At 45.1% G+C, this 72,089-nt stretch overlaps 1 long non-coding RNA gene across 1 annotated transcript; it reads left to right on the plus strand.

Moving 5' to 3' along the window:
- Positions 1-4,405: 4,405 nt before the first annotated feature.
- LOC120995809 lies at positions 4,406-21,465 on the plus strand. The gene is made up of 3 exons (XR_005777677.1): positions 4,406-4,540; positions 19,526-19,531; positions 21,453-21,465. It is a non-coding gene; the product is annotated as an uncharacterized LOC120995809 (long non-coding RNA).
- Positions 21,466-72,089: the final 50,624 nt, after the last annotated feature.

Raw genomic sequence — 72,089 nt, forward strand, 5'->3', positions numbered from 1 at the left:
CCCCTGGATATAAGCAGTGTATAATGTGATGGAAAAATAAATAAACCCATCAATATGGACAATCACAAAAAATTAGTAAGTACCTTGTAAGTACCTTTTTCTAAGATAACCCCTATAACAAGAACCTTATTGCATGGCTATGGTTCTGCTGAGAGACTGCAAAGTATCTTTAGAGAGATGGAGTACTATAATCATCATTATTATTGCTATCCATAGGCTGTTATTGAGAGAATATCGCATTGTCACATACTGTGGAACTATGACTTTTGCTGCTTTTTGTACTACAATCCCGATCACCAACTTAAAGAGAGACTTTATTCACTGCTAACAATGGGCTTTATTATTGTCTACATCATTCACCGCTCCAGCCTTGTACCCAGTAAATCATCCAAAACCAGGGGCACCCCAATCAACACCAGACAGGAGCTTCAATACACAGTGTGGCCTATCAGTCAGTGCAAGGCCATAGCAAACACAAGAGTGGAGATCACCACCAAGATCTGTGAGCCATACCACCACCCTCAAAACCACAACCACCACTCTCATTTTCCACACACTCCACAGTGGTTCGAAGGAAGAGCACTTCCAATTTGGTTTAATTTATTTGTATTCAAATCTGTTGACTAATTTGTTTGAATCAGATCTGAAAGAAATTTGCTTATCTCTAGTAATAGACATTATTAAACAATCGGCGCCTATGTTCAATGGTTTGATAAGCCTAATTTATGTTTACTTGCAGGTCTGCTCACCAGCTTCCCAGCGCTGTCCCCCAAAAAATGGCTGCTGATTGAGGGTCCTGTCCATTAGCGGCCTCCATTCTCCTACACTGGGAACTAAACTAGCACATGTGCAGTTTGACCCAATTATGAGAGTCATTGTCATTGATGGTTTATTAATGCCTATTCTCCGATACTCACAAGACCTCCTTCTCTCCTCTCATCACCTCTTCCCACAATCGCCTCGAGGATTTCTCCCGTGCATCCCCCACACTCTGGAACTTGCTACCCCAACATATCAGACTCTCACCAACAGTGGAATGCTTCAAAAGAAACCTGAAAACCCACCTCTTCAGACTAGCCTACAACCAGTGACCCTGCTGCCTCTATACCAGCATGACCAGCTTCACCCGCACCTACAGTGTCCTTCTCCCATACCATGTAGACTGTAAGCCCTCACGGGCAGGGCCCTCTCTCCTTCTGTACCAGTTTGTAACTCGTCTTGTTTATGATTAGTGCAATTGTCTGTCATATGTACAGCGCTTTGAAATGAATGGCACTTTAATAATAAATAATAAGAATAAATAATAATAAGAATATTACTAGCTGTATGTATGGGCTGTTCCCAGCACATGTGCCGCTAGTAACAGATAGTAGCCAACCCCTTTAATTGTCATTAGAATAGTTTCCATGTAATAAAACAGCTGTATAGTGCAATAGGCATTACACAGCATAGAAATAACAAATCAAGGAAGAAACGTACAGTATATATATATCAATGTAGATTATACATTTACAGTCTTGTGAGATTTTGGAGTTGTTGTCAATGTCATATTTCTCTTTCATGCTCAGAGCTCATGTCCTCCAAGATGTTTGTTTTATCTGTTATGTTTACTTATTTAAATAAATTAACATGTTTTTATTCAAACTAAATACAGCGTAATAATAGTAGTTGCTATGATTATGGCATTACTGAAAAATGTCACGGCTGATGTTGCGGCAATTGTGTTTTTTGGTTCTTCCCTGCTAGTAAATTACAGCTGTTGCTTGAAGCTACAAGTTGTTGCTTCTTAGCTACCTTCTTAATTTATATCAATGGCATTTGAAGGCCCTGCCTAAATTTAGCCGTGATTCTGTTTGTCTGTTTAGTGGTTGAAGTGATATTGTATATTGAATCTTAGCCACTTTAAAAGCAGACTAAAACAGAATATCTCGATTTTCCCCAAATATAAATTTATGAGTCATGTGGATGTTGGCTATACAGAGTCCCTGCAGCTGGGTACTAGCAAGTTATAAAACCTCTTCTTAATGGGACATAACAATTAACCATAGCAAAACTTTTAATGGGGTTTTAGTCCACCATGACCTCCTTCACCAGCAAGTGCAGAAAATAAAAACCCTATGATTATATTGATATTTCCAATACTACAGGAATAATGGGTAAATGCACACAGTGTTGTCATGTGCAGGGATAATGTTCACTGTGCTGTTACAGTGCAAGGAGAATGCACACAGTGGTGTCACAGTAGTTGAATAAAGTACATATTGAAATCACAGCACAAAGACAATGTGCACATTGATGTTACAGTACAGAGTTAATGTATCCCATAATATTAATGTGAGGACAACTTGGCCAAATTCTCTATTCTCATTCCCTATTTTGTATACATACTAAACTCCACATTGTATCTTTCTGATAGTTGAAGTAGCTTATGAAACTTAAAGTGTTGGCTGAGGCTAGCAGTTCTTATGGTCAAGTCTTATCACAAGAAGTAGAAGATTGTGCATTCCAAGAAACTGAAGTCATAATGTGTTATGTGCAGTGGGTGTAGTTCCCTGGTTAGATATAAGCATTTGCTAGGACCTGTGATGACATAATCACAGGTCCTGTATATCTAGCAAAAGAACTGCACAGCAGATCATCATCACAGGTTCTTCAACCCCCAACAGCATGGAAGATGAGCTCCCCACTGAGATCCTCCTCCTTTCTCTTCATTTGACCCTATTCCCCATCTTTACTCATATTTCACTCATATATATATATATATATAGTACTGCAGACACTATTATCTTATGTATCTCACACAATAACCATGATATATAACTGACTATTATCCACTATTATACCTTGTACTTGTCAGATCAGTACAAAAAAAAAATATATATATATATATATATATATATATATATATATATATACATACATATATAAAATTGTAAGAAGGTACCTGGAATCATCGTGGATCGAAGGTATGTGTCACCGAGGTTCCTGGCCTCGGTGAAGTAAGAGCCGGTATTTTATGTGTCAGCATCAGGTTTTGCTAATTGACACCTTGAGAGTTAGCATGGCTGTCATAGCTGATCCGGGACGACTCTTACTGGGAGTAGTCAAAGTGCTGGGTGGGTGACTACTCCCCATGTTCCAGGCCGGGCTTTGCCAGGCATAAAAACCAGCCAGCACTGCCAGGTGTGTGGATTTACCTCCCTCTGACAGTGGAGCTCAGGAGTCTGTGTGCTGTGAACTAAGGGCTGTGCTGGGATTTGAGGTTTGAGCTGGGCTGGAGGACTCAGGCTCCTCTAAAGGCGAACAGGTCGCCTATGGACTTGATGAGGCTGAACTGCTTACAGAGTGTGAATTAACACCCAGGAGAAAAGGTGACTTTTATTGTTTATGGACTTTCCTTGTGTGAACAAACACAGAGCCACCTGCGTTTTGTGATACACCTTATCTGCATTTTGTTATAAACCAATGTGTGAATAAACACCGCTGTTTGATTCAAGAACTGTGTACTTTGCCTCTATACTGCATCCGCTAGTCCTAACTACCAGAGCAAATCCCCACAATTGGTGGAGGATGCGCGCAGGCGCAGTGAGGCTGGCGTGAAAGCCAATATATTTTTGGGTTTGCATTTTTGGGCACAGTTGTATGTCGTACATCAAACCAGCTGTATTTCAACCCGTGCCCCACGACAAAATGGAGGCTGTTGTGAAGGCCCTCATGGAACCCTGGGAACCTGAGGCCGAAGGGCCAGCAGTAGGGGTGACCGCTTGTGATGGACGAACATCGGCAGGGAAGATGCGCGAACGCGATCAAATGTTCGCGAACCGCAAGTTTGCGGCGGGCCCCGTTCAATTTAATGGCAGGCGAACCTGAAAAACCTTCAGCTCATATTTGCAGCCACCAAATACTTACAAGAAGTGCAGAAATCGTCCCACAATATGGACAGAGACATACCAGAGGGGGATCAATGGCAAAAATTCCCACAAAAAATATGTATTTTAATCAGGGGCCATTTTTATGCGTCTTAAATTGAAACTCTCAAAAATGTGCCATGCTGGAAACTAGAAAATGTTTATTTTAGGCCACGGGAATACAGGCCCCAAAAATCATTCATTCAATGTACAGAAAAGAACAAGCTTTTGGGAGCCGCGGTTCATTTCTGAGATGTCTGTGTGGGAATCCGAAGAGCATCTCCATCTCCGTGCACCACAGGATGTCCTCCTCCTCCTGTGTTAGGAAAAATGTGATTTTTATTATAAAATGTATTAAATATTTTATTATTGAATGTATTAAATATGATAAGGATGCCCTCCTTTCCATTCCATGATGACTGGGAACCCCTGACGAAGAAACTGGGCCCTGGTTGGTTTGACTCGCAACTCTTCCGGGCTCCAAGCAATCTTGAAGCTTTGTCTTCTTCTCATTGTCTGTCGCTAGTAGAGGCCTAAGCATGCCAGGCAGGTTCCCCCAGAAGTATCTTGCTGGATGAGCAGCCAATACCGCACTTGCATCAATTTTGACAGGATTCAGCTCCAGGTGGATAGTATATATATATTTTTTTATGCTTTCCCCATCGCAACACAACGTCGTTGAATAAACAGAATACTGGCCGATTCTCTCCTGTCTTACGCAACATTTAATTTTCATTATTACATTTATTAAATATTTTAACATTAATTTTTTTAAACCAAAACTTGATTAAAATTATAAGAAAGTATACTTAAATTTGCCAAAACTGACCTAATAACTCAAGTATGAACTCTACCTTATAGGTCGATGTTAGTGTCAAGAAGAAGTGCACTCCTTTTACACCCTTGTCAGCTGACTCCACATAGATGTCTACAGAACCTGTTCTATTACACGCTTATACAAGTAGAGCCCCCCTGACAGAGTGGAGGGGATGTCAGCAGTAAGTTTGTGTTGACGTCACTGATTAATTTGCCCTTCCTCTGATCCATCAGAACAATAACCCACAAAAAACTAATCCTGTCTTTGGAGCATACGCCTTCACTCTATCAGAATTTGTTCAGTATTGCTAATGCCAATAAAAACAGGAGTGGCTCTAAAACAGAGATGACACGTGAATGGAATATTTGCATGTCTTCTGTGTTTTTTACCCACTCCTGCTTTTGGCTACCAAATCATAAGCCAATTCTGATGGGACCTTACAGCTGCTACACAGACAGGATCTGTTGTGCGTCTCATTTTTCCTTCCTCCTGACAGATCAGAAGAAAGGTCAAATAAATGATGATGTCAGCCAGGCCGAAATCCGTAGTGGGGAGGGTGTGAACAGCATGAGAAGTCCACAGAGTGTCCCTATGACAGAGTGGTGAGGTGGAATCAGCATGAGGAGACCACACAGTGGCCCAATGACAAAGTCTGGAGGTGACGGCAGCATCAGGAGGCCACAGAGTGGCACAATGACAGTGTGGAGGTGGCAGCAGTATTAGGAGGCCACTGAGTGGCACAATCACAGAGTATGTAGTTGGCAGCAGTATTTGGAGGCCAGCGAGTGGCCAGGTTACATAGTGTGGAGATGGCAGCATTAAGAGGCCAGAGTGGCAATGTGACATAGTGTGGACATGGCAGCAGCAGCAGCATGATACAACAGAGTGGCACAGTGACAAAGTGAGGAAATGGCAGATGCAGCAGCATGATACAACAGAGTGGCAAGGTGACATAGTGTGGACATGGCAGCATCAGTAGGCCACAGAGTAGCAAGGTGACATAGTGTGGAGGTGGGTGGCAATACTAGTACTTGCTGAAGATGGTGGGTAAAAAAAGGAGCACTTGGCACCAGATGTTTGGCATCAGGCGGGTAACAGCATCAGAATAGTAGCTGAGGCAGGTAGTCAGAAGAAAACGGTCTCTTTTGTCAAAATGTTGGTGTGGCACCATGGATGATCTAGTCTGATGCATCAGGCATTGGTGTGTTGAAATCCTGGCTGATCCACACCTGATTAATCTTGATGCAGTGCCCCACTATGTGCTATATGTGGGCACTTTAAGCTCTTGCTAAATGTCAAATCAAATGTATTGTGGTATCATGCTGTAGTTCCCTTTAACAGGCTGGCAGTATCATTTACCTTTATTCCCTCCTAGGTGGTGCAGGAACCACTTAGATATATAGCTGGGGGGGGGGGGGGGGGGGGGGGGTGTAAAGTTAGTGTGTCCGATGTCAAAGAATGGAGGAGGTGGAAATTCTTATTTCCACTGAAATATTTCACAAAAGATTTTACCGCATATAAGTGCAGCGCTTAACGTCGAATACAATATTTTTTTCCACCCAAATATTTCAAAAGAGATTTTAGCGTATATCAGTGCAGCGCTTAACGGCGAATACAAGATTTTTTTTCCACCCAAATATTTCAAAAGAGATTTTAGGGCATATCAGTGCAGCGCTTAACGCCGAATACAGTACAGTGCGTATCTATTTTTCTTTGTTTACTGAAATACGTCCCTATATGCTGTCAACAGAAATAACTGCAAAAGTGAACTGAAAATATATATTTCTTCTTGTACTGAAATAGGCCACTATACGCTTTCACTAGCAGTGCATATGTATTTTTATTTTTTTTATGAAATAAGCCCCTATATGTGTTTAAATGTTTTGTGTATTACTGAAATACTGCCCTATGCTCTTTCACAAGAAATGACTGCTAATTATTTTAGCGTAAATAACAACAAAAGTGACCTGCGTATATATTTTTTGTATTGTATTGAAATAGGCCACTAAATGATATCAGCGCAGTTAACAGCAAAAGTGACCTGCGTATATATTTTCCACAGATAAAAGCCACTAAAGGCTCTTCAACATAGCACTTGCACCCCAATAATTAATTGCTGGAATGACAGAGAGGTATTATGAGACTATCTGGATCCCCATGTAATGTTTCCCTGCACTTGTAAATCGATTGTTTTCACAATGAAGAATTTACTATAAGGGCTGTTTCACACGAGCGGATGCCGTGCGTGACATCCGCTGCGTGAATGACAGCCAAGACCCGATGCGGACAGCAGAAGCACGGAGCATTAACATGACTGATAATGCTCCGTGCCTCTCTGTGATCTCTTTACTACGAAATCACAATGACAACTTTATCTCACTGTGATTTCGTAGTAAAGAGGTCACAGAGAGGCACGGAGCATTATCAGTCATGTTAATGCTCCGTGCTTCTGCTGTCCGCATCGGGTCTTGGCTGACATTCACGCAGCGGATGTCACGCACGGCATCCGCTCATGTGAAACAGCCCTAACTCTCCCTAGCATCTGCACATGTCTCTCCTTGACTGTGAAATTATTCATCTCACTTATCCTTTCCGTGCACTAGTAAATCGCGTCTTTCCTTTTTTTTTTTTTAACAGTTTTTCTTTCACTCTCCCTAGCGCCCACATACACGTCTGTTCCTGAACAATGTACGATGGCGAATGGCAGCATCTAAGATGGCCACCGTATTTATAGGGCTGTGACATCACCGGGCTGGCTGCTGATTAGCTGCATGCATGGCATTATGGGTCATCCCGCCATCCCAGAGTTCCATGCCCCATGTCCTCACATGTGTAGCCGCCATTTTAGACGCCATTTTAGGAAATAAAGCAATTCGCTACCATAAAGCGTGACAAAATTCGCATTCGTTCAGAATCAAATTTTTCCTGACATTCGGAGCTAATTCAACCTCGTCAGCTTCGATTTGCTCATCTCTAATCACACCAGTTGCAATTAGTTGTTCCAATAGCATTTGTCCCTCTGTGTAGCTGCGGTATCTCAGCAGAACTGCACACAACTGCTGAACAATACAAATGCACTATATATAAATTATATAATAGGTATATCACACCCCTGACAGTTTTTTTGGGGGGGAACTGGTATATCACACCAGTGGAAATTATTTGTTCCAATGGCGTTTTTCACTCTGTGAGCTGAGGTAACGTAGCAAAACCGCAAACAAATGCTGCACTACCCAAATGCACTATATAGAAAGTATATAATTGGTATATAACACCCCTGCTTCAATCAGTTTTTTTGGGGGGGCAACTGGTACATCACACCAGTAGAAATTATTTGTTCAAATGGAGTTTGTCACTTTGTGTAGCGGTGGTAACGCAGCAAAACCGCAAACAAATGCTGCACTACCTAAATGCACTATATAGAAAGTATATTATTGGTATATAACACCCTGCTTCTATCAGTTTTTTTGGGGGGCAACTGGTATATCACACCAGTAGAAATTATTTATTCCAATAGCACTCTGGCACTTTTGGCACTCTGTGTAGCTGAAGTATCGCAGCAGAACCGCACACATCTGCAGCCCAATACAAATTCACTATAATATACTGTGTTAGAAAGTATATTATAGATAGGAAATAGTGATTTTTCTGACCCTTTTTAACGGCGCTGAAAACAGGAGGCAATGTTCTGCGTAATTTTGTATAAAAGAAGGTCGATTTTTATTCTTTAGTCAACGTGTTTCAAGGGCGCACAGCCTTCTTCATCAGGACAATAATGGCCATTATTGTCCTGATGAAGAGGGCTGTGCGCCCTTGAAACGCGTTGACTAAAGAAAAAAAATCTACCTTCTTTTATACAAAATTACGTGGAACATTGCCTCCTATTTTCAGCGCTGTTAAAAAGGTTCAGAAAAATCACTATTTCCTATCTCAATACTTTATCTCTCTTGCTGCATCTGGGGCAGAGAAAAAGGAACCTTGGCAGCAGTACAGGACCCCGCACCCTGGAGTGGAGAATACCAGCAAAAGCATCATACAGTTGTTGTGGCTTCACACAACAATAAATGGTAAGCGCTTCTTGTATATAGTGCCGTAAAAACTGTCATACAGCCACACACACGAGGAGCGGCCTCCTGTCTCCTTTCTCTTCTCTCTTTTATAGAAAGTATATTATAAGTATATTACACCCCTCAGTAAGTCACACCTATCAATAGCACACCTATACCAGTCCTTAATAGGACTTTTTTAACCCTATTAGCTAGCGTTTGGTTTCCCTAACAGTCTGTCCCTGCTCCACACAGCAACCTCTCCCTACACTGGCAAAAGACTGAATGTAAAATGGCGGCCAGATGGGGTTTATTTATAAGGTAGGGGGTATGTCCATTTGCTGAAATGTCTCCATTGGCTGTCCTGTACCACCTGATGGATGTGTCATAGGTCAAAGTTCTTCACAGTGTAGTAAAATATGGACATCGCCATATGTTCGCCCGTTCGGGTGAACTGCGAACAAGCAAAGTTCGCTGTGAAATGACCGCCGGGCGAACCGCAAGGCTATCTCTAGTGACCGCCACTTCGGTGGAAGAGGGGGAGACAGCCCCACTTTGGGTAATGGTGGGAAACGTGGAGGAATTGCCACCGGGTCCTGGGTTGGCAGACTTCAACGTCTCCAGGGAGAATTTTGGCACAGCCCAACGCCGAGACTCAACCCTATCCCGGGCCTGGGAGAATGTGGTAATACTTTATGGAGTACCCCAACAACCTGGGGCCGAGTCAATGTTTCCCCGTTTTGTGGTCCACCAGAATATGCTATATCGGGTAAGCCAGCTGTGGGGTGAACCAATTGAACAGTTGGTGGTGCCCGGGGTCTATCAAAAACTCGTGTTAGAGTTAGCCCATCGGGGCGGAGCTTGGCTGCAGAGCGAGACGCACATGTCGGTGTGAGCTCCGCTTCTGGCTAAGTTCACACAAGCTTATTAAGCTACAACCGGAGATTAGAAATGGGCAAAGTCGGTAGAGAGAGAACTAAAGATACACCAGGCACTCGTGGGAACCACTCTGCCCACGGAGAGATGGAAAAATACTTCAAAAGAGGCGCCGGACCGACAAGAGCCGAATCTAAGATGGCGCCGGATAGAGAAGCCTCTGAACAGGGAGACCAAACAGATGCATCGGTCGACTCAGATGGAGGTAGGGAAAGCGAAACATGCACCGGACGTCCCAGAGATAACCTCCCAGTATCCAGGGACTTTATTACCCAGGCATTAGGGGCTGCATTAGCACCGCTGAGACAGGACCTGCAAGACATCAAATCAGACCTGAAACAGGTTGGTGACAGGGTAGAATCCCTGGAAGCAGGCTGGGAAGGAGTTACTGCTTTTAACTCAGCGGTAACAAACAGCTTCGATCATGCTCAAGCCCATATTAACCAATTATACAACCTGATAGAAGATCAGGACAACCGCGGGCGCAGAAACAACCTGCGCATAAAAGGAGTGCCGGAGACTCTACCCTCAGACGCCATCATGGCTTCAATGGTGGAACTTTTTCACAAAATTTTAGGCCCGGACGCCATAGATGATTTCTCTATGGACAGGGCCCACAGAGCACTTCGACCTCCCCCTAAACCTCAAGAGGCACCAAGGGACATAATATGCCGTTTAGTTAGCTTCAGCACAAAGGAAAAACTGCTTAAAGCGGCACGGGATAAACATCCAATAGCATGTTTTGGATCCACAGTTGCTTTGTTTCAAGATCTGTCGCCTATGACCCTGCAAAAACGACGAGCTTTGAAGCCGCTCCTGGAAATCCTACAAAATAGGAAAATTATTTACCGATGGCTTCATCCGTTTGGTCTATTGGTGAATACACCAGGACATAAAGTTGCTATTAGGTCACCAGCAGACCTGATCCAGATCTACAACATCCTAGAGATAGAGCCATTAGACATCCAGGACTGGACTACTGTGAGAAATCTTACAGATCTCCCTGCGGTTCCGTCGCTGACTGCCTGGACCCCGGCCTCAGTATCCAGGCCCCAAAGGCAAAGGAAGAATATACCTAAGATGACACCTAAGCGGCTGACACTACATCCAGATTGAGATCTTATGCTTAATTGTATTGCTGAGTTACATAGTTGTGGTGAGGTGTAGAGAGGAGATTTAGAAAGATCTTGTGCTTATCTAGAGGAAAATTTATTTAAAATTTTATTTTTATTTTATTTGATGTCACTATTATGTTATTACATAGGTTAAACTGAAATTGATCCTCTGGTTGTTCTAAGGTTCTATAGGGATCATAGAAATGACACTTCCTCTCTCCTCTTCTGACTTTCTTGCATTTCTCTCTGTCCTTCGCCTCCCCTCTCCCACTTTTAGAGGGTTTGGTAGACTGAAGTCACTTTGATAGGGTTGTAGGGGATGGAAGAGGGGTATAACTTGAGGAGGAAGGATATTGCTCCTTTTTGTTGAATGGTTAGGAGCGGTTTTCTCCTTGCATAAATAGGTCAATATTGCTAGGTATGCCAAATATGTGAAGACCTGTATGCCTGTGTTTATGATGTTATATAAGGTTGTGACATTAGGAAAATCTATATGCTTGTGTGCACGGATTAGCCGTGTTTTCGGTCCAATTCTCCCCCCCCTAGATTGCCTCCTTATATGAGGAGACTTTGACATTAGGATGGATATCTTAATACTTTATATCATATACGTCATATGGATAGAGTTATCTACGATTTCATGTACTAATGATGTTTTCTTTATTCTTTTTGGAATATGTTTTTCTATCCTCTCCCCTCCCCCCCTTTCCCTCCTTTTTTCCTGCAGCGGGCTACCATAAAGATCTGCTCTTTCAATGTCAGAGGGTTAAACTCACCTGCCAAAAGAAGTCAGATAATTCAGCTTATGCGCAAGCAGAAGGTGAGCGCCTTGATGTTACAAGAGACACACTTCAAGAAGGACCATGTGCCGAGATTGAGCCATCTTACTTACAATAGATGGTATCACAGTACATGGTCCTCCTCAGCTTCAAAAGGAGTTTCAATAGCTCTACATAAAAACTTCCCTCTAAATGTGAGCTCTTGCTTAGAAGATCCAGAAGGTAGATTCCTTTTTATTAAAGGCACAATAGGTAACAGTACTTATACACTGGGCAACATATATGCACCAAACACTCTGCAATCCAAGTGGATAGGTTCTACCCTAAACCTCCTAAGAGATTTTACAGAAGGTACTTTAGTTCTGGGTGGAGACCTAAATATCACATTACACCCGCTTATAGATTCATCTACGGGTATCTCGTCTACCTCACATACAGCTTTGAAGAGAGTTCACTCGGATATAAGCTCTATGGGGCTGGTAGATGTGTGGAGGACACTAAATCCAACGGTTAAGGATTACTCTCATTACTCGGTAGCCCACAGATCATATCAAAGACTTGACTATCTGTTTGTCCCTACTTGTAAACTGACCTCTTGTGTTAACGCCTCAAATTGGTACTTTGTGGTTGTCTGATCATGCACCGGTGTTTCTAGAGATGGGTTTTGAGTCATTGCCTAAACCTATGTCAAATTGGAGGCTAAATGAGACATTATTGGATTCATTGGAGCATGTTCAGAAGACTATAGGGAAACTAGAGGAATATTTCCAGCTTAATGTAACTCCAGATGTTTCACAAGGAACTATATGGGAGGCCCATAAGGCTATAATAAGAGGTCATTTTATAAGTCTTGGTTCATTCCTTAAAAAGAAAAGAGAGGAACAGGTGGTAACCCTAACACAGAGGATACAGACTTTGGAATGCTCTCATAAAGAAACCCGATCTGAAGATGATCTGATACAGTTGAATTTAGCACGCTCAGCCCTCAAAAATTTTTTGAACCAAAAGACGGCAAAGCTTTTTCTCTCTGCGCGATTTAAATACTACGCGCATGGGGACAAAGCCTCAAAATTTTTACTCGCACAGATTAAAAAGAGGAAAGCTAAATCATACATACAAAAGATTCGCACAACAACATCCTCATTAGCCAGAAATACAGAAGAAATAGCGATACGGTTCAAAGAATTTTACGAGACACTTTACAACCTCCGGTTAGGAGATACACCACAAGATAGAGATCGGAGATCAAAAAGGATTGATGATTGGTTGGCTTCTCTGGAACTTCCTACTTTGGGGAACCACCAGATTACCTCTCTACTCAAACCTGTTACATTACAGGAGTTAATGGAAGTAGTTAAGTAATCCCCTATGCATAAAAGTCTGGGCCCTGATGGCCTTCCAATGATCTATTACCACAAATTCCAAAAAGTTCTGCTGCCTCAATTTTTGATATTATGTAATGACACACTTAGAGGAAGTCCTTTGCCAGAACAGATGTTGTTGGCTCACATCACTATTATTCCTAAAGAAGGAAAGGATGAAACAAATTGCGCAAGTTATAGGCCTATATCCCTACTAAATAATGATTTAAAAATATTTGCAAAAATTTTGGCTCTCAGGTTAAAGCCATTACTACCTAATCTCATAAATAGTGAACAAGTGGGGTTTGTAGCGGGGAGAGAAGGTAGAATGAACACCACTCGCCTTATCAACATTACTCAGTACGCACGTAGCCGATCTGTACCTTTACTATTGTTGGGAACAGACGCCGAAAAAGCGTTTGACCGAATTGATTGGTTATTTATGCAAAAGGCCTTGATGAAGTTTAAAATCCCCGTAGACTTTGTCAATGCTATCATGGCCATGTACTCCAAGCCATCTGCTAGGGTGATGGTTAATGATACACTCTCTCCCCCTCTGCAGATTTCCAATGGAACAAGACAGGGTTGTCCGTTATCGCCCTTATTATTTGTTTTGACAGTGGAGTGCTTATTTCAGGCTATTAGGCAGGATGATAGAATACGGGGTATTGAGCTACAAGGGGTGCATCACCAACTAGCAGCATTTGCTGATGACCTTTTGGTAATAATTACAAATCCAAATGAAGCATTTACGGCTATACAGTCATTATTTGAACTTTTTGGGGAGCTATCTAACTTTTTGATTAATCCCACAAAGTCTCAGGTTTTAAATGTGACTATGGATACCCGAAGCCAAAAGGGCCTGGAGCTCAATACCCCGTATCAATGGTCAGCCACTAGCATGAAATTTTTGGGCATTAAACTTACATCGGATCCTACTCGGATATATGATGAGAATTATAAAGGTTTATCTGATGAAGTTAGAGATACGCTAGATTCATGGGAAATACCATTTACAACCTGGTTTGGCAGACGCTCATTAATTAAAACCATTATACTACCCAAGATTTTATATCTTCTCCAAACCCTCCCTATTCCCCTCCCTCGCTCCTTTTTCACCAAATTGGAATCAACACTGTCCAAGTTCCTGTGGAATAAAAAAAGACCTAATCAATAGAAATATAGGCTGGCTCACAGTATTTTTGCATTAAATTTTTTTCATTAATACACTAAATTAAATGACTTGTACCATCATACAACATACATACATGCATACATGTGTAAATATAGGTGTATAAGTGCGGAGCTCACGCACAATCCTATATATCTGGAGTACTCCTAATAGGACCAAATGGCTAGAGTGAGGCTGCAAGAGATATTCAAATGAACCGCTTGTATGTCCAGGACATGGATGGCAATTTGCCAGGTGATTGAAACAAAAGTTCAAACAACGATTACAAAATGTCCTTGCTGTATTCTCATCAAGAGAGGTTCTGCATTCACATAACCTGTAACAGATCTTAGCCGCAACTGTTAGACAGTGCTCCACTTACTTTTTCGCTTGCGGAGCAAGATTTCAGACAAGCTCACTCAGCGTCTCACGTGTCCAGCCAGGTAATGAATCGCTGGGTTAGTGACGCAGGCGTCTGAAGCCGTCAGACCAACGGAAGCTGGTTGAGCTGAGCTGAGCTGGTAATTGCCTTAGCCTGTCAGGCCGGCAGCAGTAGATGTTACAAGGTTTTACCTTGATTTGCGGCAATAGTGACACAGGTGTAGTCCACTTTTTGAGTAGTTAGTGAATGCAAACCTTTAAAGCGGTATGGGACGTCTTCGGATACTTTAAAAATCCTCAAAGAACTGGAAATTGAAGCAAAGTCCTCCTCTTGCAAAAAACCGCACCGACAGCCTTGGTCTCTATACACACTAGACGCGTTTCGGAAACAAGTTCCTTCCTCAGTAGATAATCATAGAATGCTGAATGTAGATACAAGTCATGACTTTAAATACCCTTTTTCAGGTTAATACAAAATGTGGGTCGGATTGTGGACTGGGCTAATTACACAGCCTCAATCCACACCTATACAATGTAAGCAGTGATTGCTCACAGTTTCATAGCAACCTATAACTTCCTATCACACTATGTATATATATGCACACAGTATATACTAAAAACATATAGACAAACCCAAGAATAAATTATAACATATGCTGAATAGACTAATATCTCAATCCAGACATCTTTAGCATGGGTTACCTATTTAAAAAAAAAAAAAAAAAAAAATTAAAAAAAGAAAAAAAAAATTTGAAACATTATTTGGAGAAAATTTTTTGAAATTTTTTTTTTTAGGATTTTTATTTTTAAACTTATTTTATTTATTTTATTGTTATAAACAGTACTTTTTATGTTATTGTTCATACTTTGAATATTTATAAACATATGCTGTAAAGTATTGATTACAGATCATTTATATATGGTGGAAATAGGGACTGTGATATGAATTGAGTTTGCAGTTCGATCCGTATCTGCTATTAAACCTTTTCAATACTACAACTTAGTCTATTCAGCATATGTTATAATTTATTCTTGGGTTTGTCTATATGTTTTTAGTATATACTGTGTGCATATATATACATAGTGTGATAGGAAGTTATAGGTTGCAATGAAACTGTGAGCAATCACTGCTTACATTGTATAGGTGTGGATTGAGGCTGTGTAATTAGCCCAGTCCACAATCCGACCCACATTTTGTATTAACCTGAAAAAGGGTATTTAAAGTCATGACTTGTATCTACATTCAGCATTCTATGATTATCTACTGAGGAAGGAACTTGTTTCCGAAACGCGTCTAGTGTGTATAGAGACCAGGGCTGTCGGTGCGGTTTTTTGCAAGAGGAGGACTTTGCTTCAATTTCCAGTTCTTTGAGGATTTTTAAAGTATCCGAAGGCGTCCCATACCGCTTTAAAGGTTTGCATTCACTAACTACTCAAAAAGTGGACTACACCTGTGTCACTATTGCCGCAAATCAAGGTAAAACCTTGTAACATCTACTGCTGCCGGCCTGACAGGCTAAGGCAATTACCAGCTCAGCTCAGCTCAACCAGCTTCCGTTGGTCTGACGGCTTCAGACGCCTGCGTCACTAACCCAGCGATTCATTACCTGGCTGGACACGTGAGACGCTGAGTGAGCTTGTCTGAAATCTTGCTCCGCAAGCGAAAAAGTAAGTGGAGCACTGTCTAACAGTTGCGGCTAAGATCTGTTACAGGTTATGTGAATGCAGAACCTCTCTTGATGAGAATACAGCAAGGACATTTTGTAATCGTTGTTTGAACTTTTGTTTCAATCACCTGGCAAATTGCCATCCATGTCCTGGACATACAAGCGGTTCATTTGAATATCTCTTGCAGCCTCACTCTAGCCATTTGGTCCTATTAGGAGTACTCCAGATATATAGGATTGTGCGTGAGCTCCGCACTTATACACCTATATTTACACATGTATGCATGTATGTATGTTGTATGATGGTACAAGTCATTTAATTTAGTGTATTAATAAAAAAAAATTAATGCAAAAATACTGTGAGCCAGCCTATATTTCTATTGATTTGATCTCTTTTTTCAGCTGGTAACTGAAAGGCTGAGCTCCAGTAGTTTGCTGGTGGAGCCTTTTCTTATTTGATAATAAAAAAAGACCTAGACTTACAAAAAAATACACTTCCCTACCTATTAAACAAGGAGGAATGGGGGTTCCGGATTTTTATGGTTATTATTTGGCGGTTCACGGTATGAGATGCCTGGAATGGCTACGCTACAAAGGTGACAGACTGGATATTCAATCGGAATTTGCCATTAGCCAAACTGCATTGCGGCCTCTTCTGCTGCATGGAAAGTATACATCTGAGTCATGTATTGGAAACCCCATTACTAAGAATACAATATGGCTATGGAGACAAAAATTGAGTATTCATTTTCTCACTGCTACAATTTCCCCTTTGACACAGCTGAGAGATATCCTGCAAGATGCTCCCCTACAATTTATACAAACTTTACCTGAAAAGGCTAAAGCTATAACTACACCAGTGGTAGACTTATTAGATACCTGGGGTACACTAGAGAAGGAATGGGACAGAAGGGAAAGTATTACTTCTTTGTCTTTTTTACAAAGATCATATATTAGAGATTATTTAAAGCCATTGACTCCACTACATAAGACAGACCCAACTAGGTTTGAGAAAATAGCCCTTCAGAAACAGGAACCAGTTAAAAAAATCTCTATATTATACTCCATGATTCTTACCTTTACAAGCCCAGAGATTAACCCATATCTAGCGAAATGGGAAACGGATTTGAGCTTGGATAGAGAAAATAAATCACTAATTAGGTGTCTTGCAATGACTCCAAAGATCTCGACTTGCGTGAGATTGCAAGAAAACTATTTTAAAATACTTACCAGATGGTATTATACACCAGATATTTTACATAAAATGTACCCTGAAGTTAGTGAAACATGTTGGAGATGCAAAAGAGAAATAGGCACCTTTTTTCATATCTGGTGGGAATGCGAGGTAATTGGAGTCTATTGGAAACAGATCTGCTCAACAATCACAGGGATATGTAAGATTCATGTACATCCATCTCCACAGATTTGTCTATTGAATTTAATGGACAAAATAAAGAGTTCGAGTTTGATTAAACGTCTTATTTCACACTTACTGGCAGCTGCAAGGATATTAGTGGCAGCCAAATGGCGAGATACATCCCCTCCCTCATTGGGTACTTGGGAACTTAGATGCGATGACATATATAGGATGGAACAAATAGCAGGTTGGGAAAACAGATCCACCCAAAAATTCCAAAAAATATGGAACCCTTGGATAATTTACAGAGGCTTCCAAATTAATTAAAGTACCACCTCCTTTATCCTTTACTCTAGGGTTTGAGAGGCCTGCAGGGCTGCTTTTTGAGCGTTGCTGAAACGTACGCTGCAACATCCCCTCCCTCCCCACTCTCCCCTTATATCCCCTCCCCCCCCCGTCCCCGCTATACCGTTATATATAGTTTATTTTTTCTGTTTCATTTTTCTTATGCTTGGATTATCTTTTTGCACTTGGAATTATAAGTGTATTAAGCTGTCTTGTATTGTATAAGATGTCATGTTTATCTTCACTGATATTCATATATTGATCTTTTAAAAATTTTGTACTTATGAGACAAATATGTACAATAAAAATTGTTTGAACATAGAGTTAGCCCATCAACATGTGGCGGTTGCCACAGTGAAGATTGCTGACAGCCTCTCCTCTAAACAGACTCAGGAGGCCAGGGAGTTCATCAGCAGGAACATGGATGTGTTCTCAGACCTGGATGCACTTCCATAATCTAGCATGACATTGTCACTGAGCCACAGGCCAAAATCCAGTTGAAACCATACCCGAGGCTGGACGACAGGCCATCTCTGAGTAAGTACAACTAGACACCATCGAGGAGTCCAGAAGTGAGTGGGCCAGCCCTAAAGTACTGATACCCAAACCGGACGGGACGTTGCGGTTTTGTAACAATTTTCGAATCTTAAATGAGGTATCTAAGTTCAGCGCGTATACCATGCTCCGGGTAGATGAGCTGATTGAGAGGTTAGGACAAGCCCGGTATTTTTCTGTTTTGGACCTCACCAAAGGGTACTGGCAAGTACCCTTAACGGAGGCTGCCAAAGAGAAAATGGCCTTCATCCTACCGGAGGGGTTGTACCAGTATAAGGTGTTACTCTTTGGTCTGTATGGCACCTCCGCAACTTTCCAAATGCTAATAGACATTGAGCTGCGTCCACATCTTCGGTAGGCTTCAGCTTACCAGGATGATATTGTCATCCACAGTACGGACTGGGAAAGTCACCTGCCCAAAATGCAGGCTTTAGTAGACTCCCTTCGAAAAGCTGGACTAACTGCTAACCCAAACAAATGCACGATAGGGTTAGAGGAGACAAAATACATGGGGTATGTCATTGGGCGCGGAGTGATCAGACCCCAAGTAAACAAAATAAAGGCGATAAGAAATTGGCCCTGACCTGTCACCACTAAACAAATAAAGTCATTCCTGGGAATGATAGGCTATTACATGAGATTTGTTCCCCACTTTGCCACTATAGCCGCTCCCTTGACAGAGCTCTTAAAGAGACGAAAATCAGTGATGGTTCGCTGGGATGAGTGGGCGGAAGAGGCTTTTTGCACTCAATAGGGAGTTCATGGTACAGACAGATGCCTCCGAAGTAGGCCTCGGTGCCGTACTCTCTCAGGAAGTCAAAGGGAGGAGCATCCCATTGTCTTTTTAAGCCATAAGCTCACCCCAGCCGAAACCAGGTATAGTATAGTGGAGAGAGAGTACCTGGCAATCAAGTGAGTACTCGAGTCTCTCCGCTATTTGTTGGGGAGAAAGTTCCATCTGGTGACTGACCACTCCCCTCTCAAGTGGATGAGCCAGGCTAAAGAGATAAATGCTTGAATCACCAGGTGATTCCTGTCCTTACAGAACTTTAAGTTCTTCGTGGAACACAGGGCAGGCCGGTTGCAGGGAAATGTGGATGCCTTGTCTTGGGTATACTGTATGGCAGGTGTTCACCCCCTCAGGGTTGAGCAAAGGGGGGTTATGTAAGAAGGTACCTAGAATCATTGTAGATGGAAGGTATGTGTCACCGAGGTTCCTGGCCTCGGTGAAGTAAGAGCCGGTATTTTATGTGTCAGCAGAAGCTATTGCTAATTGACACCTTGAGAGTTAGCATGGCTGTCATAGCTGATCCGGGACGGCTCTTACTGGGAGTAGTCAAAGTGCTGGGTGGGTGACTACTCCCCATGTTCCAGGCAGGGCTTTTCCAGGAATAAAAACCAGCCAGCACTGCCAGGTGTGTGGATTTACCTCCCTCTGACAGTGGAGCTCAGGAGTCTGTGTGCTGTAAACTGAGGGCTGTGCTGGGATTTGAGGTTTGAGCTGGGCTGGACGACTCAGGCCCATCTAAAGGCGAACAGGCCGCCTATGGACATGATGATGCTGAACTGCTAACAGGGTGTGAATTAACACCCAGGAGAAAAGGTGACTTTTATTGTTTATGGACTTTCCTTGTGTGTGAAGAAACACCAAGCCACCTGTGTTTTGTGACACACCTTATCTGCATTTTGTTATACACCAATGTGTGAATAAACACCGCTGTTTGAATCAAGAACTGTGTACTTTGCCTCTATACTGCATCCGCTAGTCCTAACTACCAGAGCGAATCCCCACAATATATATATATATATATATGTAAAACACTAGTGATACACCGGCGCTTGCACTGAGTTGAACTGACGCAGCGGTACCGCAACGGTATCGCCACCGTTGGAAATCAAATAAATGATGTGTACAATATATATGTTAGGTACTGCGCGACCTATACCCCCTATTCCTTTCTAAATCAGAACGGCACCATGAAGGTACGCAGTGATTATAACAGAGACTTACAGTTTGATTGGGATGTCTTTATCCTAGGTGTTCCTCTGTAGGCGCTGTTCTTCTGCGTCTTTCTAGTTTTCTTCTTTTTTCTTTTCTTTTTGGTGCCGTTCGGGATGAGGAAAGGTGTAGGGGGCTGAGCCCTAATGGTAATGACTGTTTTTTATAAAATTATATATATGGAGCTTGGCCCGGCTGGTGGCACAGCTCGTGGTTAAAAGGAGCCGCTTGTTCGCGCTCGCTCGGAGCGCTGCGTGACGTCACGGCAGTGGCTACAGTGGACCAGGAGGACCAAAGTTTAACCCAACGCGTTTCGATTAGTTCGCTAATCTTCGTCAGTGATGATTCCTCTGGCTCCTAGTGCTGTTTTTAAAGGTCTGTAACTCCTCCCTTCCCTAACTCCTGCATCCCTGGCATTCTTGATTGATGTTTTAGTTGAAGGCAAATAGTTCTATCTCTGAGTTTAGTCCCGAGGGTACCAGAGTATTTAAGTTGAATATCCAGCGACTTTCCGATCTGGACATTTTCTTAATAAAATCTCCTCCTCTTTTGTCTTTTTTAACTATTTCGATACCACAGAAAGTGGTGCCGCTGTAGTTTCCTCCGTGTTTGTCCTTATAATGTCTAGAGAGTGGGTGGCCCTCATATTTCCTTCCTATGTTGTAAATATGTTCCCCTATTATTTTGCTTATAGTTCTCTTTGTACTTCCTATATATGTTTTTTTGCACGGACATGTTATGGCGTATATTGCACCCTGACTTCTGCAGGTTATATGATCCTTTATTTTATATGTTTCTGTGTCCCCTGTCCATTCATTTTTTATTTCCATGTTAGTGTGCTGTTTTTTATTTGTTTTTAGTTTTTTACAGACACCACAATAGCCACATGGAAAAAAACCTCCCTGGGGTTTTTGTCCAAGAATAGTGTTCTGATTGTCATTTTGTTTACTCAGGCATTTGTTGGTGGGGACTATTATACTGCCCACGTTTTTGGCTTTTCTGTAGATAAATTTAGGATTTTTTGGGATCTGGTCTCCTATTATCTTATCTTCCTTCAAGGTTTCCCAGTGTTTTTTGATAATCCTTCTCAATATTCCTGCTTGGCTGTTATACTGTGTGATAATGGGTGGCATTTCAAAGGTTTCCACTTTTGTACTGTCTCCTGGTTTTTTCTTCTTTTTAATTAACTCCTGTCTATCTAGTTTTCCTACTAGTTCTTTCTGTATTAGTAACTTGTTCATATTGTAGCCTTTCTCTTCAAATTTTTTCAGCATTTTGTCTGCCTCTGTTTGATATTCGCTTTCCTTTGTACAGTTACGTTTTAGTCTCATAAGTTGTCCCTTGGGAATATTTTCCAACCACTGTGGGAGATGGCAGCTTTCACGGGAGATTGTAACGGTCATGTCCACACACACACAGGGGGAAGGGTAGTGACCACTGCGCTCCACCCTCACCCCTGGCCCTGCCTACTTGCCTCACGAGTCCTGATGACAGGGGACAACTGGACGGCAGTCCCTAACTTAGGATATGTGCAGGGAAGACAGACAAGACAAAATACGGAACATGAACGGACCGGGCAGAACCAAGAGAGCTACGCAGTACAACGGATTAAGCAAAGAATGGTCAGGAGAAGCCGGGGTCACATACCAGGAGAGTAGCGAACTACAAGAGGAGTCCTAAGAGAGTAGTCAGGTGGGAGCCGAGGTCACAATACCAGGATGTATGCGCAGTACAGGAGGAGCAGGCAGAGGATCGTCAGGGAACAGGATCAGGTAAATATTCAGTAGTCCAACAAATAGCCAGGAACCTAGAAATTAACAGGCAACCTGTAGCCAGCAGGCTGCCTGTATTTATAGTGGGGAGTGAGGGTCATGTGACGTGGCCAGCGTCACATGACCGACAGACCAACCAGTCGAGCACCGAGTGATCAGCTCGGCGCTCAAGGCAGACCAGGAGCAGGGAGCCACCCAGCTAGTAAAGCCGCCCTGGGAATGAGGTCAAACACAGAACCTCATTCCAAAAGCTAAGCAACAGTTCTGCGGGCAATGGGGGACCGAGTGCACCTTCGGAACCCCGTGACAGAGATAAAGCCATTGACGTCTGTGGGTTTATTGTATGTCCTGGTTTGTATTTTGCCATCCTCTATGTAGATGGTTAAGTCCAAGAAGTTTATTTCGCTCTGACTGAATGTTGGTGTAAATTCCAGATGGTAGTCATTGTTGTTAATTTCTTTGAAAAACGGTGGCGATACCGTTGCGGTACCGCTGCGTCAGTTCAACTTAGTGCAAGCGCCGGTGTATCACTAGTGTTTTACCTTTACAATATATCGCCAACACACCTAGGCCAGCTGCACATAAATAAACTAATTAATAATAACAAATAAAACCAAAACTAATAAAACTGATAAAATTTTATACAAACAAAAATAAAAATAAAAACAAAAATAAAATAAAGATAAAAATAAAAATAAAAATAAAAACAAAAACAAAATAGGAAATAGAAAACTGTGGAACATATACCACCACACAAATTTAAACAGCTCAATAGGACCAAAACCTACAAAGAAGAATATTAAACTTGGAGATAAAAAATACCCAAACAAAAGAGTAAAATCAATTAGACAAATCCAATTGATACACCTACCACACAAAGAAATAATGTCAAAATTATGGTGGGACAGAAAAGACAGAATACAGAGGGTACAAACCTTCTTTGGTTCATACAAAAGACAATCCGAAGTGTTCAATCAAGACAATGGCATACAGTTCACATATGTGAAGGATACACTCACAGAATTAGAACAACTCCTAATTCTCGAGATGAAGGACCTCTGGGAAATTACCTCACTGGAGAAATACCTTGAATGGGATATCATACCCAAGGGATTAAAAGTAGAGAAGACACTGTCAGGGGACATGGGAGAACATGGCACAATAAATGAATGGGAACGCATGTTCCATGAATTCTCCCGCAATGCAATTAAATTCATCATCAATAAAAGGGGAGAAAGATTGCGAAAAACTAACAAAATAATTATGGCAATATTTGAAACACTGAGACCTTGGAAAGACCATGCGAGTATCCATCAACTGGTAGAAAATATAAAAAGAAGAATTCACCAGAAAGAAGAGGAAATTAAAGAAAAGAAGAGCAGAAAATTTAACCGTGATGCATTACCAAAAAATCACACGGAATATAACAGCCAGGACTCCTTCCAAACACTGGACGAAGGTAGATATAGCCAAGTGGAGGAACACACATCCATCTTCACGGTACATGAAGAGGACAATTATCAAGACGAGGGGGACATTCAAATAGAACAACCGATACCAATAACCCCAGAAGTCATGATCAGAAGACAAAACGAAGTCACAAATAGAAATGAAATACAGACGGACAACCGCTATGAGGTACTGATGAATTATGAGACAGATGAGGAAGAAATAGCTCCCTCCCGTCAACAGAAGAAAACACAAGAAAGAGACAGACAAGACAAACGAAACCCGTTAGAAGACAATCATCAAAAAGATGAGAAAGAACACAATATCGAAGGAAATGATGCGAAGGTTATTACAAATAACCACGACACCAGGAAAAAAGAATCAAGAACCACAAACCAAACAATGACAACAAGAAATACACACAGAAATAAATCTCAAGAGCAGGAAAGAGGACGTAATGAACAGAGAGAAAAAAGAACAACAATAAAAAAAACTGTGAAACAGGATTTTTTTCTGAGAAGAAAAAGTGCAAGAGGGGTAATAGAGGAGGGAAACTCGCCCAAAAGAAGAAACTAAAACAAAAGGAGATCAGAATGGGGTCAGGACAGAAGATTTTTAACCTTAGCACACACATACTAACAAAGGGAGAACAAAATATCCTGGAAAAAGGGTTAAAATTTGCACCCAGTACGCTGTTCAATAAATTTGAAGCGTTCATAGGGATCCGCAAATTTATGAGAAGACTAGCCCTAAAGAAATATTTCATAAAAAAAACAACAAAAAAACAACAATAATAGGGAAGATACCAATAAAATCTACCAATCCGACAAAACAGAAGCAACAGAAGACAACCATTCAGAAAAGGGATACAAACACACTGATTTAAAAGCAAAATCCAAATACCATCCAGTGCAAGAATATTCACAGGCACTTAACAGTTTCATGAACATGGTCACTAAGGACATACGAAAAATCAGAAGTCCAAAAAAGCAAAAACATAATAAAAAACATCTAGGAAATATATCCCATGCAGAACGGGAAGCACTAACAAAAATACAAGAAAATGACAAAATCATCCTAAGACCTGCTGACAAAGGCGGGGGAATTGTAATACTGGACAAAGAGAAATACCAACAGGAAGCATACAAACTACTAGGAGACAAGAAAACATACAAAATACTAAAAAATGACCCAACAGAAGGGTTCAAAAAGGAATTAGGTGAACTAGTTAAGAAAGGAAAAACAGAAGCCATCCTCAACCCTAAAGAGGCTGAATACATAGAAACGAAACAACCCAGAATTGCCACATTTTACTATAATCCAAAAATCCACAAAAGCACAACAGACCCCCCAGGAAGACCAATAATATCACGAGTAGAATGCCTGACAAGCAATCTATCCGAATACATAGACCGCTTCCTGCAACCGTGTGTAGACCTGCTACCAACACACTTGAAAGACACCCAGCACATCCTGAACATCCTAAATCAGGTTAAATGGGAACCAAACTACATTCTAGGCACCCTGGATGTCAAATCCCTATATACCATCATTGAAAATTAAAAAGGGTGCAACGCAGCAAAAACATGCCTACAGAATCAGGGAAACCTCGCAGAGAAACAAATATACTTTATTGGTGCATGCATAATGTTCATTTTAAAAAGAAATTACTTCATATTCGAGGACAAGTTCTATATACAGCAGTGGGGGACCGCGATGGGGACGAGATTCACACCGGGGTTCGCAAACATATATGTCGGACAGTGGGAGCATCAAGTCATCTATCCCCACGGCAAGCTCCGGTCGAATCTCGTCCTATGGAAACGCTTCATAGACGACATTATATTCATTTGGGCAGGAGAAGAAGAAGCACTCAACACATTTTTCAAAGAAATTAACAACAATGACTACCATCTGGAATTTACACCAACATTCAGTCAGAGCGAAATAAACTTCTTGGACTTAACCATCTACATAGAGGATGGCAAAATACAAACCAGGACATACAATAAACCCACAGACGTCAATGGCTTTATCTCCCGTGAAAGCTGCCATCTTCCACAGTGGTTGGAAAATATTCCCAAGGGACAACTTATGAGACTAAAACGTAACTGTACAAAGGAAAGCGAATATCAAACAGAGGCAGACAAAATGCTGAAAAAATTTGAAGAGAAAGGCTACAATATGAACAAGTTACTAATACAGAAAGAACTAGTAGGAAAACTAGATAGACAGGAGTTAATTAAAAAGAAGAAAAAACCAGGAGACAGTACAAAAGTGGAAACCTTTGAAATGCCACCCATTTTCACACAGTATAACAGCCAAGCAGGAATATTGAGAAGGATTATCAAAAAACACTGGGAAACCTTAAAGGAAGATAAGATAATAGGAGATCAGATCCCAAAAAATCCTAAATTTATCTACAGAAAAGCCAAAAACGTGGGCAGTATAATAGCCCCCACCAACAAATGCCTGAGTAAACAAAATGACAATTAGAACACTATTCTTGGACAAAAACCCCAGGGAGGTTTTTTTCCATGTGGCTATTGTGGTGTCTGTAAAAAACTAAAAACAAATAAAAAACAGCACACTAACATGGAAATAAAAAATGAATGGACAGGGGACACAGAAACATATAAAATAAAGGATCATATAACCTGCAGAAGTCAGGGTGCAATATACGCCATAACATGTCCGTGCAAAAAAACATATATAGGACGTACAAAGAGAACTACAGGGAGTGCAGAATTATTAGGCAAATGAGTATTTTGACCACATCATCCTCTTTATGCATGTTGTCTTACTCCAAGCTGTATAGGCTCGAAAGCCTACTACCAATTAAGCATATTAGGTGATGTGCATCTCTGTAATGAGAAGGGGTGTGGTCTAATGACATCAACACCCTATATTAGGTGTGCATAATTATTAGGCAACGTCCTTTCCTTTGGCAAAATGGGTCAAAAGAAGGACTTGACAGGCTCAGAAAAGTCAAAAATAGTGAGATATCTTGCAGAGGGATGCAGCACTCTTAAAATTGCAAAGCTTCTGAAGCGTGATCATCGAACAATCAAGCGTTTCATTCAAAATAGTCAACAGGGTCGCAAGAAGCGTGTGGAAAAACCAAGGCGCAAAATAACTGCCCATGAACTGAGAAAAGTCAAGCGTGCAGCTGCCAAGATGCCACTTGCCATCAGTTTGGCCATATTTCTGAGCTGCAACATCACTGGAGTGCCCAAAAGCACAAGGTGTGCAATACTCAGAGACATGGCCAAGGTAAGAAAGGCTGAAAGACGACCACCACTGAACAAGACACACAAGCTGAAACGTCAAGACTGGGCCAAGAAATATCTCAAGACTGATTTTTCTAAGGTTTTATGGACTGATGAAATGAGAGTGAGTCTTAATGGGTCAGATGGATGGGCCCGTGGCTGGATTGGTAAAGGGCAGAGAGCTCCAGTCCGACTCAGACGCCAGCAAGGTGGAGGTGGAGTACTGGTTTGGGCTGGTATCATCAAAGATGAGCTTGTGGGGCCTTTTCGGGTTGAGGATGGAGTCAAGCTCAACTCCCAGTCCTACTGCCAGTTTCTGGAAGACACCTTCTTCAAGCAGTGGTACAGGAAGAAGTCTGCATCCTTCAAGAAAAACATGATTTTCATGCAGGACAATGCTCCATCACACGCGTCCAAGTACTCCACAGCGTGGCTGGCAAGAAAGGGTATAAAAGAAGAAAATCTAATGACATGGCCTCCTTGTTCACCTGATCTGAACCCCATTGAGAACCTGTGGTCCATCATCAAATGTGAGATTTACAAGGAGGGAAAACAGTACACCTCTCTGAACAGTGTCTGGGAGGCTGTGGTTGCTGCTGCACGCAATGTTGATGGTGAACAGATCAAAACACTGACAGAATCCATGGATGGCAGGCTTTTGAGTGTCCTTGCAAAGAAAGGTGGCTATATTGGTCACTGATTTGTTTTTGTTTTGTTTTTGAATGTCAGAAATGTATATTTGTGAATGTTGAGATGTTATATTGGTTTCACTGGTAAAAATAAATAATTGAAATGGGTATATATTTGTTTTTTGTTAAGTTGCCTAATAATTATGCACAGTAATAGTCACCTGCACACACAGATATCCCCCTAAAATAGCTAAAACTAAAAACAAACTAAAAACTACTTCCAAAAATATTCAGCTTTGATATTAATGAGTTTTTTGGGTTCATTGAGAACATGGTTGTTGTTCAATAATAAAATTAATCCTCAAAAATACAACTTGCCTAATAATTCTGCACTCCCTGTATAAGCAAAATAATAGGGGAACATATTTACAACATAGGAAGGAAATATGAGGGCCACCCACTCTCTAGACATTATAAGGACAAACACGGAGGAAACTACAGCGGCACCACTTTCTGTGGTATCGAAATAGTTAAAAAAGACAAAAGAGGAGGAGATTTTATTAAGAAAATGTCCAGATCGGAAAGCCGCTGGATATTCAACTTAAATACTCTGGTACCCTCGGGACTAAACTCAGAGATAGAACTATTTGCCTTCAACTAAAACATCAATCAAGAATGCCAGGGATGCAGGAGTTAAGGAAGGGAGGAGTTACAGACCTTTAAAAACAGCACCAGGAGCCAGAGGAATCATCCCTGACGAAGATTAGCGAACTAATCGAAACGCGTTGGGGTAAACTTTGGTCCTCCTGGTCCACCGTAGCCACTGCCGTGACGTCACGCCTACACCTTTCCTCATCCCGAACGGCACCAAAAAGAAAAGAAAAAAGAAGAAAACTAGAAAGACGCAGAAGAACAGCGCCTACAGAGGAACACCTAGGATAAAGACATCCCAATCAAACTGTAAGTCTCTGTTATAATCACTGCGTACCTTCATGGTGCCGTTCTGATTTAGAAAGGAATAGGGGGTATAGGTAGTACCTAACATATATATATATATATATATACAGTACAGACCAAAAAGTTTGGACACACCTTCTCATTCAAAGAGTTTTCTTTATTTTCATGACTATGAAAATTGTAGATTCACACTGAAGGCATCAAAACTATGAATTAACACATGTGGAATTATATACATAACAAACTAATGTGAAACAACTGAAAATATGTCATATTCTAGGTTCTTCAAAGTAGCCACCTTTTGCTTTGATTACTGCTTTGCACACTCTTGGCATTCTCTTGATGAGCTTCAAGAGGTAGTCCACTGAAATGGTTTTCACTTCACAGGTGTGCCCTGTCAGGTTTAATAAGTGGGATTTCTTGCCTTATAAATGGGGTTATAAATGGGGTTGGGACCATCAGTGGCGTTGAGGAGAAGTCAGGTGGATACACAGCTGATAGTCCTACTGAATAGACTGTTAGAATTTGTATTATGGCAAGAAAAAAGCAGCTAAGTAAAGAAAAACGAGTGGCCATCATTACTTTAAGAAATGAAGGTCAGTCAGTCAGCCAAAAAATTGGGAAAACTTTGAAAGTAAGGGCTATTTGACCATGAAGGAGAGTGATGGGGTGCTGCGCCAGATGACCTGGCCTCCACAGTCACCGGACCTGAACCCAATCGAGATGGTTTGGGGTGAGCTGGACCGCAGAGTGAAGGCAAAAGGGCCAACAAGTGCTAAGCATCTCTGGGAACTCCTTCACGACTGTTGGAAGACCATTTTAGGGGACTACCTCTTCATTGGTGTATTTATTTTTGCTAAAAGCGTTTACTGGCCTATTTCAGTACAAAAAGAAAAATATATTCTCAGTTCACTTCTGCAGTTATATGTGTTGAAAGCATTTATTGGCCTATTTCAATACAGAAAGTAAAATATATATATGCACTTCACTGGTGCATTTATTTCTAATAAAAGCATTTACTGGCCGATTTCAGTACAGAAAGAAAAAAGATATGCACTTCACTGGTGCACTTATTTGTGGCAAAACCATTTAGTGGCCTATTTCAGTACAGAAAGAAAATATATATATGCACTTCACTGGTGCATTTATTTCTGGAAAAAGAGTTTAGTGGCCTATTTCAGTACAAAAAGGAAAAATATAGGAAAAATATATACGCATTTCACTTCTGCAGTTATATGTGGTGAAAGCATTCAGTGTCCTATTTCAGTTCAAAAAGGAAAAAAATATACACACTTCACTGTTGCATTTATTTGTGGTGAAAGAGTTTAGTGGCCTATTTCAGTACAAAATGAAAAATATATACGCATTTTACTTCTGCAGTCATTATTATTTCAGTACAAAAACAAAATATATTTAGCATTCACTTTTGCAGTTATATGTGGCAAAACCTTTAGTGACGTATTTCAGTTGAAAAACAAAATATATTCAGCGTTCAGCGCTGCAGTAATATTTGTGGAAAAACCTTTAGCGACGTATTTCAGTAGAAAACAATACATTTATTCTGCGTTGAGCGCCGAAGTTATATGTGGTAAAGCCTTTAGTTGCGTACTTCAGTAGAAAAAAAAATGTATTCTTATAAAAATCTATCCTTATTAAGGAGGGGTCCACGGGTTCACGGAAGCACCGGCAGTAGCAGTCAGTTGCATAGTGATGTTTGTAAAATTACCTACTCTGCGATGTGGCAGTTTTTTGTACAGCGTCTGGAGGAGGTGAACATGGCCATATGTAGAATCTGAGGGCAGAAGGTGAAGCGTGGCTAGTGTGCCAATATTGGCACCACGGCCCTGCATCAACATATGTAGAGTCACGATAAAGTGGCCTGGGCTCCAATGTGGTGGTCCAGCCTGCCGCAGCAACCGCTGCATCAACCAGTGGCACGCCGCACCTGATTTCAGGCAGTCAAGGCTCCACCACCTCAGGCTAAGGGAGCTGTCTGTCGTTCCCATCGTTTGCTAACGGAATGACTGATGAGGAGTAGGAGGACCAGCAATCGATCACTGAACGATAGCCAAGAGACAACAGTATACGTGCACGCATCCAACGGCACAGAAGCTGAATGTGCTGCTGTCCAAGTTCCAGGTGCTACAGTCCCTCGCTTTCCAAGTGGTGGAGGCTGAACCTTTTAGAGAACTGATGGCTTGTGACGAGCCGAGGTGGAGAGTCCCAAGCCTTTAGTGACATATTTCAGTAGCAAAAAAATAATTTATTTAGTGTTGAGAGCTGCAGTTATATGTGGTAAAACAGTTTGTGACGTATTTCGGTTGAAAAACAACATTTATTCAGCGTTCAGCGATGCAGTTATATGTGGTAAAATCTTTAATGACGTGTTTTGGTCGAAAAACTAATTTTATTCAGTGTTCAGCGCTGCAGTTTTATATGGTAAAATATTTATTGAAGTATTTTGGTCGAAAAACAAAATTTATTCAGTGGTCAGCGCTGAGGTTATATGTGGTAATATCTTTACTGAAGTATTTCGGTCGAAAAACAAAATTTACTCAGTACTCCGCGGTGCGGTTATATGCGGTAAAATCTTTATTGAAGTATTTCGGTCGAAAAACAAAATGTATTCAGCGGTAATCGCTGCAGTTATATGCTGTAAAATCTTTAGTGACGTATCTTGATGAACTTTGCGACTCTTCCGGGCTCAAAGCTATCTTGACACTTTGTCTTCTCATAGTGTGTAGCTACTAGAGGCCTGTTCATGCCAGGCAGGCTCCCCCAGAAGTATCTGGGTCAATGAGCAGATGATACCACACTTGCATCAATCTTGACAGGATTCGTCTCCAGGTGGAGAGAAATTGTTTTTTGGAAAGCTTTCTCCATCGTAACCACGTTGTTGAATAAACTGAAAACTGGGGTGGATTCTCTCCTGTCTTAGGCCTCATGCACACGACCGTGCAGTTTTTTGCGGTCCACAAACCACGGATCCGTAAAAAAAGGAAGCCGCCCGTGTGCCTTCCGCAATTTGCGGAACAGAATGAGCGGCCCAATGTAGAAATGCCTATTGTCCGCAAAACAGACAAGAATAGGACATGCTATATTTTTCTTGCTGGGCCACGGAACGGAGCAACGGATGCGGACAGCAGACGGAGTGCTCTCCGCATCTTTTGCGGCCCCATTGAAGTGAAGCTCGGATGCGGACCAAAACAACGGTCGTGTGCATAAGGCCTTAGGCAACACTTAATTTTTATTATTAAATTGATTAAATATTGAATATTAAATTGAACCAAAACTTGATTAAAATTATAAGAAAGTAAACCTAAATTTGCCAATATATTATCCAAATCTTCGAGGGAAATTCACAGACAATCAATTTGCCAAGCCTTTTTTGCCGGAGAACGTGTATTATTAAATCGTGCTTTAAGCCACACTTTATAAAGTTGAGAAATGTTAACCTTCTGATCTGTCCCATATTCCCTATAAATGAATAGACGAAGCGGCCACTCTGTGACCTCCTCACGCTGCTGCTACCTCCGCAATCTCTCGCCGTCTTGCCACTCTGTGGCCTCCTCATGCTGTGGCCTCCTCATGCTGCTGCCACCTCCACACCATGTCACCTTGCCTCTCTGTGGCCTCCTGTTGCTGCTGCCACTTCCACACTATGTCACCTTGCCACTCTGTGGTCTCCTGATGCTGCCGCCACCTTCACACTCGGTCATTGTGTCACCCTGTGGCCTCCTCCTGATGCTGCAGCTGCTTCCACCTTCACGCTCGGTCATTGTGCCACTCTGTGGCCTACTACTGATGCTGCTGCTGCTCCCGCAACCTTCAGACCCTGTCATTGGGCCACTCTGTGGTCTCCTAATGCTGTTACCACCCTCCCCACTTCATGACTGGGCCACTATTTTGCCTTTCGGCCTGGCTGACATCATCATTTGTTTGACCCTTCATCTGATCTGTCAGAAGGAAGGAAAAATGAGATGCACAATGGATCCTATCTGTGTAGCAGATTTAAGGCCTGTATGGTCCCATCAGAAATGGCTTATGATTTGGTAGCCAAAAGCAGGAGTGGGTACAAAACACAGAAGACATGCAAATATTCCGTTCACATGTCATCTCTGTTTTAGATCCAGTCCTGTTTTTTTTTGGGCATTAGCAATACTGATGGATTGTTGAGCAAATGCTGACCGAGTGAAGGCGTATGCTCCACAGACAGGATCCGTTTTTTGTGGGTTATTGTTCTGACGGATAAGAGGAAGGGCAAATTAGTCAGTGATGTCAACACAAACTTAGTGTTGACACCCTCTCCACTCTGTCAGGGGCGCTCTACTTGTATAAGCGTTTAATAAAACAGGTTTGGGTTTGAGCAAACCCGAACTGTAAAGTTCGGGTTCGTACTGAACTTTAGGATTTTGGGACCCCGGACCCGAACCCGAACATTTCAGTAAAAGTTCGGGTTCGGGTTCGGGGTTCGCCGCTTTCTTGACGCTTTTTGAAAGGCTGCACAGCAGCCAATCAACAAGCGTCATACTACTTGCCCCAAGAGGCCATCACAGCCATGCCTACTAATGGCATGGCTGTGATTGGCCAGAGCAGCATGTGACCCAGGCTCTATATAAGCTTGAGTCACGTAGCGCTGAACGTCATTTTGCTGTTACAAGTGATTGTGACTTGTGATTTCAGGGAGAGCATAGGAGAGAATCTAACTCAACGATCTACAGACAAATAGTTGTGTGGGTGCAGGGCACTATCGTTTTACCCTGCCTCGAGCTCATTGACCAAAAAATACTAACTTTTAGAATTCTGTTAGTTAGGTATTTTCCAGATCTGCAAGTGTTAAATTCAAGTTTAATATATACAGCTTTCATATTCTGTTAGCAAAAAAAGACTTTTTTTTGCAATCTACAACATCTGTATTAGTCAGTGTGCAATTTAAGGTAGAAAAACACCCATCATTTTCTGGGGTTTGAAAAACACACAATTTTTTTCAAAAAACTGTATTTTCCAGATCTGCAAGTGTTAAATTCAAGTTTAATATATACAGCTTTCATATTCTGTTAGCAACAAAATACTTTTTTGGCAATCTACAACATTTGTATTAGTCAGTGTGCAATTTAAAGGGCTTCTGTCAGCCCACTAAACCGTTTTTTGTTTTTTTTTGCTTAAAAATAACCCCTACACTGCGATTTATCCATACATAAGTAAAATAATAATTTTGGTTCAGTAGAATTTGCTAAAACCCTATTTTTATAATATGTAAATTACCTTGCTACCAGCAAGTAGGGCGGCTACTTGCTGGTAGCAGCCGCATCCTCCGATGGTAATGACGCCCCCTTCTGCTTGTTGATTGACAGGGCCAGCGGACGGGATCTTTCTCCGCTGGCCCTGCCTGTTTTCATTCAATATCTGGCGCCTGCGCCGCGGCCGTACCTATCTTCAATCGGCGCAGGCGCACTGAGAGGCGGCCACTCACTCGGCCGCTTCATCCTCAATGCGCCTGCGCCGGGTGTAGATGTGACGTCATCGGCGCAGGCGCATTGAGGATGAAGCGGCCGAGTGAGTGGCCGCCTCTCAGTGCGCCTGCGCCGATTGAAGATAGGTACGGCCGCGGCGCAGGCGCCAGATATTGAATGAAAACAGGCAGGGCCAGCGGAGAAAGATCCCGTCCGCTGGCCCTGTCAATCAACAAGCAGAGGGGGCGTCATTACCATCGGAGGATGCAGCTGCTACCAGCAAATAGCCGCCCTACTTGCTGGTAGCAAGGTAATTTACATATTATAAAAATAGGGTTTTAGGAAATTCTACTGAACCAAAATTATTATTTTACTTATGTATGGATAAATCGCAGTGTAGGGGTTATTATCAAGCAAAAAAAAAAAAATGGTTTAGTGGGCTGACAGAAGCCTATTAAGGTAGAAATACACCCATTATTTTCTGGGGTTTGACAAACACACTCTTTTGACAAAAATCACTATTTTCAGGCCTTACAGCATCAGCACGTGCGAAATTACAGGCTTATATACTGCTGTCAGTATATAACTTCAGTTTTTAAACAAACACTCATTTGGGCACAAAAAATTTAGTTGGCAGCCTTTGATGCAGATGTCATTGAGAGATATAACCTTAATACATTTGGGTTACATTCAGAGATTTTAAATACCACCATTTGGTGCACCAATGTTGAATTCAGGCCTACACTGGTTCAGACCGTGTGAGATACGCCCTCTACATACAGGGGTTTGAATTAGGCATTTGAAATACAGCCATTTGAAATATAGCCTTTTTGTGCAAAGATATACCGTATTTTTCGCCCTATAAGACGCACCGGCCCATAAGACGCACCTAGGTTTTTGAGGAGGAAAATAAGAAAAAAAATATTTTGAACCAAAAGGTGTGCTTTTGGTGGGTTTTGAACTAATTGTGGTCTGTGGGTGGCACTGTTATGGGGGATCTGTGGATGGCGCACTGTTATGGGGGATCTGTGGGTGACGCACTGTTATGGGGGATCTGTGGGTGACACTTATGGGGGATCTGTGGGTGACACTTATGGGGGATCTGTGGGTGACACTTATGGGGGATCTGTGGGTGACATTTATGGGGGATCTGTGGGTGACACTTATGGGGGATCTGTGGGTGACACTTATGGGGGATCTGTGGGTGACACTTATGGGGGATCTGTGGGTGACACTTATGGGGGATCTGTGGGTGACACTTATGGGGGATCTGTGGGTGACACTTATGGGGGATCTGTGGGTGACACTTATGGGGGATTTGTGGGTGACACTTATGGGGAATCTGTGGGTGACACTTATGGGGGATCTGTGGGTGACACATATGGGGGATCTGTGGTGACACTTATGGGGGATCTGTGGGTGACACTTATGGGTGATCTGTGGGTGACACTTATGGGGGATCTGTGGGTGACACTTATGGGGGATCTGTGGGTGACACTTATGGGGGATCTGTGGGTGACACTTATGGGGGATCTGTGGGTGACACTTATGGGGGATCAGTGGGTGGCTCTTGTTGGGGTCTCTGGATGGCACTGTTATGAGGATCTGTGTATGACAGTGTCCCTGTAGTGAATGACCCTCAATACACGCTGGGGGCCGGCATCTGCTTTTATAATGACAGCGGGGCCCGTGCAGTGACTGTATTCTACTACACGGGCCCCGCTCACTGTATAATCCTATGTCTAATAGTTAATTGTAATTGTATGTAATCACATAATGAGCGCTGTGTATTACCGGTACTTACAACTACAAGCGCTCGCCTGCTCGGTATGTAGCAGAGAGGAGGGAGGAGGCAGGCCGGGAGGACGGACGCTGGCAGTGTGAGTCATACGTCATGCGCCCACGCCGCCTGCTTCATTCATAAAGTGGGCGGCGCATGACGTATGATTCACACTGCCAGCGTCCGTCCTCCCGGCCTGCCTCCTCCCTCCTCTCTGCTACCTACCTAGCGGCGAGCGCTTGTAGTTGTAAGTACCGGTAATACACAGCGCTCCTTATGTGATTACATACAATTACAATTAACTATTAGACATAGGATTATACAGTGAGCGGGGCCCGTGTAGTAGAATACAGTCACTGCATGGGCCCCGCTGTCATTATAAAAGCAGATGCCGGCCCCCAGTCCCGCCTCCCTCACAGCTGATACACCCGCCGCACGGCATCGCGGCGGGTGTATCATTGAAAACTCAGCAAAATCAGCAGCATTCGCCGTATAAGACGCACTGCTATTTCCCCCCCACTTTTGGGGGGGAAAAGTGCGTCTTATACGGCGAAAAATACGGTATTTACTGCAGGCCTACACTGGTTCAGGGCATGTGTGATACCCCCTATACTTACAGGGGTTTGAATTAGGCATTTGAAGTACAGCCATTTGAAATACAGCCATTTTGTGCAAAGATATATTTTCTTCAGGCCTACACTGGTTCAGGGTGTGCGTGATCCCCCCTATACATACAGGGGTTTGTATTAGGCATTTGAAATACAGCCATTTGAAATAAAGCCATTTTGTGCAAAGATATATTTTCTTCAGGCCTACACTGGTTCAGGGCGTGCGTGATCCCCCCTATACATACAGTGGTTGGAATTAGGCATTTGAAATACAGCCATTTGAAATACAGCCTTTTAGTGCAAAGATATATTTACTGCAGGCCTACAGAGGTTCAGGGCCTCTGAGATACTACCTCTACATTCAGGGGTTTGAATTAGGCATTTGAAATACAGCCATTTTGTGCAAAATAATCTTTTATTGAGGCCTAGTCTGGTTCAGGGCGTGTGAGATACACCCTTTACATACTGTCGTTCTATTCTACTATTAATTAAACACCCATTTAGGGCAAGATCCTAAATTTAAAAAATATGAGGAGAGCGTCAAATAAGGGACGTGGCCCAGGTCGTGGTGCTGCTGGTGGAGCTTCTGCAGGTGGAGCTGTTAGAGGGAGAGGATGTGGTCGATCTGTGCCAGCTACACGCACAAGTGAAACCCCTTCCTCAGGTGCGAGTAGGCGACGAAACCTGCAGCGGTATTTGGTCGGGCCTAATGCTGCTCTACGAATGGTGAGGCCAGAACAAGTACAGGCGATAGTAGATTGGGTTGCTGACAGTGGATCCAGTTCCTTCACACTGTCTCCCACCCAGTCTCATGCTGAAAGACCACAGTTGGCACCTGCAGCCGATGTCCATCAGTCTTTCACCTCACCCCCTTGCAAATCAGCCAAGCAGTCTCTTCTGCTTTTTGATGACTCTGTTAGCAGGGTTTCCCAGTGCACCGATGCCCAACCACTTATCTTTCAAGATGAGTACATGGGAGGACCATCGCAGCACGTCTCGGATGATGACGAAACACAGGTGCCAACTGCTGGGGCTTTCGAAAGTGAGCAGACCGACAAGGAAGTCAGGGGTGAAGACTGGGTGGAAGATGATGTGGAGGACGATGAGGTCCTCGACCTCACATGGAATCAAGGTCATGCGAGTGACCGATGTAGTTTGGAGGAAGAGGCGGTGGTCGCACAGAGCCACCAGCACAGCAGAAGAGGGAGCAGGGTGAAAAAGCGGAGCGGCCGTCCTCTAGACAGTACACCTCCTACTGCCCACCGCAGCAAGGGACCGAGCACACCAAAGCCAGCTCCAAGGAGTTCCCTGGCGTGGCAGTTCTTCAGACAATGTGCTGACGACAAGACACGAGTGGTTTGCACGCTGTGCAATCAGAGCATAAAGCGAGGCATAAACATTCTCAACCTGAGCACAACCTGCATGACAAGGCATTTAAGTGCAAAGGACGAGCTGCAGTGGAGTAGACACCTCAAAAACCAAGAAAGGTCTCTGGCTCCTCCTGCTTCCTCTTCTGCTGCAGTCGCGGCCTCTTCATCCACCTCTGGAGTGACAGTGCTACCTGGCACCCCGCAAACAGAGGATCTGCCAGCAACACCAACACCTGGGTCACCAAGCATCTCCACAATGTCCCACGGAAGCGTTCAGCTCTCCATATCCCAAATGCTGGAGAGGAAGAGGAAGTACCCCCTACCCACTCGCGATCCCTAGCCCTGAATGCCAGCATTTCTAAATTACTTGCCTTTGAAATGCTGTCATTCCGTCTGGTGGAGACGGATAGTTTTAAAGGCCTTATGGCGGTGGATGTCCCACAGTACGTTGTGCCCAGCAGCCACTACTTTTCAAGGCGAGCCATCCCTTCCCTTCAAAACCAAGTAGGGGACAAAATCAGGTGTGCACTGCGCAACGCCATCTGTGGCAAGGTGCACCTGACTACGGATACATGGACCAGTAAGCACGGTCAGGGTCGTTATATCTCCATACCAGCACACTGGGTAAATGCAGTGGCGGCTGGGCCTGAGGCGGATAGCAGTTTGGCGCATGTCCTTCCACCACCAAGGAATGCAGGGCACTTCAGTGTGCCTCCTGTTGCTTTCTCCTCCTACTCCGCTCCCTCATCCTCTACCAGCTCCTCATCCGGTCAGCGCAACACCTTCACCACCAACTTCAGCACAGCCAGGGGTAAATGACAGCAGGCAGTTTTAAAACTTATCTGTTTTGGGGACAAACCCCACACCACGCAGGAGCTGTGGACGGGCCTTTAACAACAGACCGATGAGTGGTTTGTGCCAGTCAGCCTCAAGTCCAGCCTGGTGGTGTGCGATAATGGGACTATGGGACTAGCAGCTCTGGGACTAGCCGGTTTGACACACATCATTTGCCTGGCGCATGTGCTGATTTGGTGGTGCAGAGATTCCTTAAAAATTACCCCGACATGTCAGAGCTGCTGCATAAAGTGCGGGCCGTCTGTGCGCGCTTTCGGCGTTCTCACCCTGCTGCTGCTCGCCTGTCAGCGTAACTTCTGCCTTTCCGCTTACCGCCTCATATGCGACGTGCCCACAAGGTGGAACTCCACCTTGCACATGCTGGCCAGACTGTGCGAGCAGCAGCAGGCGATAGTGGAGTTTCAGCTGCAGCACACACGGGTGAGTCGCTCGGCGGAACAGCACCACTTCACCACCAATGACTGGGCCTCCATGTGAGACCTGTGTCCCTTGTTGTGCTGTTTCGAGTACTCCACCAACATGGCCAGTGCCGATAACGCCGTTCTCAGCGTTACTATCCCACTTCTATGCCTCCTTGAAAAAACGCTCATGGCGATGATGGAAGAGGATGTGGCACAGGAGGAGGAGGAGGAAGAGGGATCATTTCGCAGGGTTTCCGGCCAGTCATTCCCAAGTGGCTCCGAGAATGGGATCCTGCACCCACAAACCCAAGGTACACAATTGTCCAGCCAGGGCACAGTTCTGGAGGATGAGGAGGTGGAGGATGAGGAGGAGGAGATGCAAGAGGAGGAACCATGTTCACAGCAGAGTGGCAACCAGACCAGCTCATGGCCATCACTGGTGCGTGGCTGGGGGGATACAGAGGACACAGGCGATACACCTCCCACAGAGGACAGCTTTTCTTTGCCTCTGGGCAGCCTGGCACACATGAGCGATTACATGCTGCAGTGTCTCCGCAACGACCGCCGAGTTTCCCACATTCTAACTTGTGCTGATTACTGGGTGGCCACGCTGCTGGATCCCCGTTACAAGGACAACGTACCGTCCTTAATTCCGTTACTGGAGCGTGATCGTAAGATGCGCGAGTACAAGCGCACGCTGATAGACGCGCTGCTGGTGGCATTCCCACCTGACAGCAGGGGCACAGTGGAAGCACAAGGCGAAGGCAGAGGACGAGGAAGAGGTCGCCGACGCAGCTGGGGAACCGCCAGCACCTCAGAAGGCAGGGTTAGCATGGCCAAAATGTGGGGGCGTCATCACAGAAAAGCGCAGCCACCTGTCCACAGCCAATGTGGACAGGCTCACGTTCATTAAAATGAACCAGGCTTGGATCCCACAAGACTTGTCTGTACCTTGTGCAGAATAGACATTTATACCACCATCAAACATACATTCTTGTACTCAAGTCAAGTGCAATGATATTTTTATTTATTTATTTTTTATTTGTCACAATATTTTGGGGGCTACCTACCCTAATAAAAAATAAAAAATAAACATTGTTGGCTACCTCCTCCTCCTTCATTGCTGCCTCCACCTACAACACCACATTCACCGCCTCCTCAACCTCCGACTCCATAACCACCTCCTTCTCTGAGTTGCAGGCTAATAATTTGTAATTTTTAGTTATTTTAGTTCCCTATCCACATTTGTTTGCAGAGCAGTTGCCATGCTCTTAAGCACATTTTACTGCCTTTTACATCCCTCTAGCCTTTTCAAGGACTATTTTAGAGCCATTTTAATGCAAAAAAGTGCAAATTTTAGTGCCCTAAATTGAAACAAATCTTATTTTCAATTGTCGGGTGACATTTTACCATTTTTGGCGTATACAAACCCCTGCTGTGCCTGGGTGACAGGGGCCTAAATCTCTCAAAATCCTCTGTTCTATTGCTGGGTGACATGAACCCCTTTTGCCGTGAATGAACCCCTGCTGTGCCTGGGTGACAGGGCCTAAATCTATCAAAATCTTCTGTTCTATTGCTGGGTGACATGAACCCCCTTTTGCTGTGAATGAACCCCTGCTGTGCCTGGGTGACAGGGGCCTAAATCTCTCAAAATTCTCTGTTCTATTGCTGGGGGACATTTTACCATTTTTGGCGTATACAAACCCCTGCTGTGCCTGGGTGACAGGAGCCTAAATATCTCAAAATCCTCTGTTCTATTGCTGGGTGACATGAACCCCCTTTTGCCAAGAATGAACCCCTGCTGTGCCTGGGTGTCATGGGCCTAAATCTCTCAAAATCCTCTGTTCTATTGCTGGGTGACATGAACCCCCTTTTGCCGTGAATGAACCCCTGATCTGCATTGCTGACAGGGGCCTAAATCTCTCAAAATCCTCTGTTCTATTGCTGGGTGACATGAACCCTCTTTTGCCATGAATGAACCCCTGCTGTGCCTGGGTGACAGGGGCCTAAATCTCTCAAAATCGTCTGTTCTATTGCTGGGTGACATGAACCCCCTTTTGCCGTGAATGAACCCCTGCTCTGCATTGCTGACAGGGGCCTAAATCTCTCAAAATCCTCTGTTCTATTGCTGGGTAACATGAACCCCCTTTTACCGTGAATGAACCCCTGATCTGCATTGCTGACAGGGGCCTAAATCTCTCAAAATCCTCTGTTCTATTGCTGGGTGACATGAACCCCCTTTTGCCGTGAATGAACCCCTGCTGTGCCTGGGTGAAAGGGGCCTAAATCTCTCAAAATCCTCTGTTCTATTGCTGGGTGACATGAACCCTCTTTTGCCGTGAATGAACCCCTGCTCTGCATTGCTGACAGGGATCTAAATTTAGTGAAAACTGTTACTGATAGGAAGATGCGCGACTACAAGCACACGCTAATGATGGCATTCCCACCTGACAGCGGGGGCACAGTGGAAGCACAAGGCGAAGGCAGAGGAGGAGGAAGAGGTCGCCAACACAGCTGGGGCATCACTAGCACCTGAGAAGGCAGGGTGAGCATGGCCAAAATGTGGAAAAGCTTTGTCAGCCTTGGAGGTGCTGACCTGCCCTGCAGCCAGTGTATAGTGTGAACGTGTGTTTAGCATGGCAGAAAGCATTATCACAGGCCGCAGCCAATGTGGACAAGCTTACGTTTATTAAAATGAACCAGGCATGGATCCCACAGGACTTGTCCGTACCTTGTGTAGAATAGACATTTATACCAGCCTCAACCATCCATTCTTGTACTCAAGTGCACTTATTCTTTGTTTTATTTTGTTATATGTCCCAATATTTTGGGGTATACCCCAAATTAAAAATATAAAATAACACAAATCAGTGTTGGCTACCTATTCCTCCTTCACCGCTGCTTCCACCTACACCGCCACGTCAACCTACACCGCCACATCCACCCATCCACCACCTCCTCAACCTCCAACTCCTAGATCCAGATTGTTATTTTTAATTTTTCTGTATTTTATGTTATTTTAAGTCATTTCCCTATCCACATTTGTTTGCAGAACAGTTGCCATGCTCTTAAGCACATTCTGATGCCTTTTGCAGCCCTCTAGCCCCTTCCAGGACTATTTGAGCCATTTTAGTGCCCAAAACTTTTTTTTCAAGTTCGGCCGAACTCGTCGAACCCGAACATCCAGGTGTCCGCTCAACTCTAAACAGGTTCTATAGAGATATATATATCGTGGCTCACCCGTAAAAGTCTTATGGTAAAGGTGCTCTGTTTTTTGGATGATTCACCTTTTCATCCTAGGTATCAATATGTCTTCAAACGTTCTCAATAAAAACAGGCACTCACCATCTGGTATAGTCTGGATCGATGTTTTACTTAATATAGTAGTATAAAAACATACATATAATTCTACAACAAAATACAATTATAATAACCCTTAGATGCTGTCTATATGCTGTAATTATTGCTATTTTTTATTGTATTTGGGGATAGATCTGGAGCTAATCTTAATCTTACATACCCTTAACCTAGTGTCTAAATAATATCCACATCCAATATTGTATATCAATTTGTATACTACACAATGTGCAAGAATCACAATAATCTGTTGGAAAGCATATATCAAAAACCATGTATCAAAAACATGTGTAAAAATTGTGAAAGTTCTTCTGATAGGAAAATAGTGAGAGTTCTTGTGATAAAAATCTCCTGGTGTGTTCAATACTAAAATATAAAAATATATATAAGAATAAAGCAAAAGTCACAATTTCTTTCAATATCCCCAGTTGATGAGTTAGTTTTGTATTGCCTCTATAGGGTTAGGTATCGATGTGAATCGGGTTTGCGTCTGGGGCGTCCCCCTGATGCGTTCCCTCTTACCTTCCCTTCTGAGGTGGGCTTCGTTTGCCTCTTGCAGGATCGATTTTGCTGTGGTGTGGTGGTTACTAACAATTTTAGAAGCATTATACTTACCTTCGCTGTCTGTGACCGGCCGGGCGCTCCTCCTACTAGTAAGTGAAAAGTCTGTGCGGCGCATTGCCTATAGCACAGACCTGTCACTTACCAGTAGGAGGAGCGCCTGGCCGGTCACAGACATCACAGGTAAGTATAATGCTTCTAAAAATTGCTAAGTAACCATGGCAACCAGGACTGCAGTAGCGTCCTGGTTGCCATGGTTACCGATCGGAGCCCCAGCGATTAAACTGGGACTCCGATCGGAACTCTCCGCTGCCACCAATGATGGGGGGGTGATTTTAATTAGGGAGGGGGGGAAGAGGGGAGGCCGCACTGGCCACCAATTTTTTTGACGGACAGGAAACACGGATCACGGCCGCGGATGAACAATGGTGCATTTTCCGAGTTTTCAACGGACCCATTGAAAGCCAATGCGTCCGCAGAAAATCGCGGAAAACGGAACAGCGGCCACGGATGCACACAAAGGTCGTGTGCATGAGGCCTTACACTAACCACTAAACTGGCTGCATGCGCCTTACTAAACTAACTGTCGCTAATAACCACACGTTACAGATAGTTACAAATAAAACACAGTATTTATTAATACCAACAATACACTACGCACGCAATACACTAACAATACAGTATTATAAATACAGCACTAAACTACACTACACGGTTCCCAAATTCCACCCACAAACTAACTATACAGTTCACACACCCAGATATTAACAGCCCACCCCACCTGATACTGATCCTATCCCTAAGGGAACCACGAGGGTTAACGTTGGCACTGCAGGGGTGAATGCAGGCCACAGACACAGAGTCTGGGGGAATGGGGAGCAGGGATGTTCCTGCAGGACTTGGGTTGGGGATTGGTCAATGCAAGGGTTAATACCTTGCAAGTGTAATAGGGGTGGATAGTGGGGGTTAGGATCAGGGAGAGGAATGGTGGTGAGGGTGTTATGGGCAAGGGGTTATAGGGGGTATGGGTATCGTTGGTGGGACAGCGAAGGTAAGGGTTAATCAGGGGGAAATCGTTGGTGGGATAGTGGTAGAGGAAATCATTGGTGGGGTAGCGGTATAATAAGGGGGGAAATCGTTGGTAGGATAGTGGTAGGGGAAATCGTTGGTGGGGTAGCGGTAGAAGGGTTAATAAGGGGAAATACTCAGCGCTTAGTTGCTCGTTCGTCTAGGGGGTGCTCATTGTTCCAGGGGTTGATCCTCTTCCGGGGGGGGGAGGGCGCTCCGCTCTCCCTCAGTGCAGGGGCCGCCGGATATTTATATACGGCCGCCCGCACTGCCGCACCGCCCACCCCGTGGTGTGCGGGCCCGCGGCACCATCTGGAACACGTGGGCCGGCACAGTGAGATGACGTCACTGCGCCAGCCCACGCGCCTCCGGACGAGCGCGGCCCCAAGGCGCCACTTGCTAACAGGCAGGAGAAGCCTTTGATCTCCCGCCTGTAGCACTTTGCATTCTGGGCAGCGCAATGGTAATCGCGCTGCCGGAATGCGCATAATGGAAGGAGGGGAGGTTTCTCCCTTCCTTCTATCATGTATAATTATCTCCAGCAGCGCTGGAGATAATTAAAACAAAGGACTCAGATTCTGTTGAATCTGAGTTCTTTTTAGTCATCAGGATGACCGGACCTTTGTCCGGTCATTCTGATGCAAGCAACCAGATTGCATCAGTGTGAATGCTTGGGGCACATTCACACCGATGCACCTGGTTTCAGGTATTGGGGCCTATGGATATGGGGGGGATATCTATAAGGGGCATAGATATATTATAAGGGGGATTATAAGGGGGCACAGCTTCCAGGGACCACATATTTCCCACAGGGGCCACAATGAGCCCCTGTGGGCCACCAAGGCCAGATGTGCGCAAATGCTGGGCACATCTGTGCACATCATCCTATGATGTGGCAGTCCGTGCATGCATATATATCATACATGCATGTGTTTGCATGCATGTATGATATATATATGCATACGTCTCAACCCTTCCTCGACAGGGACCAAAAGTAATGGGACAATTGGCTTCTCAGCTGTTTCATGGCCAGGTGTGTGTTATTCCCTCATTATCCCAATTACAATGAGCAGATAAAAGGTCCAGAGTTCATTTCAAGTGCACTATTTGCATTCGGAATCGGTTGCTGTCAACTCTCAAGATGAGTTCCAACGAGCTGTCACTATCAGTGAAGCAAGCCATCATTAGGCTGAAAAAAAAAAAAAAACATCAGAGAGATAGCAAAAACATTAGGCGTGGCCAAAACAACAGTTTGGAACATTCTTAAAAAGAAGGAACGCACAGGTGAGCTCAGCAACAGCAAAAGACCCGGAAGACCACAGAAAACAACTGTGGTGGATGGTTACCTGGTGAAGAAAACACCCTTCACAACAGTTGGCCAGATCAAGAACACTCTCCAGGAGGTAGGTGTATGTGTGTCAAAGTCAACAATAAAGAGAAGACTTCACCAGAGTGAATACAGAGGGTTCACCACAAGATGTAAACCATTGGTGAGCCTCGAAAACAGAAATGCCAGATTAGAGTTTGCCGAACGACATCTAAAAAAGCCTTCACAGTTCTGGAACAATATCCTATGGACAAATGAGACCAAGATCAACTTGTACCAGAGTGATGGGAAGAGAAGAGTATGGAGAAGAAAAGGAACTGCTCATGATCCTAACCATACCACCTTATCAGTGAAGCATGGTGGTGGTAGTGACATGTCGTGGGCATGTATGGCTGCCAATGGAACTGGTTCTCTTGTATTTATTGATGATGTGACTGCTGACAAAAGCAGCAGGATGAATTCTGAAGTGTTTCCGGCAATATCTGCTCATATTCAGCCAAATGCTTCAGAACTCATTGGACGGCGCTTCACAGTGCAGATGGACAATGACCCAAAGCATACTGCAAAAGCAACCAAATAGTTTTTTAAGGGAAAGAAGTGGAATGTTATGCAATCGCCCCAAGAACAAGCAGAAACTGAAGACAGTTGCAGTAGAGGCCTGCCAGAGCATCACCAGGGATGAAACCCAGCGTCTGTCAGTCTATGCGTTCCAGACTTCAGGCTGTAATTGACTGCAAAGGATTTGCAACCAAGCATTAAAAAGTGAAGGTTTGATTTATGATTATTATTCTGTCCTATTATTTTTGGTCCCTTAACAAGTGGGAGGTACATATGCAAACTGTTGTAATTCCTACACCGTTCACCTGATTTGGATGTAAATACCCTCAAATTAAAGCTGACAGTCTGCAGTTAAAGCACATCTTGTTGGTTTCATTTCAAATCCATTGTGGTGGTGGTGTATAGAGCCAAAAATATTAGAATTGTTTCGATGTCCGAATATTTATGGACCCGACTGTATTTCTACAGTACTTTTATTCTGGATACACTTGGTTAAATGTCATTAATAATTGTCATTAGTGTTGATCGCAAATATTTATCGTGAATATCGCCACTTTGAGAATTTGCGAAGATGTCGAATATAGTGCTATATATTCGTAATCGCAAATATTCTAGATTATTTTTTCATCAGTAACTTCACTTCTTGCTTGTGGGCCAGTGAGAAGGCTGCAATATCTTTGTCAGAGCTTAGCAACATCCCTAGCAACCAATAGAAAAGTTCCCTACCCCTTACTATATAAGAACCTCCCCAGCAGCCATTTTCTGCAGTTTTTTTTTTGCAGTTCTGAGAGAGAGAGAGAGAGCAGTGACATTGCTGTGCTCTGTGCTTTCATCTGGATCCCATTCCTTATCCAATTACATTAGATAGATAGCTTTTATATAAGTATTAAGGCTGAGGTCAGCCTATCATTTTCTAACTTTAAGGTCAATCCTCAAAAATCTCAGATTTTACATATTGGTTTACCCCCTACGTCCGTTAAAAAGCTTCAAACAAATTCCCCTTTTAATTGGAATACCCAATTTATAACTTATTTAGGTATTAAAATTAATGCCCACTTACCAGATCTCTCACGAGTTGGAGGTCCCAGGAGAGACCACCGCGTCATCAAGCAATAAACGGAAATCAGGTACAGACACATAAGAGTTTATTGCACAAACAGAAACATGGAAAGCAGCACAGATAAAACATGAGCTCTATGTACCGTCAGCACAGTGGGAGAAAACCCCCACTGCGCCACTGTCTAGTAATACTCCAAAGGGGCGTAACTAAGCAACTCCTGGTTTTCACTAGAGCCCTAGATGGTAGGGTTAGACTTAGCCGCAGGAAGTTGCCAGGGTCCACTCTGGAGCGTGACCTAGACAGTGACAGCAGGAGCGAATGGACAACAGGTACCAGAAGGTACCGACGGCACATAGGCAAACATAACAGACAGGTAAATACAAAACAGGGCAAATAATAACACAAGCAGGAGTTCAGGCAAGGGAGCAGGAGTGGCAATGAGCAGAGAAGGACTTGCTCCACCAGTAGTAAACTGCATGGCCTTGTCATGCCACTCTGCTGCAAAGGCTTGCTGAACACAGACATCAGAATAAACACAAAGTACCCAAAACATAACAGGCAGAACAGATAACAGAAAGACAGGAAGGAAGACATCAAAATGGACAGGAAAGAGGACGCAAATGAACAAGTAGGGAAACCCACAGAGCACAGACAGACAGACACGGATCCCATGGGTCAGCAGCATGGGAGAGAGAGTACAAACCAGGAGCAGGACAGACAACACACACCAGGAGAGCTGACCCAGAACTGAGGAAACCTCAGCCTTATATACAGGTTCCATGGGTGCAGCAGAGAGACCACACCCATGGAGCAGACAGAGGATTAACTCCTAATAAGCACACAGGGGAGTAAACCCATAAAGAACCACAAATGACACACAGGAACAGAACCTCAGCGAGGAGCGCCGAACAAGCAAGAACGGAAGGTCACAGCCAGAGATAGTGGTTGTGACAAGACCTTTTTCATTTGAACTATACCCCCCTTTTAAAATCTATGGCCGCTCAATTGGACTCTCTAGAAAAACATTTTCTCTCTTGGTTCGGAAGGAAAAATATGGTAATGTCATTGGTCATCCCAAGGCTTACTTACCTTCTCCAGGTCCTCCCTATCATGATCCCCCGTTCATTTTTCAGTAAATTAAATTCACTAATACGGCGGTTTTTATGGGATAAGAAAAAACCCAGAATCTCTCTTTTCTCTCTCATCAGACCGAAACATCTAGGTGGTATAGGCCTTCCTGATCCCGAACTATACATGAAAGCTATACACCTCTGTAGAGTGATCGATTGTATACGTTCTCCTGCACATAAATTGTGGCTCCATATCGAAAACTCCAACTTTACCTCTTCTCTTAGATCCCTTTTGCTCTCAGACAAGCCACTAATTCCCCTTCCTCATATGACTAACCCTCTGATAAAGACTACTATCAAAATATGGAAGTGGTTTTCTTCCAATTATGTTAACCAAACACCTTTATCCTCCCTCCTCCAAATCAGAGATATATATTCACTTGCCCCTATAGAAGTAAAATCCTCCATCCCCTCCAAGCTTGGATCCTTATCTACTCTTATATCTGAGCTACTGGATAGTGTTCCTCCTGAAACCATTCTAGCTTCCATAAGCAGTATACAGCCCTCTAACTTTCTTGCTATTAAATATCTTAAAGACGAATTGCTCAGTTACTCCAAAGCTATCCCCACGAACCATACCTCTGGATGGTTTGAAAACTTGATATCCACTAATGCGCACCCCCCAAAATTAATCTCCTTCCTTTACAAAAGACTTATTCAGCCTCACACGAGAGTTAAACCCTCATACATAGGATTATGGGAAAAAGATTTGTGCAAACAATTTTCTGATAAGGAAATTAACGCATTATTGATCACCCCTCATAAGTCCTCAAGGTGCATCCGGGTACAGGAGAATGGTTACAAAATTTTGTCCAGATGGTACAGAACCCCTGATAAAATTACTCTCATGTACCCTAGTGTACCAGATTTGTGTTGGAGATGTGGTTCAAATAAAGGCACTTTCATCCACATTTGGTGGAACTGCCCTCCCCTATTAAGTTGGTGGGAACAGATATTCCGCGTTAGCAACTCCATATGTGGTTCCTCAGCCCCATGCACGCCTGAAATCGCCCTTCTATCTCTAAACACATTCAAATATGATAAAAGTCACGGGCTACTTATACACCTTTTATCAGCTGCTCGCCTCCTAATTCCCACAAAATGGCGCTCTGATGAAATCCCCTCCATTGTCCAATGGACGAACAAGGTCGATCAAATTTATCGCCTTGAAGAATTATCTAACTGGGAGTTAGATACCAGAAAGAAATTCCTTTTGACCTGGTCGGCTTGGAGGAGTTATAGAAACTTCTCCTAAATTGTCCTATCCTAAATAAAAATGGGCTATTAACCTTTGGTCACTTGAGATATATGTCAACTTTACTGCTACTAACCTTGTGATTTCCTGTTATGCTATTACTCCCTTGAGTTGGAACGTTGCTTACCTTCTCTGTGCAGCACGCCAGACCTGCAGGGTATAGCGAAGTGAGGTCACGGTTATGGGCAATCGAGGGTTGCTCACTGTATTGGAGAACCCTGGGCAGGCATGCGGCAGTGAAGGAGAGGTAGACACAGTTCCTCTGGGGCACACTCGGTATGTAGGGACCAGGCCTGATGGTGGATGAGGTGCCCTGGATGTTACAGGTATTTTGAGTGCCTGGGGCAAGGTCCCTTTTGGATTCGTGACGCCAGTGCCTGTAACGGTGGCACACCGATTTATAGTTGGAATAAGTGAGGTACACAGGTGGTATAGTGAACCAAAACGTTGCTTTACTTAACAGTCCAACTTTGTACATGCAGATGGTAACACAGTCCTTTAAATCACAGCTTTACAAGCAGGCTTATTCCACAAGATAGCAGGTATTGATTATGCAAGATACTCAGAGGGTAAATCCACAATGCACTCAGAATCAGGTTGTACCTTTCCTCAGAAATAGCGTACACTGTTCCTTTCTAGAACTTCTGTCTGGTTTCAATCCCAAGGCCCGGATGCCTAAATGCTGGCTTAAATCCTTGGTATATATATATATCTTCCTCTCGTATTAAATCCTTGCTTTGCTTCCTACAGCATCTGCCTATCAGTGTTACTTATCTTTGCTTGTAATATCCTTGCTTGAATGATGAAGGACTGTGGGTTTCTCCCAGGAGGTTCTGTCCTGCAACTGGGGTGTCTCTACTGAGCTAATCCTAGCCTCAGGAGCTTCAGGTGGACAAAGTAACTCCTCTAGTCCCCTGGAATGAACTAACTTCCCCTGTCTGGGCCTACCTATATATAACCAGGGCTCTCTGGCTCCCTCTAACGCCCGGGAAGCTAAACTGCACCCTGACAGGCCTGACACCAGTTAACACAGGGAAAATGCATACATATGACATTAAATGCAATTAAGACACATTAACCCCTATTGTGCAGTGCCCACCTTTACCTAGTGGGACACTACATCTGTACAACTATTATACTGATTGCTCATTTACCATTTCCTGCTGCGTCAGGAATGGATACAACATTTACTCCTTGTACTGTGATGTATTCCCTTTTTTTTTTTTTTTTTCCTTTTCTTTGTTTTAAAAACTAAAAATCAATAAAAATTAGTAAAAAAAAAAAAGGCTGTGGTCAGCCTGTATTTGTGGGCAGGGCGTCGGTGCCCTATATATACCTGCCTCCTCTGTTCATCAGTGGTGTGTCTCACTTACTTCAGTAGGAGGAGCCACATCTAGCTGCCGGCACGAGCAAGCTTCATTTTCGTCTCCACGTACGCCTTGCTATACGGATAGCGCTACCATTCCAGAGAGGTTCTTCGGTCCCCAAGTGAGTATCGGGAGCTCAGAGCATACAGCATACCTCCGTCCACGGATAGGGCTCCCTTCCCGTGAGAGGTCCCCGGAAAGCGGCCAGGGGTGCCGCGCCTGGCCACGCACAAACCGCCCAGATTCTACCTAGGCACCGCAAAGAAAAAAAACAGTAGCATGTGCAATACAGTAGAGACAGCATAGGTAGGCAGCAAGGGGCACAGCGGGCTCCGGCGGCGAGCCGGCCAGTGGCAGCCCGGCACCCAGCCGGTATCGGGGGGCATACTACCTGCAAATGGATAGATATGTATTAAGGCAATTTGCCTGGATTTGTGGGAGGGGCTGAGGTCCGCCTCCAGCCTATTTAGGGCACTCCCCTTACCTGGCTCCTGCACCATCTGAGGTCTGAGCTTTTGGAGAGGAAGTCGCTTGTGGAGTTACTGGAGAGTTACCTGCGAGTTGCTGAGTTTCTGGAAGTTTTTCGTTGCCATCAGTTTTCTAGATTTGGAGCATTCCTGTTCCATTTATCCTGTTTCACTCGGTTCACTGTGGGTCGCGTTTGCCCGTTAAACTGTGAGTCATCCACACGGTACAACACGGGGCCTCACGGTTTTGTCCCCTGTACCGGTTCATTTCATTTCACCAACGTTGCACTAATGTCACGGTTTTCTCGCTACAAGTCACTTGCATTTCATGTCTGTCATGCCTTTTGGTTTGTGCATAGGAATTTGACTACACAGTACCCCTACTCCGGTCACCAACCCTGCAGCAAGCAGCCAGGTTCTTTTCCTGTGCTTACCTCCCATTTCAGTTCTCATTTCTATTATCACCCCACAAATCACTCACACTCATGCCCCCCCCTTGTTTCATGTCAAAACAGCATGACCAGAAGTGCACACACTTGCTCACATAAACCTTCCGTAGCACAGTCCACACTGCACACACCCTCCTTCCATGGTCAGCATTGCTGGGCACGCACCGCTGCTTCAAGGCGCCCCCCCCCCGCTGCCTCCGGTCCGTTCCGCCGCTCCTCCTGCCGCGCTGCCGATGGCGGCCAGCCGCGTCTCGTTGCCTGGTCTGCGCACGCGCGGCCGGGGTACTGCGCATGCACGGCGGTGCCGTCGGCGCGTGCGCAGTGTCCCGGTGGCCGTCCGGCCTCCTGGCTGGCCGGTTGAGCTCCGGGTCAGGCGTTCTGCATCATGCCCCCACCCGCACAGTCAGCGCAGTCCGGGGGGCATCCAGCGTTGCCTTCAACAACCCCTCCATGTTAAATCACCCCAGCAGCTCCCCAAACATAATCAGGAACCCGCCACATTGCACCATGGTCAAAAAAATAATAATAATGAAATATAGACATAGGAAACCCACCATATAGTACTTGGCCACACGTTCCACAAAAAATAAAAAAAATAAAAAAATAAAATGATAAACTCCCATACTATCCGCAACATCATGCGGCCTCATTTCTCACACCATCCGCACAGGCATGGCATTCTCGCAGGCTTGCGTCTATGATCCTCCTGGGTCATGCTAAATGTTCAAACCACAGTCCACACTCATCATACTACTTTCTGTCTACCCCCCTTTTTAGGCGGTCAAGCTTAAACATATTTGCGCTGCACGTGTGTCCAGTGAATTTTTTCTTGCTACCAGGTACGTACACCTGCTCATAAACGATGGTTCTCCTTACATTTCGGATGGTCCCGTTAGGGTCAGCGTGCTGGCTTTAGGGGCACTATAATCCCACTAGGTTACCCCCTCTTGGCTTCGCCATCAGTTAGTGGTCCCGCGAGGCCAACACCCCGCCTCAAATGTTCAGAGGCAGCCGCCCATCCAGCCACTCGTTAGTAAGCCGCCTCGCGTGTTGCATAGAGAGGGCCTCACCTGTCACTCCCTTACCCTAGTCCTGTCTTACAGTCACCGAGAGGCCAACACTCCTGCCACTACGACAAGTGGCCTCATTAACCCCTCGCGCCAACTCATAGATAGAGCCTCTCAAGCCGCTTGGCAACTAGCAGGGCCTCATCTGTCACCATGCAAGTATAATTTTTCGCCGTCCGGCCTAGCCAGCTTGCCAGCACGATCCTGTGTTTCCCAAAGCTAATCAACTGTTTTTGTTTTAGTATGGCTCTGGATGGGATAGAGAACTTCTCCCTACCTGGCACCCCTGCTAGATCTGTCACTGCTACCCAGGGAGACGATCTAGCCAGTCCAGCATCCATCAGATGCTGGACAATTCCGCGCATAATGACGGAGTTAAGGAGACGGCATGTTCCCTTCCCCGCCACGGCGAGGAAAGCGGAGCTTTTCCGGCTACTGCGCGCGTCAACCGATAACGGGGAGGCAGGGGAAGGACCTAGCCAGTCCAGCACAGGGGATATACATGCCATGCTGTCCTCCCTGATGACATCCATGTCTAAGGTCAACGCCAGGTTGGAGAGGCTGGAATCGGTCACCACGACCCTCTCCTTGGCAGGGCCACCACCGGCAGCGTCACCGGCGCCGGCCGGATTGCCAGTGATCACGCCGACCGTTAGCCTGGAGGACCAAGAATTCAGCCCGGCGCACATGATACCGGAGCACTTAAAAAGGGATATCCTGGAATGTAAGGATGTAAACCTGGCCTCCCTTCTGATTGCCTCCCAGGATGTGGTTGAGAACAAAACCTATGCCTATGACGATGTTTCGGTTGTGGTCAAGTCCAGGGACGCCCGCCTCAATAGGAAACTGACTATTCCCGAATTTGTTTTGGCTTTTGGCATCTATAGGGAGGTCATCTGTGCGGTCTACCCCAACAGAAGGGAGGAATTCGACCTCTACATGCACAAACTGGTGGACCTGGGCAACAAATACAGAGGGTCAGCTTTCTATGATTATCACAGATCTTTTTCGGCGAAAGTGGCGGGGGCTTTCTCCCAGTACATAGTCCGCTCCAACTGGGCAAGGATCGACACAGTCATATTTTGTCGGCACTTCACAGGCCTGAGGACACCAGCCTGTGCATACTGCTCCTCCACGGCCCACACCACCAATTTCTGCCCGAACACGGCGGACAGACAGGCCCTCTCACAAGCAGCTGGTCCCTCCGGGGTCTCGGAAAGATCAGCCCGGGACAAGCTGGGTCGGCCGATCAAGTTTCTGGGCAAGTCCCAGATTTGCAACAATTTCAATGAGGGGTCCTGCAATTACAGCGGGTGTAAATTGTTGCATATATGTACCAAATGTTTCCGGGCACATGCCAAGTCCATGTGTCCAAATAAAATGTTTGCAAAACCGTATCTAACAACCATCAACATGCCAGTTTTTACCGCGTTCATGTCACAACACCCATCCAGGCATCTCTCAGATTTCCTCGTTTCAGGGTTGACAGAAGGCTTCCACACGGGCATCCTGCACATGCCAACTGGCACCCTGGAATGTCCCAATCTTCTATCTGCCCAACACAACCCCACCGCGATTGACGCCCTCATAACCCAAGAAGTAACAGAGGGCTTCGTGCTAGGACCTTTCAAAACCCCCCCATTCGCCACATGGCGCACCAACCCCATTGGCATCGTCACTGGGAAATCTTCCCAGAAACAGAGGCTCATCATTGACTTATCGGCGCCACACGGTTCAGCCAACCCCAGTCTCAACTCCCTCATTCCCTCGGAGGAATTCTCACTGCAATACACCACCATAGATCACGCCATCACCGCCATCATACAAGCAGGGGTTGGGGCATGGCTCAGCAAAACCGACATCGCCAACGCCTTCAAATTGCTACCGATTCACCCTACACTGTGGCACCTTCACGGCATCAAGTGGTCCGGAGACTATTATTTTTTCTCCCGGTTGACTTTCGGCTCCAAGAGTAGCCCGGCCATTTTTGACATATTTTCAGAAGCATTATGCTGGTTGCTTTTAAACGTAGCAAGGTGCCCGATGGTATTACATTACCTTGATAAATTTTCTACTGGTGGAGGAAAACACTTCCTCCCCCCTCCAGCCTCAGAGCCACCATCAAGCTGTTCGAGGAACTTGGGGTACCCATCTCCACCAAGAAGACAGGAGGGCCAGACACGGTCATCACCTTCCTGGGTATCCAGTTGCATTCAGCCTCAATGCAAGCCAGTTTGCCATCCGGGAAGATCCAGGACATTCTCGCCCACATAGACAACTACCTTCAACTCGGCACCTGCAACTGCAAAGAACTACAGTCCCTGCTGGGCTCCCTGAACTTTGCCATGCGCATCATACCTCAGGGTCGCTCATTTATATCACGGCTTCTGCACCTCTTCCCTTTTTACCTACACGACTCGCACAGGTTGTCCCTTGATGCCCACGCTGCGGCAGATCTGGGCATGTGGAGGAGATTTCTGTCCACCTGGAATGGCAGAAGCTTGCTTCTCCCTCAGCTGTCGGACTTTTCCCTCTCTATCTGGTCAGATGCGGCATCTACCACAGGCTTTGCGGCCATTTTTGGGAACGATTGGCTGTGGGGCAGCTGGCCTTCTGCAGTCCGGGATTTGGAAGGATTCTCCACTACCTCAGTGCTTTTCGAGATCTATCCCATCGTGGCGGCTGCCGTGGCGTGGGGTCATTCATGGGCAAACATGTCGGTCCGGTGTTATTCAGACAACCAAGCGACCTGCCAGATCATCAACAAAGGTCGTTCCAAATCCCTCACAATCATGAGGTTTCTGCGGACACTTACTTGGTTGGCCGCTTGCAATAATTTCTTCTTACATTGTTTCCATGTCCCGGGGGTGTGCAATATGGCAGCTGACAATCTGTCTCGCTTCAAATTTCAGGCATTTCATCAGGCTCTCCCATCAGCGTCACCCACGGCCTCCATCACTCCATCATTTCAACAGCTCATTCTGGATTAGAAGTCATCGTGCGGCATAGCCAGACTTTGTCCCGCTTAGCACTGTCAGACAATACACATAGAACATACAACAGAGCGTTCACACTATTCAACAGGTTCCTGATGGAACACAACATCACGCACCCTTTTGTCATGACGTCTCTTCTGGGGTTTGCTTCTTTCTGCCACCTTAAACTCAAAATGTCATACAACACCATCAAACTATATCTCATTGGCATTCAACATCATATGCTAATCATACACCCCAATAACATCAGCTTCATGGCCTCGCACCAGATCAAAACCATACTCAGAGGTATTCAGAAGACGGAACCCGCACGTCCAGCCCAGAGGCTACCCATAAACAATTATATCTTCAAAGCATTATCCGACTTGCTAGACGCCATGCCTTTTGAAGCAGATACCAACTCCATCATCAAAACAGCAATTTACTTGGCCTTCTACGGATTCCTGAGGCCCGAGGAATTCACTACAACCTCCACGACCCAAACCTCACCTTGTCTTCTTGTCTCCCACTTGACGAAACACATGGATCATTACATCCTGTCCTTTTCCTCACTCCAAGAATAGTCAGCACTTACCCGTCAACATTTCATATTACCCCACGCACAACAGATGGTGTCCAGTCAGGGTTCTGGATGCTTACAGTCAGCGTCACAAGTTTCTACCCTCTCAACCGCTACTTCAACTTCATGGTTCGGTACTCACCACCACCACCTTCATGACCCATGTCAGGTCATCCCTCACACAACTGGGCCTCAACGCAGCCAACTACTCAGGGCACTCCTTTCTCATTGGAGCCGCGTCCACGGCCTCCAGTGCCAACATCCCTACTCATGTCATCAAGAAATTGGGGCGCTGGAAGTCATCCGCTTACTCGCGATACATTCCCAATCCAACACAAGAGTTAAGAGTGGCTTTCCAAAACATGTCGGGTTGAGCTATTTATGTATTAATTGGCTACAATAAACTGGTTTATTTCCATTTTTGCCCTCTTCTTTCTCAGGCCTACCTCATCCTCGGTTTCGGCACACCACAACCGACTGCACTCATTCCCTGCTTTCCCAGGGCCCTTCACTGTACTACAGTAAGCGCCTAACACAAGTATTAAGGCAATTTGCCTGGATTTGTGGGAGGGGCTGAGGTCCGCCTCCAGCCTATTTAGGGCACTCCCCTTACCTGGCTCCTGCACCATCTGAGGTCTGAGCTTTTGACCCTCCCACCACTCCACTCATTCACAACTCATTTCTTCCATATCTTTTCCTTGGGTAGGCCCTCTTCTTTCTCAGGCCTACCTCATCCTCGGTTTCGGCACACCACAACCGACTGCACTCATTCCCTGCTTTCCCAGGGCTCTTCACTGTACTACCGTAAGCGCCTAACACAAATACATATATATCAACTTGACAATACAACGGGTCAGTCTAGGTCATTTAGAGCATGCAGGCCGGGGCTACTTCATAATATGGAAGCGGGGCCTCACAGCAGCAGTAGGTACCAGGGGCCCACGATTGCGCACAACAGGCGCCATCGCTTCCAAACGCATGTCCTAGCCGGGAGGAGTGGACAGTGACGAGCAAACAGTTTAACAGGCCGTAGCTTATCTGGTCCGTTCATGTTCAGCCGCTGCGGATACCGGCTATGTCATTTGTCTGTCACCTGGATCGTCCAGGCCGAGTTTAATGTTGCATGTCACCTGGTTCGTCCAGGCCAAATTCAATGTTATATGTCACCTGGATCGTCCAGGCCGAGTTAATGTTGCATGTCACCTGGATCTCGCAGGGCCAGCTGCCGCAGACCCCAGCTATGTCAGTTGTTTGTAACCTGGATCGTCCAGGCCACCGAAAAAATGTGGTATGTCACCTGGATCGTCCAGGTCGAGTTTTAAATGTTGTATGTCACCTGGATCGTCCAGGCTGAGTGTAATGTCGTATGCTGTAGATACCAGTTATGTCAGTTGTTTGTTACCTGGATCGTCCAGGCCACCGAACAAATGTGGTATGTCACCTGGATCGTCCAGGCCGATTTTTAAATGTCGTATTTCACCTGGATCGTCCAGGCTGAGTGTAATGTCGTATGCTGTAGATACCAGTTATGTCAGTTGTTTGTTACCTGGATCGTCCAGGCCACCGAAAAAATGTGGTATGTCACCTGGATCGTCCAGGCAGAGTTTTAAATGTCGTATGTCACCTGGATCGTCCAGGCCGAGTGTAATGTCGTATGCTGCAGATCCCAGCTATGCCAGTTGTATGTCACCTGGATCCCCCAGGTCCAGCCGCTGCAGATACCTGCGATGTTCTTGTTTGTTACCTGGATCGTCCAGGCCACGTTAAATGTTGTATGTCACCTGGATCGTCCAGTTTCAGCCACCGCTGATACCACGCCATGTCATTTATCTTGTCTCCTGGATCGCCCAGGACAAACTAAATGTTTGGGCGTCAACTAGACCGTCAGGTTCAGCCGCTGCTGTTACCACTCTATATGTCATGTTGAGTCCGCCACACCCCCTTCAGTCTATCCAGGCTCTGCTTTTAGTTAAGAGTCCCCCGGATGGTCAAAAACTCTCACGGTCCGCATCTTATCCCCACGGTTACGTTATTCAGTCTGCTTAATGTTCCCCCTCAGATTCCTAGAAGTGTCTTCCGGCCACTATCATCCTCGAATCAGGCAAAGCCCCGCAAGGTAAGGAATGCGCAATAAGGGTAAAAGCACCGGTAGGTTCTATCCATGCATACCCCAGTCTTTATATACTTTGTTAGTTCTTATTGTTGATTTTTCTGATAGTGGCAATCCGGAACGAGTCATTCGACAACCTAGGAACAAGTCTTGGTCCGATTTAAAGGCTGGTCCACGATGTCGCAGGTGTCCGACATAGAGGACAATGTTTCCATGCTAGGCTCATCGGTTTCGGGTCGGGTCAACAACGGGTCTCTCCGGAGCTGGACCATCCCAAAACTGATCATCGCACTGAACAAAAAAGGGATACGGTATCCTGTATCTGCCAGGAAAGCAGAACTTTATAGACTAATGATGACAGAGGCCGGGCCCTCAGAGGAACAAACCTCCCTACCGTCTATTCAACTTTCATTGGCCCAACTCCAATCCTCCATTAGTGGCTTGGATAGCTCCATTTCAGACATCCAGTCCAGGGTTGGGGTCCTGGAATCTCAACTGTCAATATCCGGTCAAAACCAGGCATCAGCACCAACCCTGCCCTCCCCACAGCCTCTTCCAGGTACTCACATGCCCACCCCCCAGATTGCCCCATCCCATTTTTTACCAGATAACGTCAAAAAGGATATCGTGGCAGGGAGGGACAAAATCTTGGCATCTATCCTTATAGCGTCCCAAGATGTCTCAGAAAATCACGTGATCCATTGCGGGGATGTGTCAAGAGTCCTGAAAGCAAAAGACGCACGCATGAATAGGAAGTTGACCATCCCCGAATTCGTGCTAGCCTTTATCATATACAGGGATGTGGTATGTTCAGCCCAGCCGGATAGGAGGGAGGAACTGGATAAATACCTATATCGGGTCACCGACCTGAGTCAGAAATATGGTGGATCGGCTTTCTACGATTATCACCGGTCCTTTTTCCACCAAAGCAGCAGCAGCGCTCTCACAATTCCAGTTCACCACTAATTGGGCGGAGATGGATATGGAACTATTCCGCCGGCAGCTTGCGGGTCTCCGGGCTCCCACATGCTCAAGTTGCCAATCCATATTCCACTCCACCGAATGGTGCCCGAACTCCAATTCTGCTATCCCGCAAGGGGCGTTGCCCGGCCCCTCCGGTACTCAGGGGAACTCGAGCACAATTGACAAACTAGGTAGACCCATAGTGTACCTCGGCAAGAGCCAACTATGCAACAATTTCAACCTAGGAAGTTGTGCCTTCAACGCGTGCAGGACTCTCCATATTTGTTCATTATGTTTTAGAGCACACCCTCACTCCATGTGCCCTAGGAAGGCGTCTAAACAGCTATGACTAACCGACATTAATGTCAAATTGATGTCGGGGCTCCTAAAAAACCACCATGACCGAGTCTTCGTAGATTTCCTGATCTCTGGCTTCCATGAAGGTTTTCATACAGGGGTAATCGCTCTTCCACAAGCTAATTGGGAGGGTCGTAACCTACTATCAGCTAGTCAGGACCCAGAAACGGTTGAAACTCTGCTCCAGGCAGAGGTCAACAAGGGTTTTTTGTTGGGACCCTTCACTGACGTTCCTTTCCAGCACTGCCGCATTAACCCAATTGGCATTGTGTCAAATAAAAAACGTCTAATTTACGACTTGTCCGCTCCACATGCTTCTTCCACCCCAAGCCTGAATTCACTGATACCATCAGACGAATATTCGATGCGATATTCCTCCATCGACCAGGCAGTGCAATTCATCTTGCTCTCAGGCAAGGGCTCTTGGCTCACAAAGGCAGACATAGCCGACGCCTTTAAGCTGCTGCATGTTCGGCCGCAGCTTTGGGGTTATTACGGCATGAGATGGTCCAACAAGTTTTACTTTGCAAACCGTCTCACTTTTGGCTGCAAAAGCAGTCCCTGGATTTTTGACCAGCTGGCTAAGGCTCTCCACTGGATCTTGGTCCACCACGGTGACTTGCCAATGGTTATCCACTATTTGGATGACTTCCTGATAGTCGAGAAGCAGCATCCTCTCCCGTCCGGCCTAGCCACGTTAACGGAAACCTTCAAACAATTACAGGTCCCGATAGCTTTGAATAAGACGGAAGGGCCAGCCACCCAGGTCACCTTCTTAGGCATCATTCTGGACACTGTTCGGATGGAAGCCAGGCTTCCAGCAGAGAAGTTGACCAAGATCCGAGCAGCCATAGCCAAAGCTGTGCTCGCAAATTCCGTCTTCAAAACGGAGCTCCAGTCTATTTTGGGGATGTTTAACTTTGCGACCAGGGTCATGCCGCAAGGCAAATCATTCATGTCGAGGTTGCTTCAGCTTCTCCCCGAAGCCCAAGATCAAGACAGCACCATTCCCCTAGATAGTCATGCCAGAGCAGATCTGACCATGTGGAAATCTTTTTTAGCAGACTGGAATGGCGTTTCTTTATTTATTCCCCCTCAAACCACACTCTCACCCATTGTTTTTTCGGACGCAGCAAGGTCAGCCGGGTTTGCAGCCATTTTCGGTAACCACTGGCTGGCAGGCGGGTGGCCCCTAGAACTGAGCTCAGACACAAAAGCCTTAAAATCATCTCCTCTCCTGGAGCTATATCCAATAGTCGCCGCTGCTCGAGTCTGGGGCGAACAGTGGGCCAACTCCTCCGTCTTGTTTGTCACGAATAGTCAGGCGTTAGTCGACATCCTAGACAAACAAAGAGCCAAATCACACAAGATCATGTCATTGCTGCGCAGACTAGTATGGTTATCCCTTTCTCTCAACTTCCGTTTTTCAGGTGAACACATTCAGGGCCAAAAAATGTAGCAGCAGATGCACTGTCCAGATTTAATTTTCCGGTTTTCTTTCAGGAGATGCCCGATGCGGATCCCATGGGAAACACCTCATAAGACAGTCGTTAGCCCCAAATACGACCAGGAATTACAGAGCGGGGTTGAAAGCGTTCGAGAAATTTAGACTTCGCTATCCTCAGGGCGGCTGGGACGAAATATCTTACATATTGGCGTTCATAGCTTTCTGTCACTCCCAACAAAAACTTTCTTATAATACCATCAAATTATACCTAGCAGGCCTCCAACATCACTTCATACTCAGTAACCCAGGTCACTTTTCAATTTTTTTCAAACCAGGCCATCAAACCAAACCAGGGAATCCAAAAAAATGCAAAGCAGTCTTCCACCTGCAGACAGCCAGTGTCCAGGGACTTGTCTTCTGCTCTGGACGGCAACCCTTTTGGGCTCTTCACCAGCACGGTAATACAAGCGGCCATGTTCTTAAGTTTCTATGGCTTCCTCCGGCCAGGAGAGTTCACTGGCAGCTCTCTGGGACATGGCTGTCTCCGCAAAGAACAGCTGTCTTGGCACAATAATTACTACATACTCAGCATCCCCCAGACCAAGACAAGCCAGACGGGGCTGCCCACGGAAATAAAATATTTCCCCGCCCAGAATAACTGGTGCCCAGTCCAGATCCTCAATAAATTATTGTCCCTGTTACAAACAGCACCTCCCGACAGTCCTCTCCTGCCCTTCAAAAACAAGCCACTCTCTTCAATCCAATTCACATCCCATATCCGCTCCCTAGCGGCAGGTGTTGGGTACGACCCAAAAGTCATTTCGGGCCATTCGTTCCGCATCGGGGCTGCATCGTCAGCTTCAAGACACCAAGTCCCCGCTCATGTTATCCGATCTATGGGGCGCTGGAGATCGTCTTGCTTCAGCAGGGACATTCCCAATCCACACAGGGAAATCTCCCAGGCTTTTCAGTTATTGGCATTATAGGTTATGCATGTTGGAAAAATACGAATAAATTGGTCTAGTCAACATAGTGTCCCTGACTTTTTGCCCTCTCCAGGCCTACCCACGCCCGTGGCTCCAGACACAACTCAGCCATATAGTTCAGGTTCGGCATGCCTTACCCACGACCAAGACGCGTTCAGCCCTGCCCATAAGTATTAAGGCTGAGGTCAGCCTGTATTTGTGGGCAGGGCGTCGGTGCCCTATATATACCTGCCTCCTCTGTTCATCAGTGGTGTGTCTCACTTACCCCTCCCTCCCACCCCTTTTTTCATACACTCCAACAGGGTACGCCCTCTCCAGGCCTACCCACGCCCGTGGCTCCAGGCACAACTCAGCCATATAGTTCAGGTTCGGCACGCCTTACCCACGACCAAGACGCGTTCAGTTGTGCCCATAAATATATATATATATATATATATTACAGATAGTTAGTTGGAGATAGACAGTGTAGGTTATATCCAGATATAGTGTAGCTGATTGGCTCCAGTGCAGTGTGTTAGATAGTGTGATAGGTTCTGCTGTCCATACAACATACATGCTTCAGACATAGTGCTGTGATGTCACAACAATACTTAGCGAAAATGACTGGAGATCATGAATTCTAGAATTCACAAATTTATTGCAAATGTTATGTGAAAAATTAGCGAAATATCGCGAAAACAAATATTGCCTATGCCGCTCATCACTAATTGTCATGTGAAGCTGAGATGTGCATTATTGCCTTAATATCTTATAATTGAAAAACTTATCCCCTATCTCCCCTTTCCTCCTTCTTCCCTACCCCTTCCTTCTCTACTCATATATGCCTTTTCCTTTCTGCCCTAGCCCATGTCCCCAGGTTCTTATATGCATACAATCTGATGTTGTGCAGACTCTGTATTTCGATACAAGTTTCTTGTATATCATATTGTACTTGTTCTACTCACTAAAAATATATTTTACAAAAAATAACTTAATATGGAAAAATATAAAGTATCTTATGATAAATGCAATAGTCAAAATATAGTTACATATTTAGTATGTAAAAAAAAGCCATCAGGTGTAACCAAGGGATGGGTAAGGATGTGAAATAAGGGAAGGGTAGTGAGAAGTCTGAATTCTAAACATCTTCATAAGCAATAAGCATTAATGCTAAGGCTGCTTTCACACTTGCGTTGTCCGGATCCGTCGTGTACTCCATTTGCCGGAAGTGCCCGCCGGATCCGTAACACCGCAAGTGAACTGAAAGCATTTGATGACTGATCCGTCTTCAAAATGCGTTCAGTGTTACTATGGCAGCCAGGACGCTATTAAAGTCCTGGTTGCCATAGTAGTAGTGGGGAGCAGGGGAGCAGTATACTTACCGTCCGTGTGGCTCCCGGGGCGCTCCAGAATGATGTCAGAGCGCCCCATGCGCATGGATGACGTGATCCATGCGATCACGTCATCCATGCGAGTGGGGCGCCCTGACGTTACTCTGAAGCGCCCTGGGAGCCGCACGGATGGTAAGTATACTGCTCCCACCGCTCTCCACTACACTTTACCATGGCAAACAGGACTTTAGCGTCCTGGCAGCCATGGTAACTATTCAGTAAAAGCTAAACGTCGGATCCGGTAATGCGCCGAAACGACGTTTAGCTTAAGGCCGGATCCGGATTAATGCCTTTCAATGGGCATTAATTCCGGATCCGGCCTTGCGGCAAGTGTTCAGGATTTTTGGCCGGAGCAAAAAGCGCAGCATGCTGCGGTATTTTCTCCGACCAAAAAACGTTCCGGTCCTGAACTGAAGACATCCTGATGCATCCTGAACGGATTTCTCTCCATTCAGAATGCATTGGGATAATCCTAATCAAGATTTTTCCGGCATAGAGCCCCGACGACGGAACTTTATGCCGGAAAAGAACAACGCAAGTGTGAAAGAGCCCTAAGCCTTTTTTTAAGACCATCAACTGTTCCTGATGTCACCACGTCCTGAGGTAGACTATTCCACAGTTTTACAGTTCTTATGGTGAAGAAGCATTGTCCCCTCTGGAGACTGAACTTTTTATTTTCCAGACGGAAGCAGTGCCCTTTGTCTTTTGAACAGATTTTCAGTGTTTTTTATTTACAAGCCATTTCTATATTTTTTTATATTTCAAAAGAAGACAAGAAAGAAAGTAAGAAAAGTATAATTTTTACCATCAGTAATAGTGTAACCTAGATGAACTCTATTAGGCCTCTTTTACACGGGCATCGTGTGTGAGGGCCGGATAGGATGCGGGTGCGTTGCAGGAAAATCGTGCGATTTTGCCTGTGATTGCGTTGCAACATTCGTAATACAGAATGCTAAATAAATTAGGGATGGAGGGGTTAAAAAAATATACTAATAATTTAATTCACCTCATCCACTTGTTCGCACAGCACGGCTTGTCTTATTTCTTCTTCTTTGAGGACCTGGGAGAAAAGGACCTTTGGTGACGTCACTGCGCTCATCACATGGACCATCACAATGGTGATGGACCATGTGACCAGGGGCGTACCTATAGGGGAAGCAGGGGAAGCGGCTGCTTTGGGGCCCTGACCCAGAAGGGGCCCATCCAGGAGGAGGAGGACTACAAGATTTTGTCAGGGCCCCCTCAACAGTATTACACAATGAAATTATATACAGTGGCAGTATAGACAGTGTAGAAAAAGGATGGAAAAGCTGACGGGCCTGAGAGAGCGATCTTTACTAGCCACAGGAATGAGGGCGGCATGAAAGAAAGGGGTTGGAAAAAAATTACTGGGGGAGGGGGGCCCCCATTAAAAAATTTGCTGTGGGGCCAAGTAATTTCTAGCTACGCCACTGCATGTGACTGACCATGTGATGAGCGCAGTGACGTCACCAAAGGTCCTTTTCCTCCCAGGTCATCAAAGAAGAAGAAAGAAGACGAGCCGGGCAGCGTGAACAAGTGGATGAGGTGAGTTTAATTATTATAATTTTTTTAACCTCTCCATTCCTAATTTACTTAGCATTCTGTATTAAGAATGCTATTATTTTCCCTTATAACCATGTTATAAGGGAAAATAATAACGATCGGGTCCTCATCCTGGTCGTTGCCTAGAAACCATGCGTGAAAATTGCACCGCATCCGCACTTGCTTGCGGATGCTTGTGATTTTCACGCAGCCCCATTCACTTCTATGGGGCCTGCGTTGTGTGAAAAACACACAATATAGAGCATGATGCGATTTTCACGCAACGCACAATTGATGCGTGAAAATCACCGCTCATGTGCACAGCCCCATAGAAATGAATGGGTCCGGATTCAGTGCGGATGCAATGCGTTCACCTCACGCATTGCACCCGCACGGAAAACTCGCCCATGTGAAAGGGGCCTTAAGGTATTTTCCCTGTCTGCAGATCTGTTGCAGACATTTCTCTGGCTGTCCCATAGATCTAAATGAGGTTTGTAAAAGCCCATTTGCATGCTACAGAAACAACCTCTTTCAAATGTATTGGATGGATTAGATTGCAACGTTTTAACCAGAGGAATAAACAAATATAATTTAGGGCCAGAGAGAGAACAGCACTATATTTCCCTCTCATATGTGTACTAGGTTCCAGGAAGTTTATATCTCATCTAAAGTTGCACCTGACCAGAAAACAACCAGCCTAGCCAGTATTTGTGGCAGGAGGTAAGTTCCAGTAAGTGCTTAGGAGTCCCTTCTTTACTTGCTCCTAGCACTATGCTAGGAGTAGAGATGGCCCGAATAGTTCGCCAGCGAATAGTTCCCGGCGAACATAGCTTGTTCGCGTTCGCCGCGGCGGGCGAACATATGCGATGTTCGGTCCGCCCCCTATACATCATCATTGAGTAAATTTTGACCCTGTACCTCACAGTCAGCAAACACATTCCAGCCAATCAGCAGCAGACCCTCCCTCCCAGACCCTCCCACCTCCTGGACAGCATCCATTTTAGATTCATTCGGAATCTGCATTCTCAGTGAGAGGAGGGACAGTGCTGCTGCTGATTCAATAGGGAAAGCGTTAGCTAGGGCAGTGTTCTGTGTCCACAGACTCATCTGCTGTAAGGACAGCGTCATGACAGCACCCCAAAAAGCTCTTTCAGGGCTGGTACATCAGTCTGCTTTTTTTTTTTTTTTTTTATATATATATATATATATATATATATATATATATATTGCAGTTGCCTGCCCGTTTGTGAGAGGCTGCAGGCTCAGTCACAGACAGTACTGTGTGCACACCATTCATACAGGGTGTAACAGAAAATACCTTGCAGATAAAAAAAAAATCTAATTAATATTTTTCTGTGATATAATCACAGTTGCAAGCCAGTGTGTGTCAGGCCCACACAGACTGTATTGTGGCCACTGGCTAGTGGCTAGGCCTCCACTTATACCGTTACAGGGTGTCACTCACTCACAAATACCTCGCAGATAAATAAAAATTCTATTTAATCTTTTTCTGTGATATAATCACAGTTGCAAGCCAGTGTGTGTCAGGCCCACACAGACTGTATTGTGGCCACTGGCTAGTGGCTAGGCCTCCACTCATACCGTTACAGGGTGTCACTCACTTACAAATACCTCGCAGATAAATAAAAATTCAATTTAATATTTTTCTGTGATATAATCACAGTTGCAAGCCAGTGTGTGTCAGGCCCACACAGACTGTATTGTGGCCACTGGCTAGTGGCTAGGCCTCCACTCATACCGTTACAGGGTGTCACTCACTCACAAATACCTTGCAGATAAATAAAAATTATATTTAATATTTTTCTGTGATATAATCACAGTTGCAAGCCAGTGTGTGTCAGGCCCACACAGACTGTACTGTGCCCACTGCCCACCACTTATATAGGGTGGCACAGTACCTTGCACGCATAGTAACACTTATCTAATAAAAAATGACAGGCAGAGGCAGGCCACGCCGCAGGGGCCATCGTGTTCGTGGTGCTGTGATTTCCACTGTCCCTGGAATAATGCCCAGTGTTCAGAGGCCACGCACCCTGAACCCAAAAAATTTGGAGAAAATAGTTGACTGGCTTACACAGGACACCCAATCTTCAACAGCTTCCGCTAAGAACCTTGACGCACCATCCTCCTCCAGCTCAGCTTTGGTCTCCTGCTCTCTAGTTACCACTCTCCCGCCCGCCGCCACCACCACCAGTACCACCACAGCCACCACAGCCGCTTCACTTGATCCCTCAGAGGAGTTATTTACACATCAGTTGGATGAAATTAGTGATGCGCAACCATTATTGCCAGAGGATGGAGATAACAGGGATATGTCTCAGTCAGGCAGCATTACACATATAGAAACATAGAAACATAGAATGTGTCGGCAGATAAGAACCATTTGGTCCATCTAGTCTGCCCAATATACTGAGTACTATGGATAGCCCCTGGCCCTATCTTATATGAAGGATAGCCTTATGCCTATCCCATGCATGCTTAAACTCCTTCACTGTATTTGCAGCTACCACTTCTGCAGGAAGGCTATTCCATGCATCCGCTACTCTCTCAGTAAAGTAATACTTCCTGATATTACTTTTAAACCTTTACCCCTCTAATTTAAAACTATGTCCTCTTGTAGCAGTGTTTCTTCTTTTAAATATTCTCTCCTCTTTTACCTTGTTGATTCCCTTTATGTATTTAAAAGTTTCTATCATATCCCCTCTGTCTCGTCTTTCTTCCAAGCTATACATGTTAAGGTCCTATCCTGCAATCCATGTACCAGTTTAGTAGCTCTTCTCTGAACTCTCTCCAAAGTATCAATATCCTTCTGGAGATATGGTCTCCAGTACTGAGCACAATACTCCAAATGAGGTCTCACTAGTGCTCTGTAGAGCGGCATGAGCACCTCCCTCGTAATCCCTCTCCCTATACACCCAAGCATTCTGCTAGCATTTCCTGCTGCTCTATGACATTGTCATGGACGTACAGTGTGATGATGATGATGATGTTGTACCCGCTGCTGCTTCCTTTGCTGAGGTGTCAGATACAAGTGAAGTGGTTGATGATGACGATGTGTCCGTGGATGTCACGTGGGTGCCTGCTCGAAGAGAAGAAGAAGAGGGGGAAAGTTCAGAAGGAGAGACAGAGAGAAGGAGGAGACGAGTTGGAAGCAGGGGAGGTCGTCGCAAGGAGCTAGTGGCACAGTCAGACAGCATGTATCGGCACCTGGGGTCAGCCAGACAGCACGCCAATCAACACATGCTGTTGCCACCACCAGAATGCCGTCATTGCAAAGCTCAGCAGTGTGGCATTTTTTTTGTGCGTCTGCCTCTGACAACAGCAATGCCATTTGCAACCTGTGCCAAAAGAAACTGAGTCGTGGGAAATCCAACACCCACCTAGGTACAACTGCTTTGCGAAGGCACACGATCGCACATCACAAACGCCTATGGGATTTTAACACATGATGACGAGTAGAGCAGCACACAAGCTCAAAGCCACCATCCTCCTCCTGGTCCAGCATCTTCAGCCACGTCAACCACTGCTGTCCTCCTTGCCCCCTCTCAACCATCCGCCACTCCGCCTCTCACCTTCAGCAGTTCCATCTCATCTGCCCACAGTCAGGTGTCTGTAAAGGAAATGTTTGAGCGTAGGAAGCCAATGTCACACAGTCACCCCCTTGCCCGGCGTCTTGACGGAACTCTTAGCCCGCAAGCTTTTACCATACCAGCTGGTGGAGTCTGAGGCCTTCAAAAAATTTGTCGCTATTGGGACACCACAGTGGAAGGTACCCGAGCGAATTTTTTTTTCAAAAAAGGCAATCCCTAACCTCTACTCAGTGATTGAAAAGGAAGTCATGGCATCTCTGGCATACAGTGTTGGGGCAAGGGTCCATCTGACCACTGATACCTGGTCTGCCAAGCACGGTCAGGGCAGGTATATCACCTACACTGCGCATTGGGTCAACCTGCTGACGGCTGACAAGAATGGAATGCGTGGCTCTGCAGCGGAGTTGGTGACACCGCTACGACTTGCAGGTAGGCCTACTGCCACCTCCTCTACTCCTCCTACTCCGTCCTCTTCCATAACCTCCTCGGCTGAGTCCTCTTCTTATGACCGGGGTGCTAGGACAGCCTCTGCGGAGCTGGGAATTTTTTTTCCACGTTACTGGACGCTCATGCGCAATGCCTGTAGGCTCATGCGTCCTTTTGAGGAGGTGACAAACCTAGTCAGTCGCACCGAAGGCACCATCAGCGACCTCATCCCAGTTGTTTTCTTCCTGCAGCGTGCCCTGCGAAGAGTGCTGGATCAGGCTGTAGATGAGCGTGAAGAGGAAGAGGAAAAGTTGTGGTCACCATCACCACCAGAAACAGCCTTGTCATCATCGCTTGCCGGACCTGCGGCAACGCTGCAAGAGGAGTATGAGGAAGAGGAGTCAGAGGAGGAATGTGGCTTCGAGGAAGAGGAAGACCAACCACAGCAGGCATCCCAGGGTGCTCGTTGTTGTCACCTATCTGGGACCCGTGGTGTTGTACGTGGCTGGGGTGAAGAACAGACCGTCAATGACATCAGTGAGCACGAGGAACGGGAAATGAGTAGCTCGGCATCCAACCTTGTGCAAATGGGGTCTTTCATGCTGTCATGTCTGTTGAGGGACCCTCGTATAAAAAGGATGAAGGAGAACGACCTGTACTGGGTGGCCACGCTACTAGACCCCCGGTATAAGCAGAAAGTGGCGGAAATGTTAACAACTTACCGAAAGTCAGAAAGGATGCAGCAGTTCAAAACAAAACTAAAAAATATGCTTTACACAGCTTATAAGGGGGATGTCACAGCACAATGGGAATCTAACAGGGGAAGAGGTGAAAGTAATCCTCCTCCTACCACGACCACGGCGGCAAGGACGGGATGCTTTACAGATGTGTTGTTGATGGAGGACATGCAGAGCTTTTTCAGTCCTACACATCGCCACAGCCCTTCGGGATCCAGCCTTAGAGAACGACTCGACCGACAGGTAGCAGACTACCTCGCCTTAACTGCAGATATCGACACTCTGAGGAGCGATGAACCCCTTTACTACTGGGTGTGCAGGCTTGACCTGTGGCCTGAGCTATCCCAGTTTGCGATAGAACTTCTGGCCTGCCCCGCTTCAAGTGTCTTGTCAGAAAGGACTTTCAGTGCAGCAGGAGGCATTGTCACTGACAAAATAAGTCGCCTCGGTCAAAAAAGTGTTGATTACCTCACCTTCATTAAGATGAATGAGGCATGGATCCCGAAGGGACTGACAGTGGGGGATGCGTTTGACTAACAAAAGGCCTGATGACATGCCTTGGCCTCAAAATGGTCCCCACGCTGCTGTATTTAATGTCTGCATACCTGATGACTTTCGTGAATTCTCCGCCACCAACTAGGGTTCAAGCCGCAATGTTTTAGTCACCTTTCTGCCTTGAAAACATCATTTTTTCCGGCCGCTGCTACAACAGCGGCTGCAACAATAACATTATTTTTCAGGCATGTGTACATGCCTAATTTTTCTGGCCTCTGGTGCTGCACTGTGGCTGCAAAAACAAAACAAACAAAAAAGGCACATACAAGTGTCAATTCCCCTTCGTGATCGTTACCTTGTTTTGGTGAAGGGGCTTGCGTATCACAATGAAGCGATCATCACCTCTATGAGTGTGTTGGCAATGTTGCCACACCCCAGGCCGTTGCTTCATTATGATCAGACCAAAAGCGATCGGCTGGATAATTTTTCATAGAAAAAAATTAAATTATTTTATTTTTATTTTTTAAGTTGTATGGGTGGGTTTCTAATACATAAAATAAAAAAATCATAATAAAGTCTCTTAGGGCTCTTTCACACTTGCGTTGTCCGGATCCCTCGTGTACTCCATTTGCCGGAAGTGCCTGCCAGATCCGTAACACCGCAAGTGAACTGAAAGCATTTGAAGATTAATCCGTCTTCAAAATGCATTCAGTGTTACTATGGCAGCCAGGACGCTATTAAAGTCCGTGCGCCCCATGCGCATGGATGACATGATCCATGCGATCACGTCATCCATGCCCGTGGGGCGCCCTGACGTCACTCTGAAGCGTCCTGGGAGCCGCACGGACGGTAAGTATACTGCTCCTCCGCTCCCCACTACACTTTACCATGGCAAACAGGACTTTAGCGTCCTGGCAGCCATGGTAACCATTCAGAAAAAGCTAAACGTCGGATCCGGTAATGCGCCGAAACGACGTTTAGCTTAAGGCCGGATCCGGATTAATGCCTTTCAATGAGCATTAATTCCGGATCCGGCCTTGCGGCAAGTGTTCAGGATTTTTGGCCGGAGCAAAAAGCACAGCATGCTGCAGTATTTTCTCCGGCCAAAAAACGTTCCGGTCCTGAACTGAAGACATCCTGATGCATCCTGAACGGATTTCTCTCCATTTAGAATGCATTGGGATAATCCTGATCAGGATTTTTCCGGCATAGAGCCCCGACGACGGAACTCTATGCCGGAAAAGAACAACGCAAGTGTGAAAGAGCCCTTAATAGTTTATTAGAAATAATGCAGACAATTTAAAAAATCCCCATCAATTCCAATGCAAAGCAAGTACAAAGCTCAGAACTAAATTATTCCAGGATGTCGTAATGGTTCGTTAATTCGACAATGGTTAATCAATTCGACACACGTCCCCGGATAGGGGGCGTAACAGGGATTAAACTGATAGGAATAGTACTAGTTAAGACACCACTCATATAGGGTGTCACAGCACATTGCTCCGTGCACGCGCAGTGCCCCAACTTTGGAGTAAGAGGACCAACCAAGCTGCTTTTTTCATCTCCCGGTTCCTAAAATCAATTCAGTTTGGTGTATCAGAGTTTGGTCTGTCACTGTGAAGGCAGTCGAAGGTACCCGGCCTAAATTTTTTTTCACAAAAGGCAATCCCACCCTGATATGGGACGTAACAGGGATTAAACTGATGAGAATAGTTCTACAGAAAATAGCACTCATATCGGGTGTGACAGTAAATTGCACGGCGCAGACGCAGTAACCGTGGCGTGGATTCAAACAAAGGGGAGGGAGCCAGCGTTTTTTTAAC

Source organism: Bufo bufo, chromosome 3 (assembly GCF_905171765.1).
Source record: "Bufo bufo chromosome 3, aBufBuf1.1, whole genome shotgun sequence".
NCBI lineage: Eukaryota > Metazoa > Chordata > Amphibia > Anura > Bufonidae > Bufo > Bufo bufo.